Genomic DNA, 72,089 nt, shown 5'->3' with positions numbered 1-72,089 from the left:
TGGTGAGAATGTGCTTCATCGTCTGATTGTCTAGGCCGCAGTCACACGTAGGGTCAGGAGTCATCTTCCATCGGAAAAGATTGCTTTTATTTCTCCCGACTCCGCAGCGGGCTCTATTTAGGCAGCACAACTCTCTTCTCTCAAGGGTGGGAGTTTGTTGAAGACTTGTAGGCTAAGACTGTAGGCTAAATAAAACCATCAAAACGATACCTTATGGTTTACGTTGCAGCAAATCATGGTAAGGAAAAATCATAAGCGACCATCTAAGCCATTTTAATTCGTGGTAGTCTTTATCTGCCCAATTTGCTCATTGGTTAAGAGCCTGCGGAGCTGGTTCCATTCTCGAGGTATGCGCTTGAGCAACGAATTTCAGGACTGCTCTCCATTCAGCGGCACCCAGTGAATGGAATAATTCCTCGGCAACAACATTTCAGCAATCGGAAAACTTCAATTTGTCAATCTCGGTAACCGGCCCTGCGCCAAAAACCTCTGCAAGTATGCGAAACTACCAGGAATAACTTCACAAAGATTTATTCAAAATTAACTAAACCAACCAACCACCTCTTCAATAAATCTGCACTCGAAAGTGATAACATTGTGGTCTTGATTGTTACATTTCTTGGATTGACTTCTATGTCCACTGTTTGGCGCTAGTAAGCAAGCCGTTTCAGGCGATACAGGCTAGCTCTCTTACTGTTGTAGGATTTGTCCCACATTTTTCAGTTGTTGGTTGGTTTTGAATTTTTAGCATTTAACCGAAAAAGTTTCCTAAATGGTATTCCTGGCAGTTTCGCATACTTCTGGAGGTTTTGAACCACTGACGCATCGAGAATCGAAAAATAAAGTTTCCGATTGCCGACTAGTTGTCTGTGAATTATTCCATCTATTAGGTGCCGATGAATGGAGAGCAATTCTTAAAATGGGTTGCTCAAGCGCATATTCCGAAAGCGGAACCAGCGCGGCTGCCTCGCAGTTTCTTCATCTACAAAATCGGGCCCTTGTTATTGTTATCAGTGTGATATTAACATTTGTTTTTTTGCGATTAGAATTTGTCAATGTACATTTAATTGTTGTTGGAACATAACATCGCAAGTCCCTATTCTCTGCTCGTCAACTGTTGACTACACCGTGCTGTGAGAAGTGCTTAGGCTACAATTCTCGAAACTCAAATTGACCAATTTGACGCCATAAATTGCGCTCTCTGGTTCAAGGTCTGGTGCAAAAGGAATGTAGAACTTTTGCATACAAAACTTTGGATGAAGAAAATTGCGACATCATAGATTTCTTCCCCTTGTTCAAGGTTCAACGGTAAAATAAGAACTATTGCATAAAAAATCTGGATGAAAAAAACAACATATAAGGTTAACACAACAAAATGGAAAGTTTTGTAGCCTTGAGAGCTCTTCAACCCTCTTATTAAAGTTCTTTACCAAGTGACCGCGGCTCAAGTGTTTTCTATTTTTTTAATACTGGTGTGACGATCATAAAAGTCATCAAAATATTAGGCCATAAAAAGAGGTTTAGTAAGTGAAGGCTTTTCCAACAAGAGCTTGGTGTTGATACCAGTTCAGAATACTTTACAAATGAATGGTTGAGGTTGTGAAGTTACTCGGGAATAGAAAGTGATTTTTTTTTAAAGTCACATTTGTTGTTGAGATTGCAAAGTAATTTTTCATCATTACCAGCATCATAACTTATAGCAACGTTGAAACAACGTAAAAAGCACAGTTGTGTAGCTTGGTAACCGCAGAAACATTTGAGGTTTAAAACATTAACGATTTTACTGCTAAAAAAGAGGGAATAATGGCAAAAGAACCATGTTGGATTGAAGATAATTATAAGGGTTCTTGAAAGAGCTTTAGCCTACTCATTGCTATATCTAGATCAGTAATTTTCAAATTATTTAAGGTCGTGGGTCAACAGCACTTTCAGCAATCAGCATTTTTTATAGCGCTTAACAGCCCCAACACCAATCGAGCAACTACACATCCAATTGTCTTCATTTTACTCATATAGATTTTGGAAATGATGGTCAAAGATAAAATAAATTGATTTGGTTTGGCTTTGAATCTTTATCCTCGGACTGACAAAGCCTCGATTGGTTATTCCTGGTAGTTTCGCATACTTGTAGAGGCTCTTGATGCAGGGCCGGTCACCGAGATTGGCAGAGTGAAGTTTCCGATTGTTGAAGTCTTGTTGCCGGGGAATTATTCCATCCATTAGGTTCCCCTAAATAGAGAGGAGTTCTTAGAGTGGAACCAGCGCCGCTTGATCTTGAAGCTTCTTCGTTCACGAAGTCACGCGCTAACCAATTGAGCTATCGGGGCAGACATTAAATTGAACTGAATCCTTTTCGAAGAATTGTAGGTATGACTTTGCAATGTATGAAAAAATAAGTAGCCTATTTTAGTGATTGAGTAACTTTGTCGGGAAGTAGCCTGATAACGACCTTTTCATCCAACATACTTTTCACTACCAGAAATTAGACCATAAGATAATTCAATAGAAAGGACATGCCCAGAATGTTGTATGTTTAATCAGAAAAAGGTATAATTTATGCTTTTTTCCAAAGCCAAACAAAATTATTTCTTCTTGACAGTAGGCAAATAAAAAGCTCTTCAGTTGAAAACATTTCCGTGACTGTTAATGGTAAACTTACAAAAATACTAACTGCATGGACTAGCATTAGCGCCTACATATCCTTTTTCGAGGGATCGCTATGGCACTTTTCCACCTCCAACCCTCTCTGTGATAACGCAAGTTCGTCAGTCATATACCAAGAACAGCCATGTCGTTGCAAATACAGTTTTACCACCTTTTTTGGTCGTCACGCCGTCTGCATCCAAAAACTTCCAGATTGTAGATTCATTTTATTGAGAGTGGTCGTCTTTATCTCTCAAACATGTTTAAACCATCGCAACCTGCTCCGAATAATACACTCCTGCTGCTGCAATTAAATCTCAAACGTCTTCAGTTTTGACTTTAAAATTTAAATTTTGTTACTCCAGCCATCAGCTTTTACAACATCATCATCTCGTCAACTTTCAGTAAAGGTGCTGGTTTCATAATCTCATGTTCAGTTCCGAATTAATCGTAATTGTTTATACCTGTTTTCTGATCTTTTACGTAGCCCTTGTTTAAAAGGTATTGCCACTTGTTTGTGCCTCACTTTTCCGCGACGAACAATGAAGGTACGAGGGTCAACCATTGCCTTGTAAACCAGTCCGTTCAGTTTTGGTGGAATACGCATGCCACAAAATAGTTCTATGTGCGTACAACATAATACAGTAAAAAGCATTTGTCCCAAAAACCGCGGACTTCAAAAGCTCTGGGCCCACAGCAATTGTTACGGCTGTTAATCTAGCACCTTGAAATAGCCATTATAGGTAGGCTATAGCCTTTAAGTAAAATGTGAAATTTTAGTCTAAAATCTAAAAGATTTTTTACCTTTTTTTGGCAGCAAGGTCCTTGAAACAGTAAGTTTTCGCTTTTAAATTGCGATAACAACGCCGTTATAAGCAAATAACATGGTTGAAGATAAAGTGGACGAAATGCAAGAAGGTAAACTTTGTGCCCACCTTCAGGCATGCCTTTAAGTTTCTTACCAAACACGCAGCCGATTAAAATTTAAGATTCTAAACTGATATCGAACAGGCGCCCATTCGAGCATCGAACCAGGGCTCCCAACATTTGGCTATGCAACCGATGATCTTGAAATAGTAAAGTGAAAAAAAAGACCCTGGTGCTGGCAGAATAATATGGAAGGTGGCATTTCACATTGGCGACCACACTTCAAGTAAATAAATCCGCAAGAATATGATGAAGAAAACCACAGTTTAAGAAAAGGATTTGTTTTATTGTATTTATTGTTTTTGTGTGCCATCAAGACTGAATAACAATTAAATATTCTTTATTTCAGACCATGCCATCTGTGTGAAAAACTATTTAACAAATCCACTTGCATGCAACACTGCAACATGCACTATAAGACATAATGCGTGTTTTTAAATAGCGCTGTATCCAACCCAAAATGCGTTGCTTCTCAGCACTTTACCAAGCAGGCAGTATCAATGCAATTGTACAGCTAGAGGTACAACTGAGAGCATTCAAAGGGGAAAACTTAGCGATAGTAACTAGAATTCGTAATGATGCAACACTATAGTTTTTTTTCTTCAGAAAATCGATTGAATTAGAACATTGCGTGACAGCAGAAAGTGTTAGCAGGTCAAACGTGGAAGATCACCGTTTGTACGCGAATAAACATTGCAATATTGCAAGCACGGCGAGCTATAATAGAGGGTGCCATGATTGCAAGTTTTAGCTTACAATAAGATATTAGCATACTCAAATTTTATAATTTAGATTTTAGGCCACAACGCTTCACAAGTGGCTATAGCTTAGCCTTCATTAACAGGGAAAGTAACTGTAAAAGCGGTTCCTTTTCAATTACCTTCGTCCGTTTGAAAGGGACCGTTTTGCTACAAACCTAGAAGTATAAACCACACAAATCTGCGATTAGCTTTCAGATAACTACGAAAGTGACGTCGTCTCACTTGCAAATTGGATACCCGACAAATGCTTCAGCTTCACATTTAAGAATAAAATTTGAAAACGGACATAAACAGTTTCTTTCTTTGATGTGGTTTGAGAAACCAATATTGAAATAATGAAAAAACGAAATTTAAGCGTTAAATGAAAGCATTCGCAGGGTATTCCGACTTCATAACTTTGGTTAACACGTAAGACTGTAAGCAAGCAAGGTAAGCATATAGAAAGAGTAAGCCATTACTTGGCTACAACTGTTCTATAAATTACAAGTAGGCTATTGGTGAATCAGCTAGAAAAGTTTAAGTATTTTTGAACAAAATTTGTCTTAAATAATTTTGTTAAATATCATTGAACTACGGTTAATCCGGTAGCAGTTGAAACAGAATAGTAAAATGAACGGGTCACGTAAACACTTTATTGCGTGACTGCTAAGTACAGTAGCCTATAACAAACCGGACTAAAATATATCAAAATTATGAAAAAATAAAAGTTTGCAAACAGGAACTGCTGTCAATCACTATTTGTCGCAACTGCTTCTATAAATAAGTGCAGTAAGACGCAAAATGACAAAGCAGTATTTTTTGGCTTTTGATGCTCGGCTAATGGAGTAAGGTTTATTGCAGTTGTAATCTCTTTAATTCATAACATTCATTTGTTTAACTAACGCAGATAGAGCAATGCATTTTAGTGTAAAGAATCTGCTTAATGTGTCAGTATAGCCTACTTGCATTTCATATAAATCATAGCGTTTATGACAGAGTAACAATGCAATAACAGAAATAAAAACTCCAGGCTAAGCCTATAAAACGTGTTTCATAACCACTGATTATTCCTACATTTATGATAACATCAGGCTATATAGTCTTTTCGATAGTCCAGTTTAGTAGTCAATTGCTCTATTGTTTTGGTTTGATTTTGAAGATTACGACCAACAATGAGTGTAGGAACTGAGAAAAGCCAGGAAAAGCACAAAAGCGACAAAATTTCAAATATATCTATTTTATTTCATACTATCAAAACAAAAAAGAATACTTGCCATAACATAGCAGGAGGCTATACCTACAGTAGAACATGGCAGGAGCAACAAAGCGATAACGTTAAAAATTAAAACGTGTTCTGGACCAAAATGATATACTACAGTGAGTAGCGTACAAAATTATATTCTAAGTTACAGTATGATCTGTGTATGCACTTATATACTATGTAACTGCAGACAGTGCACACCGTTTTGACCTTCCGGTCTCCACAGTGCAGTATGTTTGTTAGATGCTGGTTATGCTTTTTTTGCAACTTGCCAAAAAAAAAAATTACCTGCACCAACAAGAAAAATGTTGAAGGGCATGCTTACTTGCAAAAGATTATAGGTCGGCCTGCTTGGACGACTTAAACTTTTTTTGATGCCTTATTTAAGATGTCTTCTCGGGGATTTGTTTTACCAACGAAAACGTAGCTTTCTCTTGTCTTGGTATTGTCACAAATTTAAAATAAAAAATATTTTTTGAACAAAACACAAATTTAAACCGCACCTTAACGATCATTGATTATATCATCTTTCTGCTACTACAAGGCTCTTACTCTTGCAATCTTTATTAGTTGACTGTTTGACATGCTTTACATGCGTCCAAACAAAGAGTGGACGAATAGGAAGGTCAGAAAAAGTATGAACTCGACAAGGTTTCAAAGTTGTGGCCAATTGGTGGATACCGAACGATGTTTAGCAAACATAGGCTAAGTCAAAAGTTGTTCTTCAACTTGACCATCGACAAAAGTTTTTCAGTTATCATTATGCGTTGAAATTTTTATTAAGTTATTTATTAAAGTGATCACACGTGCAAAAGTAAAACGTGTTATGCGTACTTCTATTCATGGCATCACGCTTAAAATAAAGCATATAGACTTTTGTCAAACTGATGTTCGGTAAGTAGCTATTAGCCTAGTCACTTGGTGACTATAGGCTGGTACGTAATAGACCAAATAAGCAAGAAAGATTCAGGGGCGATTGTGACCACACCTAAAATTATGTAACAAATGACGTTTTAAATTTAGCCAGAGGGAAAAAGAAAGTTATCTTTGAATATGTTACTTATATAATTCAGTTTACATTCATCAAGATCAGTGGGAGTGGGGACCCATGAGGAATGATGATCAAAAAAGCCGAGCATTTTCTTTTTGCCTGTAACCTCATTAGCTGAAAGTCCACCAATGTCTGACGTCATTGCTTATCGGTCCACTTTACGTTGAAGATGAAAATGAGCTAAGAAAACTTTTAAAGGTGAAAAAAGTCCCTTCTAGCACTAAATCTTTTAAACGGTGAACAAACCATAAGTTTAGCTTGATATTTAACTTTCAGTAAGCTTTATGTTAATGCATTTAATACTTTTGTGAGCTTGAGTATGTCCAGAGTTGATTAAGTCTAAAGAAAGGAACTAACCTGTGGCAGTGAAGATCACAAGCATTGTTCAGTGGACCCTCTTAATTTGCATTATTGTATGAAAACGACAAACCCTTGCAAAATGCGTTTAAAAAGTATATAGTTCTAAATAGTTTGCTGACTTTAAACAATCAAATCGGATTAAATTTGTTAATTTTAATTTCCATCATTTTTCAAGGAGTGTTATGTAACTTATTTTACTAGGTGTATTTGTGATTAAAAATGGACGATTATTATATCAAACGACCAACTTTCACTGAGAAAAAGTTTCGGGAAAAATATGACCTTGAGTATGATGAACCGGAGGTCAGCGTTGTTTGCGTGACGAGTAAGGTTAAAGGTTACGTTCGGTCAAAAACCCAAAACCCTGGAAAAACTATTAAAAAGTTTTTTTTCAGTATATTTCCTATTTTAACGTGGCTCCCAAAATACAAGATCAAAGAATGCTTGGTTGCTGATATCATCAGTGGCGTCACAATAGGAGTGATGCAAATTCCACAAGGTAAAGTGTACCTTCGCTCAGATAGATTCTAAACATAATGGTTAAAGAGAAATTTTTGACAATGCTTTGTCGTTGAACTGGAGTGAAATTAAATTAGTACAGATCTGTGTAGTAAATTACATTGAAGTTCAAACTTTTTGTAATTTAAATTTTTTTAAGAAACAAACTATGGACTCATAATGTTTCTCAAATGAGTCAGTGTCTGGAAATGCATATTGCATAAGTTTTAATAAACGGAAAATTTAAAACCATGTTTTGAAATTTGAATCTTATGTGCAAATATTACTTATGTTTTTATATTAGGCTACCATTCATTTAATATTGATATTGAAAATATTTCAATGTTATCACTTACAGGTATGTCCTACTCCCTTTTGGCAGGCCAACATCCCATTCACGGACTTTACAACGCGTTTTTCCCTGTCCTTTTTTATACAGTTCTTGGGACTTCCCGCCACGTCTCAATGGGTTGGTTTTAATCTTCTTTTGTTTATTCCAAAAACAAATGTAGCCTAACCATGGGAATGTTCTTGCGCCCCCAGGTCAGGTGAATGTCTTTCAGTAGAACTACTTCCACTGATTTGGAAGATATTAAAATTTGGAACCCATACCTTTTTGAATGAGACCCTTCAAAGATGACGAATTGGAAAAGATTCTTAAAAGGAAAACAAATAAAAAATTTTGTCAACGCATCAATAAATAAAACAGATACAAATAAATCAAAAGTATATAAACAACATTTATTTACCTACCTAGCGTTGTGTCTTTACCCTTTCAATATTTGCTACCAACTTACTTGGTGCTTGTTGGATCAAAATCGCCGTTGAAGTGCTATGGCAGATGAATAAAAAACTTAATTTTGACTTAGGAGCGGAACGCCCCAATGGTAAAGAGTTGTATACAGATCAGCAACATCAACATCATTGTATGCAGATCAAAAGGAAAAGAAAAAACTAAGCAAAGCAGCAAAGAACTTTTGTTAAGTTCTTCGAAGTGAAACAACTTGATAAAAGAAAAATTTTTCGATGCGTAAACCACACTGCGCAGCATAGAAAAAAACGAAACTGTTTAACTACATGCCGCCAATGCATCTATTTCCAGGCGCGTTCGCTATTACAAGTCTAATGCTCGGAGCAGCGGTCACTCCACTGATCCCTGATCCTACGTTTGCAAATCCCAACATTACCGAACAGGACGCATGGAATGCTGTGTATGAAGAAAGAATTCAATTTTCTGTTGCCACAATATTTCTTGTTGGCGTATTTCTGGTAAAATAAAGTTAGCTGGTAATATTTTTGTTCACAAAATAGTCTTGAATTTAAAATTTCGATATAATTATTGATTGACAGAACAATCGTTTTTCCTTTTGCTTTTCCGTTAATCACACCATCACACCCCTGATTTTAATATCGCACAATGACAAGCAGCATATACAAAAGTTGCAGTAAAAATAACATCTAAACCTGTTATACTTTCAGCTCGGCTTGAGTTTTCTAAATCTCGGCTCCATTGTCATGTACTTGTCTGACCCGATGATCAGCGGTTTCACTTGCGGGGCGGCGTTCCATGTTCTTGTATCTCAGTTCAAAAGTTTGCTTGGTGTCAAAGTCGGGAGCTATTCTGGCCCCTTGAACATTATTTGGGTAAGATGCTCAATATCACCTTTAAACCTGCAATGTTTTTTGGTGTTGAACTAACCGAAAATTGCTAACGTTATCACAATACAACTGGATACAAAAAATATCGAAACTCACCTGAAGTTGCCAAGTAGTTAAAAGTGTAAAAAGTCACACTTGCATGATAACAGCCTTAACAAGAGTATAATTTAATTTGCTTTTTAAATGAGCCAAATCCGGCCACGGTCAAATCCTTAATCTAACCAAAACATAGACTTCGTAAAAGCGTTTTACTATTTGCTCGGATTTGACAGTCTGGGTGGCCATGTTGTGAATCACACCAAGACTAGCGGCTGTGCACAAAATTAGAAATATCTATGTCTAGAAACAGCTCGTATTATTTTTGCCAATGTCCTTTTGCCAAATTTGAAAAAGCTAAAATGAAAAACGCATCCTCCAATGCTGTAATGTATTTTTCATTCTTAAGGAGACGCTACAAAAATATTCAAATTTCTACCCATATTTTTTTTATATTATTTTGGTTTGTTGTTATTGTTGCATCACGAAAGCATTGAAAGTGCATGTTTCATAATGCTATAGGCTACGTCACAGAACAACCGTGCCTTGAAACATGCCACGTCGTGCCTCTTTAGTGCGTCGTATTTGTGTAATTTATTTTCCTGTTTGTTTGCTCAACCATTGCAATAATTAGACCTGGTTTTGCATTCTGCCAACTTTTGTTTATCTACATTGCGTTAAAACAACATCTATACTTTAATTGCCTTTGATATCATTTTTTACCCCCTTTTTATCAACCTCCCTGGCTGTTATTGCTTTTACTTTTTTTTTTTCGTTAGTTTGTTGTTATTGTTTTTTCTTTATTGTTTGTTTTTCTTATTTCTATGAGGGTGGTAGCTGACTTCAGTGACCCTGTGTTCATTCGCTGTCATTCTAGAACCAGCATCACCATCAACGGTTTATTTATCTGGGTGTTACTGTAGTTTAGACTACGTGCTGTCATAATAAAAAAAAATATGACAAAGAATCTGAATTATCAGTAGTTTGCGTGATGGTAGTCCCCAAAGCATTTCTTGTGGCTATTTCTTAAAAAAAAGGGTTGGTGTTGCTCAGCTGTGTCCATTTTTAAGAAAAAAAATTGTAGTTTTGAAATTGCGTTTTTTATCAATCTCAGTACATATTCAACAATATAATTTATAAAACCCATTGGAATGCTTTTCAGGTTCTAAGAGATGTTGTTCAAGCCCTAATATCCTTAGACCAAGAAGGACGAACACGGACAGCAGCCACTTCCGTGGTCTCTGCCATTTGCGTATTATTTTTACTTTCCATAAAAGAAGTGAATGAACGATACAAGAAAAAGCTCCCATTAGGAATCCCAATCCCTGGTGAAATCATCGTGGTACGTCAATAAGTTCGTACTTTGTCTAACATCCACATAATTTAACAGTGACTTACAGAAAGGACTCTGTAGTTAGCTTATTGTGCTTCTAGTGGCATACTAGGGCAGTTGTACGAATAGAGGCCATTGCCATAGAAAAAATGCCTTCATAGAATGATGAAAATGAATCAAATAATGATGAAAGTGAAATAATTAATTAATTCAAATTATATCAGTTTATCATCATCATGTGCAGTCTTCGAGAGGAAGGTTAGGTTGGGCGGTTGGCTGTCAATTGCTTCCACAAGTCACGTTTTTCCGCTACTCTTTCGCTCCTCCGATGATTGACAAGTCAGCCCTCTGTTTTGCATCATCTTCTCAAGCTCGTTTTTTTCTTCCCTGCATCTCTTTCCTTCCATCATATCTTCAACACAATTTAAAAAAGTTAAAAAGCCGTTCCTCTCGTCAAATCGTTATACAACTTTCCAGAAAAGAATATCTTGATCTCTTTTATAATCCATGGTGTCACGGTTCTTTCTATTTCTTACCAGGAAAGAGACTTAGGAAAGATTAATGACGTAGTTTATTGGGATATCAACGTAAGTCTAATAAATGGTCGAATGGTTCTACTTGTGAGATGACAAATGAAAATTCTGGATGGACTTTAATCTATGGCTCAGCACTTCCAACAAATAATCAAAATTACTGTGAATAGCAATAGATTCCAACGCTTGTAACTCTTATAATCGACTTTAACGTACTTCACTCACAACTTCTCATACAACTCTAATCTCGATCACAACTTCTAATAGCACCAACTCTCATCTACTCGTATTCAATAATAGTTTCAACTTCAATTCAATTCTCAATCTCAATAAATCATCTCAATAATCAATTACGCAAATGACGCTACTATTTATAGCTGGTTTGTTTTGACCAGTAACTTGGAGAAGGTGCAATAATGTTACGTCATAAGAACTCATTGTTCTGGTCAAGTTTTGCTATCCGTAAACATCTTTGTGACGTCATAACAACCTACCACCTGACAAATTGCTGAATCTAGTCGGAGAACATTCTAGACTTGCACGTATGCACATTCTTCTAGAATCTAAAAGTATATTACATAACCAGGATTTCGCAATCAAAGGTCACGATAGGACAGTAACCGATAGTAACATTTCGTAAGAATTATACAATTAAAACAGTACGCTTGGTCAAGACACGTAATGTAGCCTGTCGTGTGGGCTATGGTATACCTATTTACTGTGACACATGGTAAGATGCAATGAACACATTATGCAATTTTTATAGATTAAAAAGCGTTTTTGATAGGTGGCATACGACTTTGCATGACTTGGTAACTTATATTTTGCAGCATTCATTTGCATTGCAATGATCAAAACATCACAGACATAGCATCCTTTTTATAGGTTATCGTTGGAACAGGGGTATCTTACGGGGTCGACCTTGCCTCCAGATATGGGGTAATTATTGTCGGGGACATCCCAAGTGGGTTGCCAATTCCGGCTCCCCCACCTGTCAACCTTTTACCTACGGTAGTTGGGACGGCCATTCCAATCGCTATAGTTGGCTATTCTGTCGCCGTATCTATTGCAAAGATATTTGGAAATAATTTTGGTTACTCCATTAGACCAAACCAGGTAAGCAGATTGTAAACCAATTAACCAACTATAAAGATTGATGCAGCTCTTCTAGAAAGAAAGTTATTGAATTTACATGAAACTCGAAACAGAACGAACAGAACTCATTTTAAATCAACTAAAAAAACACTACTCGAATGCATTTTGTGTTGCATAAATAGAAAAAAAAGAACAATTTGATAAGAATTAAGATAAGAATTTAAGAATTAAAATCTAATTGTCCAAAACTAATCGTTGAACCCATGCGATGGCAAACTATAGGCTTGTTACAACTCCCGCGATCCACAGTAAATGGAGGTTGGAATAGTCCGAATTTTATTCCCTTGTCTTCGTGTCTCACATGACCTACAGGTCTTGACGAATTCAATTTTGTAGGAGCTTGTTGCGTATGGGATCAGCAATACAGTGGCGTCTTTCTTCTTTTGCATTCCCGCCTTTCCATCTATGTCTAGAAGTTGTGTACAAGTGGACAGCGGGGGTAAAACTCAGTTAGTTGGAGTCATATCAGCAGCGCTAGTTTTGCTGGTGTTGTTAGTCATTGGACCACTCTTTCAATCAATTCCCAGGGTGAGTAGGATATAGGCTACAGTAGAACAGCGGTTCTTAACCTTTTGCCTTATTGGCACCACCTTGAAATTACCAATCAGTTCTCGCGCCAGCTCCTAGAATTGGCTGAAAAGTAATAGTCGCCTGCTGTTCAAAATTTTTGTAGAAACTTGGAAAAACAACTTTGCTTCTTACATCATATCATAACAACTTTGATAATTCAGCATCCCCGCACCGCCTAGGCACAGGTCTCGCACCCCTTAGTGGTGCGTGCACCCCTGGTTAAGAACCCCTGCAGTAGAATGTTTATTAATAAAGAGTACGTGGGTTTGTAAAAAAGTACAAGAAGGGCCGAAACGCATCTTAGTTTTCAAAGTCAAAGATTTTTATCAAATGCAACTCGTGAGTTGTCGTAATGATTGCGTCATTATTCCTGTTCTGACGTATAGCAAGTAGCTAACTCCTATACGGTACGTGAAGTTCTTCATCGTTTGGTACTGAAGCTATCTCATTGAGCTATCAAGGATTTGTTGACTTAGTTTTACTTACTAGTGAAAGTTTTTAAATTTTTATTCTTTGTAAGATTTGAAAAAAAACGTCTAGTTTTCAATATATTCAATTCATTCCTGATCTTTTTCTTCCCAATATTTTAAAATGATTTTGTTTTCAGTAGCAGCGCTTAATCCCACTTAAGCCTCAATTATTAAGCCACCACATAAAGCTACCTAAATCCCAATTTTAGTGAAATTAGGAAAAATATAACGCAATAGGGAGTTTATGTCGCTTTCTTGGTTCTGGAATTCTTGTGTTTTGTTTCTGATTTGATCGCATCGAAATTGTGTGAATATCAAAACCAAACCAAGGCAATCATTGCATGGAAACAAAATTTTATTTTAAAGAGTAGCGTATTTGTTTTGAGCAGACCTGAAACTGTCTGATCTGCGATTAGAAACAAATTAACGATTTACTACCATTATGACACTTTGTCACGTTTTTATCCGCAGGCATGTCTTGGTGCTATTGTTGCTGTTGCAATTAAAGGAATGTTACGCAAGGCCCGAGATTTCAAACCTTTGTGGAAAGTGAATAGACTTGATGGGGCGGTTTGGCTGGTGTCTTGCCTGTGCACTATCTTTCTTGACGTGGTGAGCGACGTGTTAATTTTAGCTGTCTCTTGAAACTTGAAAGCCTATTTTTTTTTCATTTCTGCTTGTTTTAAACTAGCTATTGATAAGCCAATAGACCTAGTCTGGCCTACTGTAGATTTCAGTAGATTTTGATATTTTTCAATTTATTTGCAAGCACTAATTTAATGTGATACAACTAATCGTTAAAAACAACACAGCTAAAGGTTTTATGAGACCGAGTGAATTAGAATTTCGTCTAAAGTGACGTTATTATAATTATTTACTAGATTCTACATTTGTTATTATTAAAAGTAGGCTAATCATTATTAACAGACTACAAATTGGCAACAAATGAAATTTGTTATGTCCATTGATTGAACAGCAAATAGCCAAATGATATTTATACATAAATTTGACATTTTGTGATTTTGATGGACAAATATTAGATGAAATGTTTCAGGGAATTATGCAGGAAGACTACTGTTTTAGAGTACAGCTGTTTGTACTTTTTCAGGTGTATGGATTAGTAGCTGGAGTGGGATTTTCTCTTCTCTGTGTCGTTTTTCGGACGCAGTTTGTATCCTCTGATAACTTGTCACGAGTTTCAAATACAGAAATTTATAGAAAACAAGAAAAGATAAATACGGTAAGTTATTTTCGTGAAAAGGTGATAATGGGTTTGCTTAACTTTGGTTTGTAGGCTATGTTTCTTCAAAAACTCTTATATGTAAAAACGAAAGCATAAACAGATATCTCTCAGAAATAGGCACTGCAAAAGACTCACCATTTCAAGAGTAGCCTACTTTATAAGTCCTGGCCTAATGTACTTGATTTTAGAATGGAGTGGCCTTGCTTGCATTCAACGGACCTTTGCATTATGTGACGAAAGATAGATTTCGTCATGCGATCGTGAAGGCGACAGGCATGGATCCTTCCCTTGAGTTGGCAAGACGAGAGAAAATGGATAAAATCAAGGTTTGTTGCTGTGTGGGCTTACAGAACAATGGCTGAAACTGGAATGATACAACGACAACACAACTATAGCCTGCTCGAAATCCTGATTGTAAACAAATTCTACAAATAGTCTCAAATTTAAACAAGATGCTATTCCATTTAATTTTGTTGCTGTCTAATTACTTTAGAAAGAAGTGAAAGCATGCTCCCACGATTCAGAGGAACACAGTTGTCAGGTCATAATCAACAGCAACAGCATCATAGAGGCCAACACAGGTCAGTACTGCTCTGCAGCACAACGTTGCAAACGGCCTACTCATTGGTAATAGAGAGAATACTGAAAAGTTTAGGTGTTCATCAGGACAATTATCGTTTCTAGCACTAGTTGCTACGTTCATCTGATGAAATTGAAAGTAAAATTAACAACAAACAAGATGGTTTATTGCTTCACTGACGTTTCGCGCACCATGACAATGCGCATCCTCAGAGCGAATAACATACAAAATAAAATTTCACCAGGTTATATACTGCAGTGCGATTGAAGGCAAGAAAAAATAACACACGCAATATTTTAAAAATTGGCCAATGATGTGTGAGCGGTTACTTTCCACGTTAAATTATGTAAAAACTTCCAACAATAGACATAAAAATTCGAAGCAGTGACGACCAACAATCGCACTTTTTCTGTTGGTCGTCACCGCTTCGAATTTTTATGTCTATTGTTGGAAGTTTTTACGTAATTTAACGTGGAAAGTAACCGCTCACACATCATTGGCCAATTTTTAAAATATTGCGTGTTTTATTTTTTCTCAAGTTGGGGCTCAAGTTGTCAACCTCCTAGTGGTGAGCCCTGGTAATTGATTCTTGCAATCAAGCGAATGACAACAAATCGAGACAGCAATTGTAGCTCACAGAGCTCCATGCAACTCCATCCTGTACACAGTGATGTCGACCCAGAGCATGCGCCCTTCATGTCTAATAGCTGTTCAGGGCGGGCAACTTCGGTTGTCGTATGAGAAGGCATCACCTTGCTGCAGTTGAATGTGGAAAGCCTGACCAAGTCTAAATTCGACATCTTAGAACAAATAGTGAAGGCCAACCAAGTAACGGCCTAAATCACTGTCCAGTGTTTCGACCTGAAGAACATGTGAATCTCATAGACCCTGATATGAAGACACTGCTCTGGTTGCAACAATTGGGAGATGTTACCTGAATTGCTGCCTCATAAGCAAGAAGAAGAAGAAGAACGACACCCAACAGATATGTTTTGCCACAACACTTCACGTGTTTTGAATGGACAGGAATGTTGACTTCTTTTCTCACGTGGGTTCAAGTCGGTTCCACTGATTTAAAAGTCATTATCATGTGCTGTCTTCGAGAGGAAGATTGGCTGTCATTTGCTTTCACATGTCACGTTCTTCCGCCACTCGTTTCGCTTCTCTGATGCTAGACAAGTCAGCCCACTGTTTTACATCATCTTCCCAAGCTCGTCTCCTTCTTCCCCTGCCCCTCTTTCCTTCCGCCATACCTTCAATGCTTCAATCACCAATTGATGTAGCGATTTAGTACTTAAAGTAAAAATGCATTAGGCCTATAATTTATGTCTAGCTTGTTCATAAAACTAATCATGTTAGGCTACTAGTTGGGTCACTTTACTGTTATGGATAATCATGTTCGTCTCATTGAATATTTCTCAATGCTTCAGAATCGCCAATAGAAGGAAGTGAGTTTGAAAGTCAAGATGATGCTCACAACGGCTCATGCAAATGTGTGATAATTGATTGTACCAGGATGGCTTTCATGGATTCTGTAGGAGTGAAAAGTTTAAACAAGGTGAAAAGTCATAAACTGCTGCTATGTTCTAATAAACGCATGTGGAGTGGACCTATATTGTCATTAAACTCACCAGCAGAAGTTGGCATAAAAATTGTTTTTCAATAAATGTTAATTAGATTGTGTGGTAGTCTGATGTGTACGCAAAAGTCTAAGCATATTGTAGATGTGATGTTTACCAAGTTAGCAAGCTTTTATTAGTAGGCCTAATTTAAATTGAACTTCACATACATGAAAATATCATACAGTAACGAAAGTGCAAATTGCATAAAGTGTTTCCATGTTATTTTTTCAGATTACAGAAGAATATAAAAAGATCAAGATCCCTGTTTTTCTAACTCATGTCGGCGGTAAATAGATATTTATTGAATTCGTATTAAATAGGGTATGTGTATCAGTAGTGGATATATTTTTGGATAAACCTGTTGATATTCTAAATCAAGAAATCAAAATAACTTGTTGATACCTCAGTCATTGAATCAATGTGTTCCAACACGCTTGGTTCGCTGTGAATTAATTGGTGAACCGCTTCAAATTCTTGAAAAAAACAGGTTTAGATATGTAATGCCATTCTGTTGCTCTTTTTTTATAATAAGAGATAGGCAACTATTATTTTCTGGATGTGATATCGGCTTACTACGACTTTAAAAACGGTGCGTAAGGGTAAAATATACCCAACCTCTTTTCTACAGTCAGTCAATTATTCTGCAATACGGTCTTGCGTCATCACACCATGTAAGCCTACTTTTTACAGTTTCTGGTTTACAATGTAAGTTTGTTGGTCAGATGACGTCATGCGAGTGCTTCAAAGCGGTGGATACGTAGACAGATTCGGAAACAACGCCATATTTTTAACCAATCACGATGCTGTTTTGGGATGGAATTCGACCACGCCCACAAACGAAGACACTCGGTTGTGACCTGTTAAAGCGTTTAACTTGGAAACGTAAAAACGTAGAAAAGATGCCGAAATGATACGCAATTTGAATCAAAAAAGCAGGGAATGGACGTAAAAATATACAAAATTGCAACGGCCAAAAACAAAGTTTTTATTCAGAAAGTGGCCCCCATTTTGTACGCTACCTTGATCTGACGTTAACTGACGCTGTTGATTTGAAACCTTGCACTTCTGAATAAAATTGGTAAATTTTCATAGAAAGACTCAATCATAAGTCAAGGCCAGTCGCTTCAAATTGTAAAGTGGTTTCTGAGTTCGGAGATTCTTGTGCTATTCTTAGAGTTAGCAGGGGGAGGGGTGCAAAGAGTACTTTTGGATCAGGACTGGATGATGTCAGCACAAAATTTTTCTAGAAAATTAAAAAAAGATGTTGCATTAACTCCTTCCACAGTGCAATGATGGTGTCTTGGTTCTGGGGCCCGGAAGGTCATCGGTACCGTGCCCAAATTAGCCTCTCAGCTGCTCTGATGTCACCATTTCGTGCAATCGTGAAGGGCAAACAACTGCTGTTTGTCAGCTGCTTTTAGTGAATTGGTCAATCATCATGCAATGTCTGAAGAAACCAAGTCTGTGACAAAGTAGCCTACATCTTAACGTAGCCTAAATTGTTGAAAGTGACTAATGGTCACATCACATAATTACACAATCACATTAGTCGGGATCGGTATTCTCTATTGCACTTATAGCCGATTTATAGTAGATCGTATTTCTATATACTGCTGGTCACTAAAGGCTGGAAAAATCATAAACCAAACAACGAAACAACAAAGTTAGTTGCAAATAAATTTAATGCAAATCTGTGTAAAATATTTATATCACGATTTTACTTCTTTTTGTTCTGACCGGCAACAAGTGCTTAGCTTACCGGCGCCGAACAGTGCCCATAGTTGCCGACCCCTAACTTGTTATATGTATCCTTGCGTAATATTTGTGCTATCTGATGTGCAAATAAAGTTTTTTTTCTTTACTTTTCTCATTTAATTCATTATCAATTCATTATCAATTCAGAATCAATTCAGAATCAATTCAGAATCAATTCAGAATATCTTCAGAATTCAAGAATCAGAATCAAATCTGAATCACGTCATTATCAATTCAGAATATCGAGCTGAATTCATCATTCCTTCAATGAGGATGAACTGATGGAATGATGAACTCAGCTCGATACTCTGAATTGATAACACGAACCTTAACTCATGAGATGCAAAGGGCATTTCCTGAATGTGGGGGGAGGGGTATTTCATCAAGATCCTGCTCCATGCCATACATTCAAGCAAATGAAGAGAGTTTTTCATCAACTTAAGATAAACGTTCTAGACTGGCCTAGAAACTCCCCTGACCTCAACCCAATAGAAAACCTTTGGTCAATTTTGAAATCTCGTTTGCAAAAACTCGATTTCACTACAAAAACCAAACTCATAGAGGCCATTATTCAAGTATGGTATAGAGAACCAGAAATGCAAAAAACCTGCAAAAAGCTTGTTGAATCGACGCCAAAGCGTGTGAAAGAGGTGCTGAAGAATCAAGGTGGTCACACAAATTATTAGCACCGGGTTTTGAAATGTATTGTGTAAAATAAATAATAAAAACGCTGAATAACTGAAATTGTATGCTTTTTCCTGCTTGAGTCAATTAATATGAACACGACTGTATTTACGCCATTCCAAGCAATAATTAGGCCTATTTTGAAAAAAAGGGATACAATGTTGACTACAATAAAATCCTCACAATTTCAGTGTCAAAAACAAGTTAAAAAAAGTTTGACCGGCCAAAAAACCAGCACAAAAACAAGCAACCCGCAAACTAAAAAAAAATACGCAAACTCGAAAAAAAAACAAGCCCAAACTTGGGGGAAAACCGCAAGGTTGGCAACACTGTTAACGACTCTCACTGGCATGGTTTTTCTGAACTGTGTGGCCGCAAAATTTTCCTTAACCCTTTAAAGTTCGAAATCCGGAAGGGGACTAGGTCGGATAGTAATCCGAAAACTAAATCTCGTAAATTCGTTTTGACCACGAAGTAAGCTAAGTGAACAACAAAAAATGATCCAGCAGTTCTCCTAAATATCGATTAGTGAAAATCGAATAGTGATTTCGTTGCTTGCATAAAAAAGCAGTGAATAACGCGCATTCGATATTTATTTTTAAAAGGAATGAGTATAAGCATTCGATATTCAGAAAGCAACAAATAACGCTATCGAATAGTGACAACCAGGGGCGGATCTACCGGGTGGGCCTGATTGGTACAGGCCCACCCAGATTGACAGTGGGCCCACCCAAAATCAGATTCATGAAAAAAAGAACAACTTATTTGAGTATAAAGACTTAGCTAAACGTGAGCTGGTTGCCGTGTGTGCGCGATTGATTCACGGAGGTGCCATCAAAGATCGGGCAGTGGGCTTTGTTGCGACCGCAGATTTGTCCGCAAAAGGAATATCAGAAAAAATTCTGGAGGTGCTTCAACCACTAAAATTGGATCCTGCTTTCTGTGTTGGGTTCTGTTTCGATCGAGCATCGGTCATGTCGGGGCACACGGGAGGATTCAGGTATTTTGAAAGAAACACTTCCAAAAGCCATCTAGCCTGTGTACTTTGTGTAGTGTGTAGCCTATCCACTGCAACTCATACGTAGGCTTATATCGGCTTAACTTAGTGCTTTGCACCGCTGCTATAACGTCTGAACATGCGAGCTGATTATTTGACATTGTTAATCAAATACACAGCCTTTTTACCGAGGCCCACCGGCACTCTCGCTTGATGGAGATACAGAAGGAAATGCATCCCAGCCGGCAGACCATGGAGATATAACGCTGATGTGACACCAGGGTGTTCAAAATCAGGGTCAGTGCGTAAGATGTTGCAGTTGCTTGATGTATTACTGGAGGCTCTGGCTGGCTTTTCCGAAACCAATAGACAAACGAAAATACAAACAGAGCAGCTCCTGCAGCAGATGTAAACGAATTTCATGCTTGTGAATTTGTGCAAACTGTTTGAAAACAGCGATTTTGCCACCAAAGGCCTGCAGAGCTCAACATTTGTGTGACAGACTGTATATCAGTATCACTGATTGAAACACTGAAAGCTACATGTGCATTGTGCAACTTTCCGCGAGGGTTCGTAGGGTGACTTTGGTGACGTGTTCAAACTGACAGAAAAACTGATGGTAAAACATAAGATAACTAACTGGGGCGTGGTTGCTTCTCGTGAACGCAAGCTGCGTTCGAAGTTTCACAAGTCTGTTGTCACCACAACGCCGGGGAAAACGTCGGCTGTCAAGAGCAATAATAATAATAATGTTAGTTTTTATATAGCGCTGTATCCATCGCAGAATGCGTTGCTCCACAGCGCTTTACAAAGCAGACAGTGTCAATGCAGCCGGAAGAGACGCAACTGAGTACAGAGGATTTAAGAGCGCTGTGAAACTGTAGGCTATTCTTGACAGTCAGATAACGGAGTTAAACTGTCGCTTTATGGACGACACGTAGGCCTATGGATTAATGAGAGCAGCGCGGCATCTTTAGTACCTGGATCTGCCACTTTTGGCGAAAAAAAACAAAACATTCTAAATGGTCCGTGTGCACTGTATAGCATTGAGATCGCAGTTCCTGAACATGCTGCATTCATTCAACACATCAAACGGAAAATGGATCAGGAAAAATGTTCTACATTAATGGAAGTAGGCCTACTGGACAGCTGCCCTGCGGACATTTTTCCGAACATGAACAGTGTTTTAAGGACCCTGACTGGACGCCTTAACAACTTGACACTTTTTTCTTTTGAAAGACAGCTCATTGACAGTTCGGATTATGATGACATAATCAACTTTTTTAACTCAAAACCTAGGAGACTCCGCTTTGTGTAGAAGCTCCGGTAACACTGTTTTTGTATGCATTATTGGTGAAGGCCCACCAAGATATTTCCTAGGCCCACCCATAAATTACGTTCTGAATCCGCCACTGGTGACAACTAGTCGTTATTTCTAACCCTGACTATACCTTAGGCTACCTTTAGGCATAGGTGGGCAAAGTTACTTTCAAAAGTAACTGAGTTACAGTTACTTGGCCAAAATAGTAACTGAGTTACCGTTACAGTTACCGATTTTAAAAAGTAACTAGTTACCGTTACTAGTTACTTTCAGTTACTCACAAATCTGAACATAAAATTCTGCACCTGGCCAGCTCTGCGTGCAAGTCCAGTTTAACCGCAATGTTTGATATATAGTGTTAGAGCCATCCATGCTAACATAATAGCACAAGTAGGCCTACAAAACCAACAACGTTTTATTTAAAAAAAAATAATCACTGGCTTATATGTTTATTTCCTTTAAGAAATACGAGCATTTCAAAGTGCTGGTCACTCAGGCCTGCCCTTTTGGGCTTTAAAATGTCCTTGCCCAATCGTCGTCGTCGTGTGAGCCTCTGGGGCCGAGAGTCTATCCTTTTACCGCCCCAGATTCACGATGTTTTCGGACTACACTGGAAGGCTACTAGAGAGCAGCCAGTCTGGTTTCATCATTCATGACACGCAGACCTTCCACTCCGTTAGGTGGCTTGAAGATGTTACAGTCATTGATGATGCACGCCCCGATAGTTCAATTGGTTAGCGCGTCACTTTTGGAACGAAGAAGCTTCAAGATCAAGCGGCACTAGTTCGACTCTCAGGTCATGCGCTTGAGCAACGTACGTTAAGGACTGCTCTTCATCTAGCGGCATCTAATAGATGGAATAATTTCCCGGCAACAAGACTTCAACAATCGGAAACTTCACTCTGTCAATCTCGGTGACCGGGCCTGCGTCAGTGATTTAAAGCCTTTAGTCTACAAGTATGCAAAACTGCCAGGATTAAGTTCTGCAAGAAGCTTTCCCAGTCCGAGGATAAAGATTTAATCAATCAATCAATGATGTGGTCTGCGGTCTGTTCCTCGGCACCACATTCACAGGAGGAGGAAGAGGCCATTTCCCATTGGTGCATGGTTGAGCGGAAAAGCCCGACGCCCATACGGAGACGATTGAGGCGCACCCATGCCTGTCTTAATTGGTAGTGTCAGGTCGATGGAGTGTGTGTCGGCGTCGGGGATGAACGAATAAAGTCTGGTGATGAACAAGTGCTGCAATGAAAACAGTATTTCTACTGCATCACTTGACGGAATGGGAGTGTTATGTTTTTAAAACAGTTTTTTTATCGGTCCAATTGTGAATCTGGATCCGCTTAACTTGTCCTCAGGGTCCGCTTCCAAATACTCCTGTAACAGATTCAACGCGCATTGCTTTCTTTTCTTGGTTTTTGCGTAAAGTGGTGCAAAAAGTCTTCCGTGGCTTTACCTAGGCTACCACCATCCACTTCAGTGTCGCTGCTACTCCCCTCTTCAGCAGAGCAGTTTGCTTCTTCAATTGCTTGAAGCATGTTCTGTTTTATTTTGGTCTTCAATTCAGCAGTGTCGCTTTATGATCAGGCATTAAACACAGATAAGTCTAAATTGTGGGTGGAATGCACTCGCAAGCTGAAAGTCGCTGTCCTCGAACCAATGACCAAATCTGGTTTGTATAGCTTCCACAAGAACGTCTACCAACGGCAAGCAAACAGCAATGCTGTTGCTGTGCAGGGGTTCTCGGTTTTTATTGTTGATGCAGGGGTTTGAGGTTTTATTGTTGATTTAAATGTTTATTCCCCTGATGACAGCAGAACCGCTGCTGGCGTAACAAAGCTTCGATGGCGTAGAGATAACACAATGAGTCTCAAGTTCTTTTATTCGTGAGTTCGAGTTGAATTTAGATTTTGAATTTGAAAAGTTATCTTCTGAGTCTGGGTTAATTTTCAGTAATATTATGAGTCTCTCTCTGAGTCTGAGTTAAAATTGTTTTGTGCAGAGGTATATAAACCACTTTCAGAAAAAGGGAAAAGCAAACAGTTACGTAATTTAAAAATTGGCAAATTTCAACAATGCTTAAGAACTGGAGTGAACTCCTGGTGAGATTCCGTCGCAGAGGTGAACTGCGGATACAACGTTTTGTTAAAGCAGAGAAGATTGAAAGCGATGACTTGCCATTAAACAGAATCACTTGAGGAAAGCTGCCGGTGAAAGGTTATTTGAGTAAAAAATGATCCATCAATATTATCTCGGTGCACAACAAGTGAGTTTTCTTAAGAAACGCAACTAGCCTAGATTTATTCTCACTTTTGGGTTCAGTGAGTTTTTAAGAAACGTAAATGTTATGTGAGAATTACATTTTGTAGAGAGCTAAAAACCATGGAAATTCATTCGGGTTCCTACAATCACTCCCTGCAAATTTTAAGACCGTGGGATCGAAGATCACACGTTTTAAAATTAACAAAAGGTGAAAGTAAAACTAAAAAATAAACACGATAATTGATGCAATAATGTGGTTATGCAGGTCATAAAAATCGGATTGAAAAGTCCTTTTAAAAAGCATGAAGAAATGGCGTTAAATGATGAGCAAACAAAGGCACAAAAATATAGAAGCATGTTAAAAATAATCGCAAGTTTCATCGGATGAAAGTCTGGCGCAAGCAAGCCTTGACTTGCCATGTTTTATTTTTATTTTTTATGTATATATATATATATTTTTTTTAAAGAGAAATCATGCGAGCATGGCGTGTGTTCGTCTTTAAGTCTCTGGCTTGATTCGGATAATGTTTTTATACTTCAGAGTTCATTGTGAAGCATCCATATGATTAGGCTTCTCGTTTCTCACTTCATCAGAGTGTTCTGTTGCGTTTCGAGCTTTCCGAATCGAACCAGGCTTTGTGCGTCACTGCCAGTAAATCTGCTCTGGTGATTTCTCCTGAAAGTAATAAGAATACAAGGTGCAGAAATAATGTGTTGTAGCTAAAACAGTATATAAAAACGACATCAAAACAATGCAAAGCGAATTAATTCACGCAAGAGCAATTAACATTAAAAGCAGCACTCACTACAGGACTTCTTATTCCGAAAAAAGCAAACAGTCTAATTATTGGTAGCGAATTAGAGATAATTTAGAAATGCCGTCTGGGATGTAGAAAAAGGTGAAGAAACATAGAAAAGGTCGCAAGATAACGTTGAAAGAATGTAGAGGTAGAGTATTGAAACAAAGAGAGAAAAAAACACACACGCATTTGGCTAACGCGATCGATTGACCAGAACCAAAATATCTGACCACAACTGAAGGATGGCACTGTGCTGAAGTTGAACTTCGTTTATCAAGTTGCAAAAAGCTTCGGCAAAAAATACAGCCAGCGATTTAGCTGAAGCTGTAAAAATCTGCTATTTGCAGTGTATCGCGATGCGATTGTAAAATGCATTTGAGGACCTAAACAATGTTGTTTTACAAATGAGAATAGACTGTGCTATTTCTCAGGCAATGTCAAAACATGCCCTACAACATGCCAGGTTGACCTCGATAAAAAGTAAAAAATAATGCAATGTGGGGACTATTTGGTACCATTAGCCACATGCTTTGAAAGGGTACGTGGGGGCCAAGTTTGGGCTCCATTAGCCACGTTGCTCAGACAAGATTGCGTGGGGGCTTGATTGCTCCATTAGCCACGCTGCTCAGACAATAAACAAAAATGTTCAAGCATGGTAGCTTGTAAAAATCAGTGCTATCAAAAAAAAGCGTTATTACGTCAGAAACTTTGTCTCTCATCAACAAAATGCGCCAGCGCAAATTTGTATATATTTAGAAAAAATAGAGATTTATTTATAGTAAGAACTATGCCGAAATTTTGTAGAACAGAGAGTAAAGATAAATGAGAGAAAATACGAGAGAGTTTAACCAACGCGTATCAATTTGCAATTAATAATGCTTTCGAAAAGACTGTTAACAAAAATACTACGCGTTCATTCATTCCAACAAGCCATTTTGCTAGTGCATTGTGATTCGAAAGCTAAAGTCGTCAACAAAAATTATGCGTTCCTTTTGAATTACAGGCATTTGTCTCTATCGACGATCGACGCGGAATGATGTTGTTTTAGTGTAAGAGGCAAATGTGCTTTTTGCTCTACGGTTAAAATACAATATGAAGGAAAGTATGAAAGACATGCGTAAAAGTTAATTATTATCAATATTATAGTCTCTACGATGGCCAAAGGCATTGTAAATGCGAAATTATTTTGCAACAACAGATAAAACATTAACGCTTCCATTTGAAAAGTGGGCGGTTGATAAAAGGCAATAGATAAATTAAAAAACAAAATGAAAACAAGCACTCGCCGTTAGTTGATTTCTTCAGTTCGGTAGCAGAAAGTCTTTGATTTTCGATCTTTTTCGGCTTGAAGTTGACTATAAACTAATACTCCTTTGTGGTTGAATTTTCTTGTTCTCTTCTTACTTCTTTCTTGCCAAGGCAAAACTCGGAAGGCACCAATGCAGGGGTTCTCTGTTTTTATTGTTGATGCAGGGGTTTGAGGTTTTATTGTTGATTTAAATGTTTATTCCCCTGATGACAGCAGAACCGCTGCTGGCGTAACAAAGCTTCGATGGCGTAGAGATAACACAATGAGTCTCAAGTTCTTTTATTCGTGAGTTCGAGTTGAATTTAGATTTTGAATTTGAAAAGTTATCTTCTGAGTCTGGGTTAATTTTCAGTAATATTATGAGTCTCTCTCTGAGTCTGAGTTAAAATTGTTTTGTGCAGAGGTATATAAACCACTTTCAGAAAAAGGGAAAAGCAAACAGTTACGTAATTTAAAAATTGGCAAATTTCAACAATGCTTAAGAACTGGAGTGAACTCCTGGTGAGATTCCGTCGCAGAGGTGAACTGCGGATACAACGTTTTGTTAAAGCAGAGAAGATTGAAAGCGATGACTTGCCATTAAACAGAATCACTTGAGGAAAGCTGCCGGTGAAAGGTTATTTGAGTAAAAAATGATCCATCAATATTATCTCGGTGCACAACAAGTGAGTTTTCTTAAGAAACGCAACTAGCCTAGATTTATTCTCACTTTTGGGTTCAGTGAGTTTTTAAGAAACGTAAATGTTATGTGAGAATTACATTTTGTAGAGAGCTAAAAACCATGGAAATTCATTCGGGTTCCTACAGCTGGTTTAAATCTCAGACAATCTTTTTAGAGGCATTGCAAGCGTTACACTAAATGCAATAAATTTCAACTTCTTGAAGGTAACTAACAAACTGACTATAAGCATCAACAAATTGCTTTTAATCGCTGCGTGTTTCTTGATGCTAATAGTCAGTTAGTTATACAGTAGAATTCGCCTATAGTGACACCTGAAATGGAATTTTGCTTCATGAAATTTTGTGTTTTGGCCTACGTTATCATCAATATGTTTTTTTTTTTGTGCGTATGCTGTTGTTGAAGCGCGGGAACGTTTCAATTATTGTTTTTCTCTTGTAAGCTTATTTTAAATGGCAAAATCGTAATTTCCGTAGGGTGGCAATTGACTAGTAGAACGTATGGTCGTCTCGTTGTCTCCCTGTCGGTATGGGAACTTGTGTAACTTTTGTACTGTGTATATTGCATATTTCAAACATGTACCTATGTTCCTGTTACTGACAAATAAAACATTGATTGATTGATTGAAGGGACCGCGGAAAAAGTGTCACTATAAACGAAGTGTCACTATAGACGAATGATGACGTCGTTGATAACGTCACTTGTGCAGTATCTGCGCATGCGCATCCCATGTTGGTTTAATTCAAACCCAGTCAGCAAATCAATCCTTTATGGTTCAACCTCTGCATACGTTAAATCAATGTAAAAAGATGGATTTGCTGGCTGGGAACTGGCGAATGCCGATAAGGACAAAATATGATTCCAACTTAAACTGGAAATACACCGTAAAGTGTCCTTATACGAAAATTTTTGAGCCCAAGGGACAGAAATGTGGTGTCACTGTAAGCAAAGTGTTCTTATACACGAAGTCACTATAGGCGAAGTCATTTCTATGCAAAACATATGGTTTGCAAACGGGACTTTGCAACAGGTGCTGGCACCATAGGCGAAGTGTCACTATAGCCAAAGTCACTATAGGCGAATTCTACTGTAGTTACTATTATTATAATGCTCAAACCTGTTGTATTGTTGTGTCTTGCCTGTCTTTGGTACATATTGAATAATCGCCAAAAACAATTAGCCTAATTTAGCCAAAGCAGTTATCAAAAATCGCCAAAAAAAAGCCAAATCATAAATATGAAGCTAAACGTCTTAAAAAATTGCCAGATTTCTGGACTTTGGCGATAAATTCGCCAATATGGCAACCCTTCTCCAACAGACAACAAAACAAAAGTAGAACCGCGCATGCGCAGTGCAGCGCCGATATATCTGCGAGAAAAGTGCATTATTGCGCAAAACTCAGCAAACACGCACTAAGCAAGACACAACCACGTGCAGAGAAATCAACGGCATACAAAAGTAACTTGTAACTGTAACTGTTGAAAAAGTGCTAAAATAGGAACTAGTTACCGCGTTTCGTTACTTTTGGAAAATAGTAACGAAGTTACCGTTACAGTTACTCAAAAAGTAACTAGTTACAGTAACTAGTTACTTTTGTAACTAGTTACTGCCCACCTCTGTATATAGCCTAGCGTTAGAGCTATCCATTCTTACATAACAGCACAAATACAAAGCCAACAATGTTTCATTCAAAAAAACTTAGCCTACTCAGTAGCCTAGGCTATGTTTATTTCCTTTGAGAAATACGAGTATTTCAAAGACCACCGTCATTCTGGCAGAATAGTTTTCCCCTTTCCGCCTAAAAAAGTCATCCGTGAATAAGTGTGAAGCATATAATGCGACCTGATATACCTTCGAAAAACCTTGAATAAACCAATAACCCGCAACACGTGCCACTTAAATTTTACATGCATGTATATAATGCCCACCTATTGGTGCACATCTCTGGAAAGGTAATTTAATACTGAATCCGATGCATGCAAAATTTAAGTGGCACGTGTTGCGGATTAAAGTTTTATTTTAAGATGTTTGAAGAGGTGTCAATTATGCAAAAATCATATTATTTTAATGTTTATCGTAAATATATCCTCCATCTTTGAAGCGTTCTGCTGGGAGTTCCTTTTAAATGCCCACCTATTGGTGCACATCCCTTGAAAGGTAATTTAATACTGAATCCGATGCATGTAAAATTTACGTGGCACGTGTTGCGGATTATAGTTCTATTCGAAGATGTTTGAAGTGGTGTCTATTACGCAAAAATCGTATTACTTTAATGTTTATCGTAAATATATCCTCCTTCTTTGGAGCGTTCTGCTGGGAGTTCCTTCCAAATGCCCACCTATTGGTGCACATCCCTGGAAAGGTAATTTAATACTGAATCCGATGCATGTAAAATTTAAGTGGCACGTGTTGCGGATTAAAGTTTTATTTCAAGATGTTTGAAGAGGTGTCAATTATGCAAAAATCATATTATTTTAATGTTTATCGTAAATATATCCTCCATCTTTGAAGCATTCTGCTGGGAGTTCCTTCCAAATGCCCACCTATTGGTGCACATCCCTGGAAAGGTAATTTAATACTAAATCCGATGCATGTAAAACTTAAGTGGCACGTGTTGCGGATTAAAGTTTTATTTTAAGATGTTTGAAAAGGTGTCAATTATGCAAAATCACATTATTTTAATGTTTATCGTAAATATATCCTCCATCTTTGAAGCGTTCTGCTGGGAGTTCCTTCCAAATGCCCACCTATTGGTGCACATCCCTGGAAAGGTAATTTAATACTGAATCCGATGCATGTAAAGTCTAAGTGGCACGTGTTGCGGATTATAGTTTTATTTCAAGATGTTTGAAGAAGTGTCAATTATGCAAAATCATATTATTTTAATGTTTATCGTAAATATATCCTCCATCTTTGAAGCGTTTTGCTGGGAGTTCCTTCCAAATGCCCACCTATTGGTGGACATCCCTGGAAAGGTAATTTAATACTGAATCCGATACATGTAAAATTTAAGTGGCACGTGTTGCGGGTTATTGTTTTATTCAAGGTTTTTCGAAGGTGTGTCAGGTCGCATTTTATGCCTCGCACTTATTCACGGATGACTTTTTGGCGGAAAGCGGAAAAACTATTCTGCCAGAATGACGGTGGTTTTCAAAGTGCTTGTCACTTAGGCCATAGATATCTTGCTTAGGCCCAGTGCTTCCACTTTGAAGGATTTTATCCCGAAAAAGGGATTTTTCAACGCTTCGAAGGATAAAAAAGGGAAATGAAGATAAGAAGGATTTTTTAGGGATTTTTAACAATTTTACAAGGAAATTTTGTCTTAAAAAGGGAATTGTTGTTTTTAGCAATATTAAAGAAAATTTTATTAATAATTCCATTCAAAAGTTCTAAAAACGACTGGAATAACGATGATCCGCTGGTTTCCGTCGCCACTCGCCATCCGGAACCCCCTCTCACTCTCTTTCCCATTCTTGCATTTCCGTCACTTGATTTCTGTTATAGCCATTTTGGGAATTTGACGTGAGTGCCGTGAGTGAGTTAGTTTTCAGGGTACGAAATGAGGGTACCGTACCAAGTGTTCAGAGTACGAATTAGGTTGCACCCATAATAGAGCTAGCTAGGCTGTGTATACGACATGTATAATAGTACCGTAAGGTGTACACTGTACACAGTCAGACTGAGTCAGTATCATGAATAGGCCTAGTATCCTAAAGCTTTTCATCAGTCTCAGATTATTGTGAATGTGAAGACGTTACTGACAAGGAGAAAAAAGAGATAGCCTTGCCTTATAGAGTTGAACATTAATGAACAAGTTAGCGCATCAACGAAAACCGAACTAAACACAAAAATAAATTGGTTAATCGATGGTTAATTAGTTACGGTACTGCACATTTACCACCTGTAGGCTATATTTTCGGTGTTAGGGATAGGTTAAAGAGTCCGTGTGGGAAAGATGAGAGTGGTAATTGCTGGTAAATGATGTCCAGGACCAGTTGGTAAATATCCCAAAACCGACTAACTGAAAAGCGGTTTTTTGGCTGGACAGTGAACAAAGGAAGTAAACCATGTTATTGTAAAATATGTGCTGCTTTTGTGTAGCCTACGGTAGTAAGTAGTAAAGGTCCCATACTCAGATACTGAGCTTTGGGGAACGAGAAGATAAGGTTCTCATTATACTAAGCCTTCGGCACTAAGGAGAGTAGGGCGGCCAATTCCTTTCTCTCGGCCGCCTTTACTTCAGCAACTACGCCCACCCAATTTATTACACCCTGGGTAGAGGTGAGCAGTGTTTTCAACAACCAGCTTAGCAGGGAGTCGAACCAGGTTTGCATAATTGGAAAGCCAACGCCTTATCCGTTGCGCCATCCCACCGCGCCATCCCAGCCTACGGTACTGTTCTAATAAAACAGCATTGCTTCGACATACCGTTACTACCGAAAAAAATCAAGCTAACCTTTGTAATTTATTCAGCAACTTTATGGTATCAGATTGGGTTTGTCAACTAAATCAGCCATGCTACTGCCTGCAAGGTTTTGTTTTTTGTAGCGATTTGAATACTATACCACTTCTTCAATTCACTGACTTTCTGTTCTTTCAGGTTAAAACGTACGTAACTTAGGTGAGATTAAAATAACTTTAAAGTTGTATTGGCACTTTTTTTAACTTAAATAACGTCAAAAATAACCTCGCCTATGAAGGAAATTTTGAAGGATTTCCGACTGAGAAAAAAGGGATTTTTCAGGATAAAAAAGGAAACTGAAGAAGATTTATCAATTGCCAAAGTGGAAGCACTGCTTAGGCCTGGCCTTTTGGGCTTTGAATTGTCCTTGCCCAATCGTCGTCGTCGTGTGAGCATCTAGGGCCAAGGGTGTATCCTTTTACCACCCCATATTCACGATGTTCCGAGACTACACTGGAAGGCTACTAAAGAGCAGCCAGTCTTTGGTTTCTTCACCCATGACACGCAGACCTTCCACTCGGTTATGTGGCTTGAAAATATTACAGTCATTAATGGTGTGGTCTGCGGTCTGTTCCTTGGCACAACATTCACAGGAGAAGGAAGAGGCCATTGATGCATGGTTGAGCAGAAAAGTCCGACGCCCGTACGGAGACATAGGGTCAGGGTCTGCTTCCAAATACTCCTGTAACAGATTCAACGCGCATTGCTTTCTTTTCTTGGTTTTTGCATAAAGTGGTGCAAAAAAGTTCACTGTGGCTCTACCACCATCCATTTCAGTATCGCTGCTACTTCTCTCTTCAGCAGAGCATTTTGCTTCTTCAATTGCTCGAAGCATGTTACGGTATGTTTTATTTTGGTCTTCAATTCAGCAGTGTCGCTTAATTGTCAGCCATTAAACACAGGTAAGTCTAAATTGTGGGTGGAATGCAGTCGCAAGCTGAAAGTCGCTGTCTTCGAACCAATGACCAAATCTAGTTTGTATTGCTTCCACAAGAACGTTCACCAACGGCAAGCAAACAGCAATGCTGTTACTAGTTTTGATGTCAGACAATCTTTATAGAGGCATTGCAAGCGTTACACTAAATGCAATAAATTTCAACTTCTTGAAGGTAACTAACTAACTGACTATAAGAGTCAATAAATTGCTTTTAATCGTTGCGTGTTTCTTGATGCTTATAGTCAGTTAGTTAGTTACCTTTAAGAAGTTGAAGTTTATTGCATTTTTATAAATATTTTCACATTCCTGATGAGGGCTTAAGTTGAACCGAAAACGTTTGACTGTTAAACTACGGTATTTGTAAATATGTAGGCCTAAAATAGCCTATATTGTTATGATGCTCATTGTTATAATGCTCAACCCTGTCGTACTGTTGTGTCTTGCCTGTCTTTGGTACATATTGATTAATCGCCCAAAACAATTAATTTAGCCAAATCAGTTATCAAAAATCGCCAAAAAAGAGCCAAACCATAAATTTGAAGCCAAACGTCGTAAAAAATTGCCAGATTCTGGATTTTGGCGATAAATTGGCCAATATGGCAACCCTGCTCCACAAAAACAAAAGTAGCACTGCGCATGCGCATTGCTGCGTCGATACAGCTGCGAGAAAAATGCATTATTGCGCAAAGCGCAGCAAACACGCACAAAGCAAGACACAAACACGTGCAGAGAAATGGACGGCAATTAGAAACTGAAATTTCAATGCAAAAGTAACTTGTAACTGTTGAAAAAGTGCTAAAATAGAAACTAGTTACCGCGTTTCGTTACTTTTGGAAAATAGTAACAAAGTTACCGTTACTGTAACTAGTTACTTTTTGAGTAACTGTAACTAGTTACTTTTGTAACTAGTTACTGCCCACCTTTGCACATAGATCTATTTGGAACAGCTTTAATTACTCTGATAAATCCGGTGACAAAGCAGCATTATTGAAACATTATGCAAAACTCCACAACACTGAACTGAAAAATAAACCAGTCCTGGCAGTCTGCTTTGTCGTTACTTTTGTCGAACTACCCAACAAACAATATTTTGACATCGCTGAAGATAAATGGCTACATAAAATCAAAGCCACCATAACATACAGAAATTGATTCGACCAACCACTTAGTCTGTTTTCATCAAAGCAAGGCCACTAAATCAGTGTTTGTTTTCGTCTTTGTGCACTGACATGGATTCTGATTCAAGCATTGCTGCTGCACACAGAACTGCGATGGTTGTCACGAGGTCGTGTCCTGAAGCTGAGGTTTTTTTTCGCTGAGACTTTTCGGTCATTTGTCCGAAATGACTAGAAAAAATTCAGTCATTTTTTATTTTTTCGGTCATTTTTTCTGATGAAAATATTTCTTCTCAAGTAGTCGATACAAACCAAAATTTGCACTTCCTGACTAGCTACAACATTAAGTTTTGCTGAAAAACGTTGTTTTTTCGGACTTTTTGACCAAATTGACTATATTTTTTTTTGGACATTTTGACCGAATTGACTATATTTTTTTTGGACATTTTGCTAAAAAATCGGTCAATAACCAATAAATGACCGAAAAAAAAACCCAGTCCTGAAGCGAGTTTGTGATTTACGGAAGGAGATTCCTATTTTCTTGAGGCAACAGAACTGTGTGGGATTAGCCGAGAAATTTTTGCAAGGAGATTTCAACGCAAAAGTTGCTTACCTTGCTGATATATTTCATTCTCTGAATTCTCTAAATTTATCTATGCAAGGCAATGAATTTACGGTGATCGATCACGCCGCAAAAGTTTCTGCTAACCACAAAAAACTGATAGCCTACTCTGGAAAAGTTATGTCACCAGAAATGAGTACGATATGTTGCCTCAGCTAATGCAATATATATATATTTGTGGCAAGGAAGTTGATATTAAGCAAACCATAATTGGACACCTGAAACAGCTTGCCAAAAAGTTTTTGCACTACTATGGAGAATCTCTAACACCTAATAACCAAAATGATTGGATAATTGATCCATTTACTGGAAAAGATCTGCCTCAACATTCCATCTATGTTGTAGAACAGTTTATGGACATAACGACAGAAGCAGAAAATTGTTTTTTTTGCGTCCTTCAAAGACAAATACCCCAAAGATTCTGAAAACATCCACTTTTGGGCTTCCATGTACAAAGGGTATCCCACAGTTTCAAAATTAGTGATTCAAAAAACTGATTCCATTTGCAACAACTTGGCTTTGTGAGACTAGATTTAGCGCCATGTGTGCATTGAAAACTAAACAGCGAAACCTGCTGGAAGTTGAAGCCGACATGCGGCTATGCCTAAGCAAAATAACGCCTCGATTTCAAAAGCTCAGTGACAGCAAGCGAGCACAGCTAACAATTCGCTTGGGTTGCAAGATTTTACCGAACTGATTTTTTTTGAAAATGGGTTGCCTTAAAAACGTGTTGGAACCACTAGGCTACACAATAACAACAATAAATAGTACACTGTTAAGTATTGGCAACAAAAAACAGTACGGTATACAAACTATACATAGAAAATAACTAAAAATATTGGAAACAGAACTTGTTGTGGTAAGCTTAAACAAAACAATACATGAAAATTAGAAACTTTGTAGGGTGTAACAGTTTTGGAAAAATGTATCTAATGAAGCAGTTCCATTCATTAACTACACGGCAAGTAAACAAGTTACCAAACTTTCTGGACTTGGGCCTTAGCTTTTCCAACTTAAGGCTGTGTCCTGTTTTAACAATATTTTTGAGGTCCAGTTACATCGACGTCATACAAGCCATGCATATATTTGCATGTTTCAATGAGGACATCTCGGAGTTTTCTGTATTCAGTGGTGGACAGACCAATTTTTTGCAACTTTTCTAGATAGGTTAACTCTCGAAATCCTTGTTAAGTTTTGTGGTTCTTCGTTGAACTGCTTCTATTTGGTTGTCATCAAATATTAGCCTACACCAAGATCCTTTTCCTCACACTTTTTAAAACAACTTTTTTTGCACTTTCTGCAACCATAGTGTACTGTAATTGCATGTGTTCATGCCATTTTCCTACTCTGAGGAAGCAGCACTTGTCGGGATGAAACTTTAATAGTATTAGCTATTGAATTTGATAAATCCATTTTGCAAACTACAGTAGCCTACTGTAAGAAAAAAGTATGAATCTGTTGTGTGGTGAAATACGTTTATAACAAAATTTCAGACATACGATTAGTTCGGATCTGGATCTGAGATATCTAGAAATAGCCAGATTCGGATTGGATCCGGATCAAAAAAACCTAAAACAGGATCCTAAAAATTTTGGATTCGTACACCTCTGCTGCTCAGTGCTCAAATGAACAGACTGCTCAAAACTCAATCTGCAGGAAGTTTTTATTATCATACAGTATTTTCTTAAATTTCAACTAGAAATGAAAAATCAATTGAGTTGCTTGGCTGGGGTTTCAATTTGATGATTTCATGTTTTCATCATCATCATCATAATCTTTGATGATTTCATGTTTTCATTGTTCAATGGATGTTGAAGTTTTTTCTTTGACTTTTTAACAAGGCAAACGGATAACTGTAATCAAGAATTTGCATTTTGTTGACGTTTTTGGCTATTTTTATTTTGCTCAGAGCAGCTTGTATGCTTCTTCAAACATGCAAGCCAGCTGAGTGCATTTTCCACCGTATTATAATATATAATAACTACGATACTAACTTTATTTGCCATAAATATACTAAGCCTATCCTATTTATAGAAAACAACGGATTAAATTTATTTAGGTATCATTTTGTGATAGAGTAGATTATTTGTTCTTATATGATCCATATTTTAATGGGCTAGTGCTTATTTTGGTACATGCAGGTGTTTATATGTTTGTATTCATTGTGAAACTATTTCTGGTGTTTGAATTTGAACTGAAAAATGGCAGATGCTTTTGATGTTTTAAAGCAAGAACATGAGAAATATTTAAAAGTGGATGAAGATGAAATTCTTCAAGGTCTCACTGAAGATGAACTGCAACAATTAACGTTGGACTTGGAAGAACTAGATCCTGATGTAAGTGTCAATATTCTTTTTTTTACTAATTGTTGTTGTTTACTGTCAGAATATTTACAAATAAAAGAAAGGCGATACTACATCTACCAATTTAACAAACCAGTGTTGCCAAATTCTCCAATAGGTTTGTCATCAGAAACCTCATTAAATTTCATCAAATGCCACAATATCATACTAGATTTTCAAACCTTATAAATTGTAGCAATAAACCTGAACTCATCCATTATTGTGTCATTTACGATAATTCATTCAAAAAGGTCCCAGACACATATTTTATTACATTAGAATTCATTGTTTTTTACTTTTAATTGTCCATAGTTCAATTTGGTTTCATTAGGCATTACAACGATCAGTAAAAGATATACCGTATATATATACTATTTTCAATAAGACAAAAATCTTCTATTGCTAACATAGAAGACGTGGTTGAATTTACCCTTTGTTTTTGTTTTATTTTAAAACTTTTTGTATCAAATTTTGAGACTTTTTGTCTCAAATTGTGTAATTTTATCCAAATCACACTGGGTTTCAATGGATTTTTGTCTGGTTCCATGTTTGTTTTTGTCGGCACTGAATTGCAAATTTCAAATTAGACCACATTTCAATTATTTTTGGTTCCAAGCTTATTTGTGTGGGCACCAAATCGTTTCAAATCTCACCACATTTTTATATTATGTTGTCCCATTACACCATCCGGCAACTCTACAACAAATTACAGTTGCATTGGTGCCATGACAATGACTGTTTTTCACACTGGATTGATCACAGAGTTTCCAGACAGTTTTCTCTTTTTTTCACAACATCTTTTTCTATGCGAGCAATGGACTATGTCGTGACTGACAGTTCAATGTAATTGTAAGCAACTCAAGACTGAAAATGGCATATGCCGTTGGTGTCAGTTCCATGTAAACAACTGTAAATGGTATTTGTAAAGTTTTATTCAAAGATTTTTATTTTGCAGTTAATGCTTATGATATACTTTAATTAGAGCATATTTGTGTGATTTTGGCATATTTAGGCTTGTGTTTGATGATTACCATTGTGTGGACTTAAAGACAAGTAGCCTAAGCCAATCTTCATGTTCATCTTTAAATTAGATGTTTTGCCAAGGCACAATCGCAACATGTTTTCAGTAGGTATCAATCCGATCTCCTGTCAAACATCACACAGTTGCTCTCACTGTTCGGTCACACAGCCGATTTATGATGATAATACAGATACCTCTGTGCTTCAAAAAGTACATGTAAAATTTATATTAAGATGAGTAAAATGAGATGAATAAGAATACAAATATGATGCAGATAAAAATTTTAAACACGCTGTTGCACTCAGTAGTCGAGAAACATTTTCTTGACTGATTAATCCGATTTGCTAGCATGAAGGCTACATCATTATGATTTGCAAAATACAATGTTCATTGTGCCATTGAGCACTCGGCTTTGTGCTGAGGAAGCCAGGAAGAACTGTCTTTCTACTGTCCAAGGATTATAAACAAATTTTTCTGCATCTCCACACTTTTGTGGCAAGTAATTTATATGAAAGAGTCTTTATTTCATGCTTTCTTGATCCAGTAACAAGCACTTGCACTAGCAGCCCTCGAAATTAGCTTCCATTTACGACGGCAAAAACATTGCCGTCGCCAAATCAACAAACCTTGGATTACGGCGGCAATTGCTGTATGCTATCAAACAAAATTTTATGCGCTTCTTCTTCATCGTCTGTCACACGGCGGTAGCCAAGAGCATCACGCAAGCTATTTTAAGCGCTGGCAATGCTCTTGTGAACTGTAAAAAGTTTCCAACCTTATAAATGCTTGCTTAATTGTTACGCAAAAGTTATTCTTTCATCGAATGCTTATTTTTGACTGGTATCGTTGCAAATATTAAAAGTGGTACAAAATTGGATAAATGGTTCTTTGGCAGTAAAGAAAAGTAATGCTTCCGATCATATGGCATCGCGCGTTCATGAACGGGCAATTTTACGTCTTCAAGTATTCCAGTGACGACGCGACAACCTCATCCTCCGATGATTCCAATTCTGACTAGTTCTTTATCCAACAGACTTTGTGTTGCTCGCAGTATCCTAATTGTGCCGAAATTATTTTAGTGTACTGTATACGTAAATCGAGGCAATCTTCTCGCATAGAGCTATTGATTTGTTATCGGTACCTGATTGAGCACTTAACGTTATTTCATGATAATTTAACATCGCTAGATGTCGAATTAATGTAAACAAACAACATAGTAAATTTCTTATTGGGCATTGTTGTTGCGGTGCTGACTCGAACGTTGAATCAACCCAAAATTAACTTACTTTTCCCCCCCAATGAGTTATAACGTGAATCACCGTAACAGCGTGCGTATCGTGTTGCTCGCTTTATCGTTACTTTTGGTATTATTACATCACAACACAACAAATCAAACAGTGCGGTCCTGATAGGCTATTCGATTATTTTTTTCTCTTCTCGTTTTACATGTTTTGATACAATTTTTTCGTAATAAACGTTCACAGCAATTGCCGAGGCAATTTCAACTTTTGCCATTTGGCCTCGTCAACATTTTTGCGAAGTAAAAATATGCTAATTTTGAAGACTGTGTGAGTGTTCACAGCAAGTAAAATAGTCCGAGATGAGGTCTTGGTGCGATGTTTCTGCTGATTAAACTCCCGCTGCGAGTAAATCAAACAGGAAGAAATTTTGAACAATTTTTGTCGGAATTAAATGCTCATTTTGCGACGGCATTATGACGTTTGCGGCGGCATTTACCAGGGCAATTGCCTTGTGCGCCGCTAATTTCGAGGACTGACTAGGCTAGTAGATATCTAGATATTGAGCATTTGAGCAGATCATCCACTGTCCTTGAAACACAATAAAATGTAAAGTTACTCATGTAAATGCTGTGATTGCTGTGTGCTTAAGCTGATGTCTCCATTGTGCCGCAATGTACAGAAATACGTGGTTTCATTTCAATTTTATTTACATCATTCAGAACCAGCTGCTTCCCGCTGGTTACAGACAGAAAGATCAAACAACGAAAGTACCGACCGGACCTCTCGACCGAGAAAAATTATTGGATTACATTGAGGAAGAGGCAAGTGCAGATATATTATTATAAACTTCAAGAATAATACAATTATAATTAAATTGCAATATCCCAATGAACACAGCTTGTTACGTTTCAATTCCTTCACGTTTGTGGATTTCTATAGCTATTCTGCAATACCTACAAGCGTAACAATTTATATAAATGGGTCATTTTAGTGTTTTTTATTTTTTTTATTTGCTTGAGTCTGATCATTGAACTGTATCTTCCAGTTTACAACAAATTTAAAATCTCATACAAAGTCTGGCTCATTCTCAGCGAGAAGAATTATTTACTTTAAATTTATCTATAAAAAGCGTTAGACAGATGTTACGGTAACTTAATTGCATTCGCTTGACTGCTTTGTGTGGCGTCCATAAAGCATCTTCTTGAAAACGTTGTTTAACCACCATATCTTGCTTTCTGGGGAGATTAGGTATAAAGATATTTTATTATCGTCATTTATTGCTCAACTCTGGCCTGAGTCTATAATAATTGATCCATCATAATAGACTTCTTGTTTGATGAACAAAACTAACAGTGTTTAACTGTTTATCTTTCTAAAACTACGTTTATGATTTAGTTTGAGGAAAATTCAGTGATGGTCGTTTATAAACTTTTGCAAAGTGAAAAAGACTTGATTCACTTTAGTCGTAAAAGTCTTTGTTTGGCACAAACAGAAAGTGAATGATGCACGAGAAATCAATGGCCCGTTTGTCATTTTGGGTGCATGTTTTGAAGCATGGGAACTTGAGTTCCTACTAAACTTTGTTCATTAGGCACATGAGTTGAACATGGGTCTAATCTAGTTTTTGTCAGTTCATTGCCTATTTGAAATTATCTGTTTGTGTGTTTACTATAGTAGCCGTGTTAGAACGAAATTTAAAGCAAACTTTAACGATGGCCTTACATTCATCATCATCATCATAATCCATCGTCGGTTTGTTCCCCACTAGTGGGGGTGGCCGATTGTTTCCGCGCAGCAATTGTTTTAATCCCTTTTCTCCATTTCACCCTGTCCCTTGCATCTTCCTCCTTCAGTCCGACTTTTTTAAATTCATCCTTCACTTGTTGTTTTCACGTTCTTCTTGGACGACCGCGTTTCCTCTTCCCATCCACCTTTAGATCTAGTGCCTTTCTAAGAAAACTTCCTTCCTCCCTCCTTATCACATGTCCATACCATCTTACTCCATTTGCTCTTGCCAGTTGGTCTATGGTCTCTCTCATCTCTAGCATATCCTTACATTGAAACTTTTTAATCTGATATCATCTTTGCATTTGATATATTTGCTTTATGTGAACAAGGAAAATTAATGGCTTGAATTGTGTTGTAACAGGCCAAACTGATTGAGGACAGAGAAGAATTTGTGCCCTACCAACCAGGCACCAAGCGTGGGAAAGTATTTAAGAAACAGGAAGTCGATGAATCTGCGCTTCCTCCCGCTCAACTTGATGCTGAACTAGAGGAATGTCTCAATACCGCCTCTGAAGCTGAACTGACTGACATCGCTGGTTAGTTATTCCTTTTCCAGCCAGTAAATAAGTTTATTTTTACAATCATTTAACGTCTGAATGACAGTAATGGATCTAGAAAAAAAAAACAGGGGGCACCAGAGTTTCAAAAAAGCCAACTATTACGATAACACGGGCAGTGGAAAAGTTGAAGTCCACAAAAGCAAAATAGTTTGCTTAGCGACCTGGTGGACTTGCCCCCAGAAATTTTTAACATATTTATCTTGTTTGGGTTGTTACTTTGGTGTATTATGTGGCTCGATAATTATTTAAAACGCACGCTTTGTATTGAGCTAAATATATCAAATTAAAACTGTGTTCATGTAAAAATTTGAGTTGGCTCAAAAGGTTAACTTTAAATTTGAAGATAACATTCAAATTTTTTTTTGACCACAGAAAGATTTCAATAGTCGAGTTATTGGCAAACTATGGCAAAGTCTTTAACAGTCTTGTATTGTATACGGTAGTGTAAAATAAGCCATGATTATTCAGTAAAAATGCAAAGTTCTTTTCGAAGTGTCCCCAGTCCCCACCTCCTCCTTCCATACACGGTACAATGTTTTCATATGTTTATGAGCAATGATTATTGCTTACTAGAGAGTTAGCAATATGTATTTTTCTTAATTTGTGAAAGGCACATGGCATTTCTACTGCTGAGAACATCCGTGGCCCAATACCGCGGTTAGATAAAGGACATGCGATTTAGCGAGAGAAGCACAGGAGAAAATTTGCAAAAATGGCATGTTGTTTCTCGATTTCGCGAGGTACATGACCATTGACCAAGTGCCCTCTGGATCCGTTACTGGATGTGCGTTCTGGGTTTCTGAAACATGTTCATTGGCCACTGATTGCACTGTTTACACTCCTAATTGGCAATCAGACTCGATGATTTAAAACTTGTGTTTTTGTTATGAATGCACTAAACATAACTGAGCTTGATGTGACAGATCTTTTTTAACCCAACTTATCCATGATATAAACCAATCACGTTTTTTCGATTTGCTTTTGCAATTTTCCAAGTGCCAAGACACGTGCAATAATGTGCTGTAAACGAGCAAGCAGCATGCATGCAGAAACACAAGTTTGCCGCTATTTGAACAGCTACCAGCCATGTCCTAATATGGGTTGTGGTATTTGATTTTGGTTGAAGTTTGACCTTAATGTTTGTGAGAGTTTCGTTTGTTGATTTAGTGTGATGATTATATTCAAATATTTAAATTATTTTTATTTAGCTTCTATTTGCTTTTCTCTTTAAACAGTCGATTTTCCAAAAATCACTGTTTATGCCAACATGCCATGATAAAAAAGGCTTGACTCCCCAATCATTTCATTTTGTTTTAACTCCACACAACCTTAGATTTTGGAGGCTTCACGTCTTTTAAGTGCAGACAGTTAGGTGCCTGTCAAATAGATGCGCACAATGTGACGTCAGGATATTTATTATTTAGGTGCGGCACAACGTGGGGCCTGGTCAGTGGTCATTCAGGTGCTTAAAATTTCACACATAGCCTAGGCTACCTTAAACATTGGTGAGACTAGTATAAAGTAACATTAGGCTACGGTACTTTTGATCAAAAATGTCAAATTATAACGAATACCCCTTCCCCCAGTAACAAAATCCACTGAACGTGCCTTCAATACGCGTGGTTCACTGGTTTGAGTAAACCAATTACGTCGTCTGCATAAAACATTATATGCGACGTCAAGTGTGTTATATCATATTGTTTGTTTTAAATACAAAATTTATCCATATACATATTCATAATCATATGGATCGTGAGTAACCTAGCTGTTACAAACTAACAAAATATTGTCAATGCAAGCTGAGTATGGTAGGCTAATCTTATACAATATAACTTGCTGGTTATAATTAGCAAATGAGCGCTTTTTTAATTCGTTTTCGTTTCAATTCGAAAAGCATTGCCCCCCTTGAGAAAATCCTGCGTACACCACTGTCTGCAGTATTACCATCAAGCACATGAAATAGACTTTAACGGGAATAGCACCTAAATGACCGGCGCCGCACCTAAAGATCCTGACGCCACAGTGTGCGCTCCTATTTGACAGGCACCTAACTGTCTGCACCTAAAAGACGTGCTCTGAAATTGGAAAATCTCCCCTTTTACCCGGGGTGCGTTCTATAATGGAGTGGCCGACAGAAATAACCGACAACACTTTTGCTACCAACATTGTTGCAACTTTACTAAATGTTGCAGAAGCAAGAGCTTTTAGTCCCCGACAGTCAGGTCTGGCCGTGGTCGTCGCTGTAATAGCGTCATAGCAACGTCCACGGTCTGACTGGATGGACCATGAATTTTACTACTCCAGTAGGTTGCTTGTCTCTTTATACACGTTCAGTGATCGAACTTGGAGTCACCGAAGAGTTTGCTTCTTGAGCAAAAATTAGAGAGCCCAAAATGTAGATATTCAACTCTTTGGGTTCTTTATTTTTTGATTAGATTAACCAGGCGTTCCAACCATTTTGCTCCTAAATTTGATTCCTTTTTTTTAAAGATTAGGTTTGTCGTAACCGGAATGGCCCGTTTCGGTGAGTCCGATTTGGTGAGTTCCCTATTCGGTGAGAGCCTTTTTCGGAGAGTTCCCTATTCGGTGATTTTTTTTAAAATTATAGAGTACCGTAGCCTAATTATAGTTGCCGTTTCAGGGTTGGGGGTTAGGGTCTTATTTCAACATTTAGCGACGTTAAAACGATGTAAAAGCGGCAATGATAATTAGGCTACGGTACCCAATAGTTTTCAAAAAAAAAATCAACGAATAGGGAACTCTTCGAAAAAGGCTCTCACCGAAAAGGTTCTCACCGAATCGAACTCACTGAATAGTAGCAGACCCGTCTTAACAAAGGTCAGTGTTTTTTTAAGTGTGGATTGTCTGGGTGTGCTTTTTTCTTAAAAGCCAGATTATTTGGTTTTATGCTTTCACGTTTCATATTGAAAATAGACACTGCAACACACTGTGTCACGTTTGTGAAATATATGGTTATTGTACTTCCACAGCTATCTTAGGCATGCATACCTTGATGAACACTGATCAATTCTACAGCTCCCTGAAAGAAACGAAAATAGCCAACAAAACGGGCTTTACCAGTTTAACGAAATGTGAACTGCAGGTAAAATACTCAAGCAATGACAGAAAGAAATTATGTGTAATGTAACATCAACATTGGCTAATATCCATTTCTGTAAACATAAGCGTTCGAATTGAGCCAAATATAGCATCACGATAATGGCAAATTCTGTATTGCAGATTATTTTAAATTGGATACAGTCAGTTTTGTTGTTTTGCTTCTAATGTCACCAGTAGTCATTTACGGCTCCACATTATGACCTGTTACAGCCGAAAATTCAGTCATTTTTACAGTGATTCAACGTCTGCAGAGGTAAAATTGACGGATTTTGCTGTCTGGGCTGTTACAGCGGCATGAAGGCCGTTTGCTCAGCCGACTTTAAGCCATGTTTTACAATCAACGATTGAAGAATGGTTTCGTGTTCTTACCATGTAGACTGTAGAGTCAAAATGGTCGTCATAACATGTTTACTGTGGTTTGCGTAACGATGGCTTCTTTCATAGCCTACTTGTGCTTTTACTGTTATATTACGTCAATTTGATGGACGATTGAATCATTTCAACGTAACAGGATGGTTGTTGATAGTTGTGATGCTTTCAGGCTAGCACTGTTATGGAGCCACCGAACCCCACCGATGTGGAGGGAACACTGCGGCTTGTCAAGGACAATGATGAGAGTTTGAAAGAAATTAATTTGAACAATATAAAGGTGATTTTTATAGATAGAGTTGGGTTTTTGATTTTGAACACTTTTCCAAAGGTTTGTGCTAAAATAGAAAAGAAATCTCGGAGATCTTAGGTTTTTGGGTGTTTTTACTTGTTTTATGTCTAATGGCAATCTCAGTGGCAACAAATTTATAAATTAATACAACAAATATGGCCGGATTTGTATGGCTCACTACAGACCGATTGCTATATCTTTCTACAACTCACAAGCAGGGTGACAATGCTTAGCGGAACGTTGGACTGGTCAGGAAACAAGCATCTGTCTGTGCTTGTGGCTAGGTTTTACAGCTAGCCGAATATCTATAGCCTACTTTTAATCTTTACCGGCTTCCTAGATTTGGTTATTTTTCTTGTGTCGAAAATGTCGGAGACACAGGACTCCATACATCGTCAAATTTTAACTCATTTTCACAAGGGGATCGTAAATTCCATAACATCTTGTCTCAAAATGCCATGGACACAACTGATAGGTTGCTTAAAATCGGTTTTATTTACATTGAACAAACACTTCAAGTTGCAAATTCAATGTACATCAAGCTAACCTTCCTTGTTGTTGCTTGCCTTTGCGTATTGACGTTTGCTTGCATTAAATTAACGTGTTAGATCCACATTTTATGCTTCACAACAACCGGTTGCTATCTATGCCACTTGGCGTACTACATACTCATGATTGGCTATCTATGGAGATGCCCTGGCTTCTCGAGCATACTTTAGTAATCTTGTGTTTTATCTCCGGTGCCCTTGGAAGACATGAAACCGAACTTTGAATTCTCTTCTACGGTTATCAAAACGGTTAAGACCCCGGCAACAGCACGGTCAAGAAAGATTGCGGTTATTTCCGATTACTTGTTTAGCCACCGATTTTCGTAACTACCCAAACAAAAAATCAGACCTTTTGACATTGATCTGCAAACATTGAATTAATGTAAATAAGAACTGATTTGCTGGCTGGGTAAAATGCAAGAGATTTGTGTCAGTGTGTGATTGTTCAAAGAGGATTGTGTGAGTTTGCACCTCAAAGGTTCAACCTTGACGTTCTTGCAACTGTTTCGCTCGTCAAGCCTCGCTGAATGGATAACTGGTCTGGACGCTTCCAAGGATACTGCTGCATCGGACGACGACGACATTGTACGCATAGTACAGTGTAGTTTCATGGCTGTCTTTCCGAATGTGTTTGCAGAGGTACAGACCAGGCGCAACTACAGTACAAGTGCTATATTTTCATCTTTAACTTTCAATTAATCGTTGTTTCCCCGGCAGAACATCCCCATACACACGTTGAAAGACTATTGCGAGTCCATGAAAGTGAATGACCAGGTCACATCATGGACCCTTGCTGGTACCAGAAGCAACGACACCGTGGCCTTTGCCATTGCCGACATGTTGAAGGTAACGTTATCTTTATTTGTAACGTGCGTATTAGAGATTGATGAAAATATGAGCCATCACTTGATCGTAGCACAATGAAACTTGAAAAAATGTTTTCTTGGTCCTTTGTGTACAATTATTTAATCAAACTTTTAATGTTATCTATAGTCGGGGATCTAATTGAAATGTAACGTATAGGTACGCAATACGTAAAGTACCGTAGCATTGTTTGATATAATTTGTTTCAATTCTAGAGTTTTTGCAGTGAAACTCTGCTTTAAAAAGCGTAAACAGATTATTGAGCGAAAAACAGTGAAATCGAACACTTATCTCTCAAGCTCGAATTTTCATCATAGATATTGAAACATACATTTATGTAACCCCGGGGGCTACATAAGTAAATTTTAAGTACAAAGTTATACTTACCGGTAATTTGTGGTACTGTATTTGCTTTTGTATCTATTTATTGCGCATATATAATATTGATCCAATATTTACACATTGCATCATGCGAGAAAATGTGCTTTCAACCCACTGTAAACGTAGCAGACCTCACCTGCTAACGCAAACTTAGTAATGATTGCTAGCCGAGGTAAAATCGAATGCATTCACTTGTTACAAGCAGATTAAGCACCAGTTTCTGTTCTCGCTGCTTTAGGGTTTGAGAGTCTTTGTGTATGACGGAGACTGAGTGGTTTTATGTTGGACGAAGGAATGTCATGTGTTTTCTTTATAAAAAGTACTACACTTTCATAGAAAAAAAAAAATCTGCTTTGGTTCACGTTTGTCGTGTTTTACCTACTTTTTGCAATTGACAGATCAACAGAACTCTGAAAGTGTTGAACATCGAGAGCAACTTCATCACCGGTGAGGGCATTATCGCTATATTGGAGACACTTGATGAGAACGACTGCTTGCAAGAGCTCAGAATCGACAATCAACGTGGCCAGTTCGGAAACAAGGTATGGCTCTATTAATTACTGCTTCTTCTTATGAGGATTGACTTCCTCTATTTTACTAAATACTCAACAAACAAAAGCAGTGTATTTTTTATTGCTTCAACCATGCTTCAACGTATGAGTAGTCGTAACAACTAAAAATACTGAAGCAATGTAAATAACACAGGATTATTTTTATTTGTTGGTCGCGTTGACCACTTGCAGCAATCTTTTCGCGTGTAGTAGACATGCACTTTTCAGAAAGAAGAAACGTTAGCGGATGCATTTTGACATAAATTATTTTCTCATTGAGAGCTAGTGGGGGTTACCCACTCGGTAGCCCGCCAAAATAGAAGAATAAAGGTGAATATAGTTTAACGAACAATCAAAAATTACACGTGATGTACACGAGGAAATGTTGATGGTATTTTCGTTTCTTAAGGCGTCCTACTCGTAGGTCGGAATGACCCGATTCGGTGAGTCCGATTCGGTGAGTCCGATTTGGTGAGTCCGATCCCTATTCAGTGATTTTTTTAATTTTTTTTTTTAATTATCGGGTACCGTAGCCTAATTATCATTGCCGTTTTAGGGTTAAGGGTTAGGGGATAGGGGTTAGAGGTTAGAAACTCACCGAATCGGACTCACCGAATAGTAGCAGACCCCTCCTAGGTAACTCATCGGTGTTTGCGACGCCACTCGGCTCAAGTGTCTATAACAGCATGAGGTTCTGTTCCAAGCATTATGTGGTATTGCCGACGGTTTCCATTTAAATACATATGCTTCACTTTTGTCTTCGAATGGCCTCGTTTCAAAACAAACTTTACATGATTTGAACTTGCATTACTGTTTTCAATAATATGTTGTTACAACTTAAAAGGCTACCTACTGTTTGCATGATTAGGATAATCATTGAGCTGCTATTTTAACCATCGCCTATACTTCGATTCCCATGTGACATGACTGCGCTGCGGGCGGGCTCTGGTGTAAAGTGATTAATTTGCTGCATTAAAAAAATAAAAATACAAGAACATTAGTCTTCTGTTGTTATGAGGCCGGCGATTGTCTTGAGGTCTTGAATTTTTCGCCAGAATGACCATGACCCAACCCAGCCAACAAAAACAGACGTTCATAGCGATTTATTGTATATTCACAGGCCTTGCCAACATGCGAACTGGAGACCGATGTAATCTCAATTTTAAACCGACGTTAAATTTAATTTATATCCCTTTGAAACGATAGTTTTGAGAATCCAAAGCGGCCAAAGTGTGATCACTGAATCTCAAATCACTGCGAAACTTTTAATTTTACTTTAAAAAATATAAACGTTTCCCTGTTGCCAGAAGTATCAAAATCTAGTGCATTATTTGTATGGCAAAAATAGCCCAACACAAAAGTGGTTCAAAATCAACACAAAGTCTATATTTATTAACTACAGTGCTACTCAAACTAACAAGTTTACTAGCGATTTTGGCTACCAGTAGATCGGCCTCCAGTTAAATTTGGAGCTTGCACGTTGATATGACCTTTGTGTATAGGTCGCTATGCAGACATAGAATAAACGTAAAAAATACTGATTTGCTGGCTTGGGTTGGAAGGGTACTGGCTCTGCCGCTTGTTTTGTTGCTTCCCCAGCCATCAAAAATTGCCTTCATTTCAACGTTTCTTCTATGCAAATATAACAATTTTAGCTGGCGCGATTTCAGACATCACAGTGTGTTGTAAACAAAATGAACTTGTAGTGAGGCAGAATGGATGGTTGATGAAATATAGAGGGTTACCATGCTTGGTTTTGTAACCGAGTAAGCGCGTTGATAACAGAGAATTTCGTAACACAGATGGATTTGGGTGCGTGTATAAATGAAGGGCTGTTAGCACTGGCGCCGACTTACGGGGTTACGGGGTGGCCACGCCACCCCATAACCGCTGTGGCGGGGTGGCAGCCACCCCGCTTAGGTTACATTACTTACTGCAAATAAATGTAATTTGAACGAACGTTTAAATCTTTTTTTGATCATTTGTTTTCGCTTCAAGTCAATGTAAAGCAAGAGGTGAACTAATACAGTATTGCGAAGAAAATGATTGTTTTTGTCACAAGCATGATACTCGCGTAACATCAAGCAAGCTACGTGAAGATTACGCAACACGTGGCTACGAGTTTTTTCCTTGTTGTTGCGATCGTTTTATTTGTTACTTGTCATAAGTCATTGTTACATTTGTTAGGTTTACAATGGGATTTATTAATCAATAAAATACGATCTTTCCATTGCCTCCCTCAAAAATCTTTTTTGAAATTTTTTAAACTGCTCAATATCGCTATAAATTATGCCAGCTATAAAATACTTGGAAATAAAATTATCTCGATGATTTATAGCTCCATCCTCCACCCCCTAAATGAATATTTATTTTCAAATTTTATTAAAAAAATGCAATTTTTGAAACTTTTTGAGTTTTATTTAAAAAGTGCACTTAGTAAAGTAGCAGTTTTAACGTTCTGCAAATTTACACGTTTACATGATTCTATTCGAGGAAAGCTACACCCTCTGCCAATTCCCAATAATGAAAGCAACCTTTTTCAATTCGTCAAGATTTTGCATTTTGAATTATTTTCCGATTTCAATTGGAGTGTACTGTCATCTACTTCTTGCTTTAATTTCTGCTTTGTTATCTACTTTATGCAGTAATAATGTAATATTGCGTGTCAATGCGTGACAAATTGTGAGGCGGGAATTTATTGGTCTTACATAGGAGTTGCTTGTTACATCATAGAAAAAATTACGAAAAGATGTCCTGTAAAAGTTTGAGGAGGGAATTTATTGGTCTGACATAAGTTAGGAGTTGCTTGTTACATCATAGAAAAAATTACAAAAAGTCGTCCAGTAAAAGTTTTCCCCGACATTCCAGTTTTATTCAGCTTAAAGATGCCACCGAAAAAGCGTTCAACTGTCGCAACTGTTTGATCTATTTGCAAGCAATGAAACAAGATCATTAATGCTTCCAAACGTAGTCTGCATTGTGAAAATATACTTATCGTTGCCTTCCACCACCTGCGAGGCGGAGCGATCGTTTAGAAGTGCACTCAGGCGCATAAAAACCTACTTGTGATCTACCATGACGCAACAGCGATAGAACCACATCCTAATTTTAAATGTTTATCAAGCTGAAGCTTAACGGTTACAACTTGACCAGTTGATTAACAGTTGGATTGACAGAGCTGCCGTTCGCAAAAATACTTTTGCCAAATGTTAAGTGTCAGAGCGACAACGTAGCAATAAAATTCACGACATACTTCCTGTGCTTTGTTGTAAAGTGGCTTTGTAAATAATCGAGCTACAAATCAGGTGTGAAAAGACAATTGCATCTACGAAACACGCTTAGTAAAAAACAAAAACATGCAGTTTGAAAGTTTTTAGGTTGCCATATTGTGCTATCCGCCACCCCGTGCAAAAATAAAAGTCGGCGCCTATGGCTGTTAGCATATGGTGTATGATGTTTCGCTTTGTGTATCAAGAACAATTTGGTAATTGTGAGGGATTATTACTTTGCGGTAACGATTCTTGCATCTGTCAGAGCAAAACATCTCAAGCAAGTCATCAAGAATTAATGTTGTGATGGCTTGCAACTCTGCTCCTAATTATATTAACAAAACCTGCAAAAAGCAATCTGCTTGCATTGAGCACAAAGTCGAAAGTGCACTTGCTCTCTTTGATAGCTTCTCCGGCTCATGTTCGGAAGAAATGGAAAAACCAAGCACCAATGGCCAGGCCCGGATTTAGGGGGGGGGAAGAGAGTGCAGGTGCCCCGGGCCCCCCGAATTTTGAAGCCCCCCCCTGGAAAAATGTTATTTTGTGTTATTATTATTTTTTCTTTCCGCCTTTGAAGTTTCTGCAAAATGCTGTGCAGTGCTTTATTTATTTTCTAAACTAATAACTTGTAATAAGCATAGGCGCCGACTTTTCAAAAAACCTTGGGGGGCGAGAAATGTGATGACGTCATAACCGTAACGCTATTTTACTCAATTAAAATAGTCTTTGATTAAGCTTAGTGTCTTGTTTATATTGACACCTAGGTCGCAAACCGAATTTATTAGAACCGCTGCTTGAAACGATTAGTTTTACGCATACAGTCCGCCTAGTCGTAATAATTTTGATATTATCAGCTCATAATTGGAACAGTTGGAAAACTAGCCGATTCATTTCCTTTTCGTGCGAGTGAATAACAACGAGTCAACGACCAAGACAGTAAAGTTATCGAAATAAAACGCAAAAAATCATGATCTCAAGCAGAGTGGAAACCCACTATCAGTTTTATTAACCTCGTTTCGCACGTTTTGCTAATTACTTTCCTTCAAAGCGTTAACAACGGCGAAGTGTTTTCTTTTATGTTTTTTATCGAAAGTCTTTATAGTCTTTTATCGAATACCGTATATACTCGAAGAGTCGAGTATGGATCGAGATTTTCGCAAGTGATTTTCACCTCAAAAAGACAGGTTCAACTTATACACGGGACAAGCTGTTGTCCCCAGCTCGGCAGTTTTCAAAATTAACGCATTTTTGCTGCGGCAAAATCATTGCCGACGTAGATTACGGAAGGTGAAATGGCGTCGGCCGAAGTAAAAGTTTTGAATACGTTTATTTGCAAAGATTCAAACTTAACTTTCAAATTTAATGATTTCTTGTCAATTCTAAACTTTATGCACTTGTTGAGCAATATGCAAAGCTCACTAGACAAAACAGCAAAATAAGCTGTTTTAAGAGATAAATTTTTTTATTTTTGCGTGTACGATATAAATGTTCTTATTACGTAACATTCTATGATCACTGAAGTCGATGTCGAAGTCGATGTTTTTTGTTTGTAAACAAACAAAAAACAAACAGGTCGATGTCAAACCTTAGCGGCCGCATAAAACAATGATGTCAGGTTGGCTAGGTGATTACAGCGGTAAGAGACGTCGTTAATGCAGGCAATATCTGCGACCAAGACCATTAAACACCTTTTCTTTTATCGGTTTTCGATTTAATTCTCACACATTGCGAATAAAACAATGCGTTCTGTTGAATCATAATTGATCTCACAGCGGGAAGACCTCGTTGAAAATAGCTCTTCTAATTTAGCTGGTTTACATGGCAGTGAATAGTTACGTGACTATTCCTGCAGCGTAAGTTACTCTACACTCTACTTTGAAATTTCCATATGGTATGATTTCCAAGCTGTATTCACGTGATTGTTCGGTGTGTCGTAGTTTCAACTCGATAAAGTTTGCTGAAATCGATTTCATGTTTAAAGTCACAAAAAATCTAACGGACGTTTGGATAACTCGTGAAATGAGAATAAATTATTCAACCTCGCATTCGCTTTTTCGCTACCAGGCGTTTTGACTTTGAAGTTGCTCCTCACGCGCGGGAAGATAAGCAGTGCGTGACTGTAAGCGTGCGCATCTCAGTAGTAATTCACGTTCCAGAGAAAGCCCTGTGATCACCTTCTGTTTTGCGGGCAAGAGCAACGCAGGCTGATTTTCGCTTTCGGCATTCTCTAAGTCCGTTTAAATGATGTAAATCTCTCGCGAAGTATTTTATCTTTGAAACACCACTTGTAATAGCCATTTTTGTTGCCCCTCAATCATAAATTTACGGGGGGCGCCGCCCCCCGGCCCCCCCGGGAGTCGGTGCGTATGCTAATAAGTATTTATCTTTTTTAAATAATATCTTAATTATAATTATCTTAATAGTATTTATCTGTTTCTTCAGATGAATTAAAGGTTGCAAAAATCGTTAAAAAAAGACGAATTGAAACATGTTGCCACTTCCTTTTTGATGTTTTTAAAAATTTGCATGTCCGTTGGGTGACCCAACGAAACAAACGTGGCATTGTGTTAAGAAATTAGAAATAACTTGCAATAACGATCTTTGTGACAATAATTTGGCAACACTAATAATGTTAATTTTTAAGTTGGCAACCCTGATTTTCGGGCCACTTATAAAATGTCCCTACAGGCCAGCCGACCCTTAATCCGGCACTGCATGCATGTTTAATTGTTTATGTAGTTTCTGTACTTACTTTTCCATGTTTGAACTGAAAAATGACATTTCTTTTACGGTTGTTTTGCACAGGTTGAGTCCGAGATGGCTGAAATTCTCTTGAAAAATAAAACACTGATGAAGTTAGGCTACCACTTCAATCTGCAGGGACCACGCCACTTAGTGGCCGAGCGCCTGACTAGAAACAACGATTTGAAACGCCGCACGAGGGTGGACTACAACCCATCCAGCGTGGTGTCAAAGACCTACAAGCAAAACAAATAAACTATAACTTTGAAAGACACGCTCAGCGTCCACTGGGCAGGCTGCATTTGAGCGATTGTAAATTATTAGGATATTTTCTTTTAATCCAAATACAGTTTTGCCGCCATGCTTTGTGTTGACGTCATGAGACACGGGCGTTGATTGGCTTGACAAATTATTTTGGTACTTGACGTGGAACTGACTTTTTAGACGCTCGGTCTTCGGACACGGTTGAAGCTTTGATTTTATCATTCATCTAATGCAGGGGTCACCAAACTTTTTTTCTGAGGGCCGGATTGCTGCGAGATTAACAGCTGCGGGCCGGATACAAATTGCGAAAAGATATAGACTACAACTATTTAGAATCTCCATTGACTTGAATTACGCACAATAAATAACAAAGTCAGCGGTGGAATAGCAAAGTTGTGATGAAAATCGAAAGGTTGCTGGAAAATTTATCCCCTGCTGTGATACACTACAGGGCATCGTGCTCTTGAAACAATATGGAAAAATCATTAGCAGGTTGCGTGTAGCTCAACACCAACGTCAGTCCTTTACAAAAAGTTTGGTAATTTTTTTCCTTAACAGTTGTAGGCTAATGCAGCTGTTATTTCCGCAGCACGTGGCGAGCCGGATGAAATCAGTTCGCGGGCCGGTTCCGGCCCGCGGGCCGTAGTTTGGTGACCCCTGATCTAATGTCCTGTAACATTACAATTTCTTGCAAAGTTGGAAATGTAGAATTTCACGGCGCTACATTTCTTACTTTTTGGACAGAATCTCCCATAAAGTCACTTTTAGGTTTGCCTTGATACAGCATTATTTTGTGATCCCCCCAAAAATATTTGTAGACTTGATGAATCTTTAATTCGAGTCGACATGGAATTATAACTTTGCAGAACAGTTTGTGCTTAATTTGTATCAAGTTGGTTCAATAATTAAGTTTGTTTATTAGCAGTTACAAAGCAGTTGCTGTTGTAATTTACGCCTCGCCGCTATCACAAAGGGAATGCCCGACAATCCTGAAAAAACAAAAATAGTAGAAAAAATCTCAAACTTGCACTTTTTAAAAATTCCGCTGCCTCAACACACTAATATTTGTATATGATTTGCCACACATTCAAACAACCAGATATACAATTTCGAATGAGCCAGCATAATATCGCACCAAATATGTTCCGCCTACAAGCCACGATGAGCTAGAAATATGAATCAAAACTTTACCAAAGAGATTGTAGGGCCAGCAGCGTGGATGGTATTTTTAGACTTCTTGTCACAGAAAAATAAACGCATGTCCCGTAATTGAAATCATCACCACATGGATATCTGTAAATCTATCGCCATCAGTCGTTTCTGCTGGCTAGCACTAATTGAAAAACTCAAGGAATAGTTTAGCATTGTACATAATATGTTTAGCTTGCAACTTTTATAACAAATTCTATTGTTACAATGTAGCCTTGTGTGTCCAGAGTGATTTTTTTGAAATGTCATTGATGAACTTGATCTAGCGACGCCTGAAGTTCGCCCATTCAAATCAACATTGAGACTTGAGTTTGAAATTTTATCTCGATATTTTGGAGAAGAATACAGCGAGAAAAACGATTAATAACTTTCAACTACATTGTATTTTCACGATTTTCGATTCAATGAGAAATTTCTCGTTTATCAAACCTCGCATCGATACGAGAAGCTTTCTCTGATGCGGGTTTCATTCTTTTCAGTATTTACCGCGTATTTCTGTTTTTAACTATTGTGCTTATTTGTCGTGATGTTCAAGCCCATCCAGCAGATGGCGTGCGTGTTTGTGTTGCTCATATAAATTTTTAAATTTTGTTAGCTCTTCGCGGCATTTGAAAGCACTGCAATTTGTAAAAGAACGAAATGTTTTGGATTTAGTGTAACAACAAAACGAAAATTAAAATCGCAAACAATGTTTCAATTAATTTTCTGTGTTTATCATCATCTGTCTTCGTATGGTGATGAGAAAGATTATTATTTGATGACGTTTTAGCTCATTGTTAGAACAAGCCAGAGTTGCCAGATTCAAACTTCTTTATGAACTTGAAGTTTCAAAGCACATTATTTTCTCAACAATTTGTATTTTATTGATTTAATTATTTTCTTTTTGCCATTTGCTTGGTGGCTTCTTGTTTTATCATGTGTTGCACTACGCTACCTGTATATTATTCTCAGACAGCAAAATTCGTACTTTTTACATTGATGCGACATCTGTGAACGTTGAATCAATGTAAAAAGAACTGGTTTGATTTGCTGGGTTATTGTTGCGTTTATTCAGTCTCTCTGATGTGGTTTAAACGTCGAAACATTGAAATTTGAACGGCCGCTTTCACAATGCTTTCATTATTTGCATGTTGCCGATTGGACTGTTAATAAAATATATTTAGTGAAATTAGGTTGTTTGAATTCCATGGAAACGTGAGTTAGTTTGAAAAACCATCAACACAGTTGGTTTAATAAGGATCTTAGTTTAGTTATATCGTGTCGTACAGTAGAAAGCCGATGCTTTTGCACGACCTCACGACATTCAAGGTAATCTCTTGGTTTGAGAAAGATGGAAAAACATTCAAAGATTAGTCTAACTAGGCCTACCCAATTTAATTGCCGGCTAGAATAAAATACCTTTGTACTGTAGGTTAAGGATCTTCGTATGACTCTGCGCTTTTCAGAGCCACCGTGTTGCGTTGTATAGTAAAGAAAAGTAATAAAATTGGATCATATGCGGTTTTTGTGAAAGGGATAATACCGCTACTTTTCAATTACATGTCACTGCTGCGAAATTATGAAGGTTGTCTGATTTGTTATTGGAATATTAGCGTCACTTCAGATTAGCTCCTGAGTCCTGATGCTTTCATCTGCCACAATTGGAACATTAAGCATTTGTTTTAAGGAAAAATATTTTGCACCTTATCTTCTCCCCGAGCATGAGGGGGCGATACATCCCCACCGCTGACGAGTTCAGGGTTGCCATCTATCAGCATCGTAACGATTGAAAAGTTCCGATTGTCAGTTTTTACGTGTATTGAGCAAGGGGACCTTCACGTGTAAAATATTTTCGATGTCTTATTTACAATCGTTCAAATTGGTCTGCGTTTCATCGAACGATCCGACCGAAGGGACCGGTGTTCTTCTGTGCCAAGTCTATTGTTCAGCTGTTTGCATTCGAACTAGGTTAGCGTTAGCCTACTCGCTTTTCAGCCGCTCCCCTGTTGTCAGAAAAAGCCGCATATTCGGGGGAAAAATGTACAAATATTTAGGAAAACTATGTTACATAAAAAGCTATAAACTGCCTCCTTGATCCTTTTATGAAACTGTTTAAATCAACATGTTAATTTGGGTCTCCCTGATTTGGGCACCAACAAAATATGAAATTACCTGATCAGTCTTTCTATGAAACTGTGCAAATCATTATTTCAATTTAGGCAGCAAGAAAATATGAAATTAATTACCTGAATCTGATTAATCTTTTTGTAAAACTGTCCCAATCAACATGTTGATTTAGCATTTTTACACACTCATTTTCTCAAGCTCAATAACTGTTGGCGAATTTACTTCGCATCCAGGGTAACAAGTAACGAAGACAATCGAAGCACTACAGATTGTTCTGTGGTGAAATTTTATTTTCGTTTGTAAGATCAGTAAATTTTGAAAATGAATGCAATAAGACACGCAATAAACAAACAAGTTAGTATGTGTTTGATTTAATGTTAAAATGTCAAGTACGTGCTACAAACTTGTGCTTTGAGTACGTGCTATAATACTTGTCATTTTACATTGTATTGACATCAATTATAGTAGAAATGAAACTTTTGTGAAACCACAATGTCCCACAAACGAAGTCTTCACAATAGTAGTCAATACGTCTTCCGAGGTAAAACATTCAATAAAGTATATGCCAAATATACATAAAAATCACTACCTACTCCACAGTATACAGTTGATTTCTGCGGGTAGGTGTTTTGAGGACGTATAGTTACTTAGTTATTATCCATGTTGAACAGCATAAGGTTATCGTAACAACGTAGAAACATCGTGGTTTTATTAACAAATATTTTTTATTGATCTGATCAAAAAATGAAGAGCCTAAAATGTATAGACTCATGTTCAGCAAACGTTTCGAAAACTAAACCTCCTTCATCTTCAGTGCTTTTAAGACTGATTTTTACAAGAAATACTAGCGTACAGTATATATTTAAATACAGTAACTTAATTCTGTCTAATTTCTTGTGCACTCTAAGACCGTGGAACTCAGGTCGAAAACCACACTGGTCTAAGGCATACAAGTAATTATATAAATACATATTCATATAATAAACAACTAAAAACGTAATAAAAATAATGACAATAAAATTTTGCTAGTCTGAATTACTGCCATGGACAAGTACCAACTGCAAACTACACAAACCTATTGGAATGCAATAGGAAAAGATACAGTCATATTTTCTTATAAGTAGCAGCAATAGAAATAAGCAAATATGTTGCTTCATGGCGCCTATGAGGATGGCTATTCAACTAGAGTCACGCAACACAACTTATATATTTACAATAAAGGCACCGGTACTATAACAATGTAACAAGGAATGCCCAACACCAAGCGCAATGCCAGTCAAAAAAATAATATTACAATATTATCAAGAAAGTGTTAACCCTATTTAAAATGATGGGGAATCAGAAGGTTCTTGTTGAAACAGTAACTTGCTTGCCTATTCCCTTATTGGAAATCTTATTACTTCTCCCATCAAAAGTAGGGTGGCGTTTAAATAAAAGGTACAGTGTTTGTGTAAAAGATATAACTGTCGCAAAACACAGCAAGTCAGCTATAAGAGAATGTTTAAAAAACGTTTTCTAATTTCCGATTTGCCGTATTTCACAAGGACAAACCGTGGTAAACATCAAGTGTTTTAGAACCACGATATGCTGGTAGACTTGCAAAGCATATGGAAATAGATAGAACGATAATAATAACTTTATTAGTTCACACTGATTAAGTGGTTAGTCTTGATAAAGTAGAGTTGGACGTTTGGAGGAAAAGAATGCTCCATTCAGCAGTGGATGATATCGGTTGATCGGGAGATTATTTCAGAGCGACGCTCATATCATGAAAAAGCAATCCAAGCTATCAAAAACTGGACTTTTGTACATTGATTCAACGTCTTCAACGTAACGTCTACAATGCAAATTTGTTAGCTGGAACAGACATTTACATAAACGTTCAGTCTAACTTCTAACATAATTTCTATGCGGATTGAAATATGTGTACTAGACAAACGAAAAACAGTACGCACAATCTTAGAGGCCTTTCCTCTCCAAAAATATGTAACATTTCGGTACAATTGGCCAACAGCTCAACACACTCTGGGAGCGTATTGGAGTTACGAAGATTTTAAAACATCAACTAAACATTTTAAAATCTCGATCTTGTTCCTGCAGGCATCCACAAAGTGGGACCATCACATTATAATCTGGGGCTCGGGAACAGAAGCGCTGATGCTCTTGTGAGGCAATATACGGGCGCCGTTCAGGTAGATCTCGTCTTTCACGTTCACATCTTGTCCCAGGACAGTTACGTTTTCCAATCGGGCCTGGAATAAAAACACAAACTATTAATTTTGTTGGTCAGAACCAGGATTGTTCACGGTGGCATTCTCTCCCTCTCTATTTTGCTTCAAAGAAGTCTGATCTTCATCCCGAAACATCAGGGTCGACCAGTTTGTGCCTTTAAGGTTTGAATTAAGAGTTCTGGAAAGTACGAACAGCGATCTTAGTCTCAACCTGCAAGGATTTTAAGTGTCTTGTCGACAAGCAAACGCGTGCTCACTACAGGAATCGAACTGACGTCCTTTCAAGCGTCATCCTTTAATCAAGAAACGTTACATGGTGAAAGAATCCGTTGTATAAAGACAAACACGTGAGGAGCAAAATAGTTGGAACGCCTGATTAATCTGATCAAAAAATATAGCACCCGAAATGTAGAAACTAAACTCATTTTCAGCAAACGTTTGAAAGACTATACTGTATAGTAGGGTGTTTCATTTTTTCACCATTTTTGAAATTCAAAATGCCTGGGGTCCCATCTGGTGGTATTTGGGGTAAAAAGTTTACACCCCAATTTTTTTTCAATTATGACGTCATATTGAGGTGGTCCACGCGGTTTGAAATTTTTGGGCCTCAAAATCTCAAAATTTGGCCGTATCTCCGGAGCCGCTCATCATAGATCAACAAAATTAGTATCAAAATGCGCAGAAGGGTCGGTTTCCCATACCTGATGTAGAGAATATTAAGGTCTATTTGCTTCAGAAAAAAAGTTACTTCAAAAAATCTGATTTTTGGTCTATTTTCTCCTGAAGAACAGAAATCAGGTGATTAAGATAATAAGTTTTTCTGTATTTTTCCACTCTTGGAAGCTGTTATTGCATAATAATAGTTGGTGTTAAGGTTTCAGTACTGGGCTTGTCTAGTCTTGCTATCTGATTAAGCAAAGCCCCATCTTGTATTGCTCCGGGACCCTTTTTGGCGCCGTCCACAAAAGAAATGACATGGAAAAGATATATTTCGTTTATGTGGAACATACATTTGAGGGTATGAATATCATGACCAACTTCATCATTAAAATAATTGACCAGTCGAGTATTGACTCCGGACTTTTTTCCTGTGTTGAGAGCAGTCGTATCAGCCATGACTGAATATACTTGGGAAAAGTGAACTCTGCAAGCCTCCTGGATGATGGTGCCAAAAATCAGTTCTGCAGTGACCAACACACTTTTGGGAAAAGATTTAACAGCAAGCACACTTTCGTGCTTTATGCCATTATCATCAACAAGTTGACCCAAGAAAACGTATCGATCTATTTAATCGACAATGCGCCCATCATAACATAACTGCATGGCAGAAGCTGAGTTGAGAGGGTTCTCACTTTCCATCAGAGATTTTTTGTCGTTTGCGGTATACTGTCGAAGGTGATGCAGCATTGCAGCTACTTGATCTTTTCCAAAAACCGACCTCATAAGATCTGACTGCTGGCGTACCGAAGTCATCCTACGATCAGCAAGTACACAACTTCTATCATTTATGGAAAAAGAATGTACTTTCTTGTACACTTTTCCCCAAACAGCTGGTTTCAGAGGCTCGTATTCCTTATCATCTTCCCAATTCATATCACCATCAGAGTCTTTTTCGCTACTGTGTAGACATCTAACTACTTCATTTCTTTTTCTCTGTTTCAAACATAGTAGTGCCGATGCTTTGGCAGATTGTATGCCAGAAGTGCTAGGTTTCTCTGTTTGCTAAGCACTGGAAGACCAGCTTTGTTCCATATGCCAATAACATCCTTCAGAAGATCATCTTTGAAATGGGGTATATTCTTCAAAAACTTAGGATTAGTTTCGGCTACTTTCTTCCTCAAGTAAAAATAGTGACTGACTATATCTGAATTAAGGGGAAATACATTTCTCTCCAATCCTTAAAGTTTTGCATCGACTTACTAATACCTGACCTTAATGCCGTAATGACACTTAATCTCAAGCAGGTGAGCAGCATACCTCTTCCTCAACGGTTACATTAACTTATAATAGTAATACCTTCAAATTACCATTTCATCTCTTGCAAAACGAACAAGGACTATTACTACGCAATAGCAGCTTCCAAGATGGAAAAATACAGAAAAACTTATTATCTTGATCACCTGATCTTTGTTCATCATGAGAAAATAGACCAAAAATCAGATTTTTTAAAGTAACTTTTTTTTTGAAGCAGATAGACCTTAATATTCTTTACATCAGATATAGGAAACCGACCCTTCTGCGCATTTTGATACTAATTTTGTCGATCTATGATGAGTGGTTCCGGAGATACGGCCAAATTTCGAGATTTTGAGGCCCAAAAATTTCAAACCGCGTGGACCACCTCAATATGACGTCATAATTGAAAAAAAATTGGGGTGTTAACTTTTTACCCCAAATACCACCAGATGGGACCCCAGGCATTTTGAATTTCAAAAATGGTGAAAAAATGAAACACCCTACTGTATAGTGTATAGTATAACGTCTTCATCTTCAGTAAGACGTTTAGTAGATCTACATTTTCGGCTCTTTAATTTTTTGATTAAAACACATTACTTACCCACTTTCCAACCTTGGATTGCCAACCTACAATGCATGATTCAAGCCAGGAATGTGACTTGATAACCGACTCCTTCATTATCGTACACCGTTTGATGCGGACGCCGTCCTCGATTACTACGCCAGGACCGATCACCACGTTCGGGCCGATCTTGCAATTTTCACCGATCTCAACTGACGAGTCCTGTCAGATGTCATTGTGGTAGGAAAACATGTTGTAGGACGTCATGAAGTTTGCGCCACAGTTGATCGCAAGGTAATGTGCTTACTTCAAAATACTTACTCTTAAATTATACAAAATTTTGTACTTACTGGAGAGACTACAAACTTTAAGAAAACATTTGAAGTCCAATACCAATGAATTGCTTCACAATATAGCAAACGAAGATGGATAAACCGATTGGAACAGCGTGCCATAAGGCTCGCTGCCACCATATGTGCAGCAATGTTCAGAACACTAAATAGCCTTCTGCTGCGTCCACAAAGCAGCACACTCAGCCAAGCAGAGACAAATATTCTCCGAGACAAAACCTCGCATAAGTTGGCAAAGTGAATTTTAACGTGGAAATGTAACTTTTGTTACAAATCTATGTTCCCACTCAACGAAAAGGCAGCCAAGTTGATATAATTCAATTTATAGCAACGCCATCTTAATAGAAATGTGTTAACGCGGAGGAAGTCGAGATAAAGCAGTTATTGTGAGCCTCGTCACATCCAATATGTCTGCTTTGGAAGACAAAGGTCATGCAGTCGTTGATGGTGTGGTGGCTCTCTGTTTCTCAGCGTTATGCTTTAAAAAGGAAAATTGCCAAAGTTCGTTTGTTTTGTGGTGACCAAGTAAGCATCTCACCCGCAAGTGTATCGCTTATTTGATTGGTTGTGAGAAAATTACGTCACAAAGCATCACAAAACTTACAATGAGCACAGGTCCGATGATCCCCTTTCCTTTGTGAAGTTTATCGGGGGTTTTCTTATTGAGGAATCCTAGGTACATACACATGCCTGTCAAAAAATCCTTGGGTTGGCCGATGTCCATCCAGAAGTCATCAAGCTCCATACAGTAGAGCTGCTGTTGCTTTGCCATAATGGGAAACACCTCTCGCTCAATGGACATGGGCCTTTCCTGTAAAAATTATCACTAAAAATTGACATTTTGTGAATCAAAACTAGGCAAAAAGTTACTGTTAAAAGTAAATTCATCTGAATCATACATTTCATTAGTTTGAAGATTTGTCTTGGTATTGGGAAAAAGCAGCAAATTATTGGTCATTGCCGATGCATACAATTAGACTTTTGGTACAACTGGACAAGATAACTGATTTCTACAAGGCAAATCCTTCCCATCTAACCGAATACAACTTCATTTAATCACACACATCGTAAAGATATTTACTGGAGGCAATGTGAGATCAAAGATAGACAAGTAAATAAACAAACATCTCGCAAGAAACAATTTAAAAGTCTACTAAATAACAAAGCTCAAATATTTTTGCGCTAAAATGACGTATGGAAACGTTATTTTAAATCAAATGTGGCAGAATTTTGCTATAAAATTCAAACACACAATTGTGCCTTTATCATCATCATCATCATAATCCATCGTCGGTTTGTTCCAACCAATTACATTCTATTGCTCACACTCACCTCAATTCTGTTGAGAACCGAAGGGTTAAATATATACATTCCTGCGTTGATTTTGTTGGAGACAAACTCTTGTGGCTTTTCTACAAACCTAATCAATTGTTCAAAAGTTAATACCTTAACAAATGTGGCAGTGGCACCCAAAATCTTACAGTTAGACCTCAGCACGCTTCTCCTGCGGTTTAAGCAGTGTATGTGTTTTAAACTTTGATAATTTATATAACAATAAACAAACAGAACTAAAATACGAAGCTGATTCAGATGCATCTTTCGTGGCCTCAGCCAATCAAGGTGACATTCAATGAACCACCTACGCCAAACAAACACAGTTTACATTGCATTTTTATTATTTCGCACCACTTTAAAATCTTATTCAATTATTTGTTTTGGTAAAACAAAAACTCTCAATCGGGGGGAGGGTAAATTTACCTTTATTTCATCTTTCAAGGGATTAAATTCAGTGAAGAAAATACAAACTAAAAATACATAGTAGGCCTACATACTCACATTCTGAGCTGAAAAAGCTCATGTGGGTATTTTATCAAACAATTGACAAGGGGATAAACTAGGAGAACCGATGGGCAGAATATATGTTATCTAACTTTTTTGCATGTTAGTCAACTTTGCTTCATTGATTAAAATTTTCATTGATGCGACAGTTGTATATAAAAAGTAGGATGTCACCATAAAAATGTTTTCAAAAAACTCGAACACGTTGATACAAAACTCCAACATTCTGCAACATCATCAGACAATCAGTAAAACGTTGGTATGAAATGTGAAGTTTTCTATACATGTATAATACAAAGGGGAGAACATTGGATACACTCTAGCTAATTTTTAGGTCTTAGGATAAAAATGCAATGCTGAAGTTAAAGACCATTGCTCACATTTAGAATTTCCTTGATGTGATGGAATGAAGCCTTTTTGTCATATATTTCCACACTAGCGTATAAAACAATTTGCAACAGCGAAAGCGGTCAGCTTAAAGTTCAGGATTGAAAGAAGCATACGAGACCCCCAGTTTGGAATTGAAGATTTTGAGTATGGAAAGCAAAAGTTAAATATCAAAAGTTACCGTTCCATAAGGTGGTCAACATTTTGCGGTATTTGCCGCATAATTTCTACTCATGTTTTATCGCCGACGTACCTTTGTATCTTCCCGGTCTGCTTGTCGCTCACGACAACGCCGTACTTGGATGGCTCTTCTACTTTGGCAACCTAAAGCAGATTGCTTTACTTCTGGTGAGTGCCATTGTATGAAAAGATTTATAACAAAACATCATACAGCTTTACATAACGCACAGTCTCATATTTTAAAGGCTTTACTTAATAAAGGCATAAACATTTGGTGCGCATAAAAGGGAGCCATCAGCAGATCTTGTTTGTTGCAATCTAGACTTTGTTTGTTCACGTTTACATAGCAGTTGCAAACCTCGTCAGAGAAAAAAACAGCTTTGACCATTACAAAGGACACATTTGCAATTTCAGTATCAACGATTTGAAACTATGATTGAGCGGTCGTCAAAAACTATTTATGAGCTTAAAAGAAAATAGTTACAAAGACTTTAAGGATGAAAAAAGCAATATTTTCTTTCCTGTTTTGCAAATGTTAAACTTAATGACAAATAAAACATTAGAAATCATTCCAAACTTTAAAAATTTCTTGCTGACAAGAGTAGGCAGATTGGTTGTTGGTTGCAATCTAGGAAGTGAAAGTACTGTTTGTTTTGTTTGTCGTATCCAGGCTTACACCCGGTGGTTGAAGATTTAGATTAAGTGGACGGGAAGGCAAGGAAGCCAATCTTCATGTCCACCTTCAGACATGACTTTAAGTGTCCTGCCAAAGACACAGCCGCATGCTCTTGAGCGGTGTCAAACCGGCGCCCTTTCGATTGCCGTTCCAGGGCTCTCACCACTCGGCTATGCAGCCGACTCTCACCACTCGGCTATGCAGCCGCGTGAAAGTACTAATGTACCGGTACATAATTGTAACTTGAACAAACTATGAACTGAGAACAAACCCAATGAAAACGGAAACTTACGCATATGGTTCCTTCCTTTTCGTGTGCTTTGTGGAATTGAAGCAGTTTAACAAACGGGTAGTCACTGATCACGTCGCTGTTCAGCACAAAGAACGGCTCGTTACATCCCTCATTGGAAGAAAGGTGTTTTCGGGCGAGGGCAATCGGACCAGCTGCAAGAACAAAGCACCATTGTGGTGATGAAACATCCAACGCATTGTAGAAATGTGCGGCAGAATCCCAAGCAGCAAATCAGCTGTTTTATAAACTGATTCAACGTCTACAGACGTTGAATCAATGCAAAAACGACTGACTAGCTGCCTGGGAATCGTACTTGTGATGACATGATTTGTGTCAGCAGGGTGAGATAAGACAAAGGTGATAAAATAGGAACATTGCTGGAAGACGAAAGCAACCGATTTTGAAGGCCGATTTCGGAAAAAAACAGCATGCTCGATTCGGCAAACTCTAATCGAACGTTATTCTTCAAATTCGACAACGATTCAAGTTTCTTGGCTGTCGAATTACTGAAGACTTGAACCATTTTTGCTTCCTTAATTAAAAGCTTAGTATTGTTATTAACAGAGCATGACGAAACACGTGACATTTGTTTGGCAATGCATTGCTTCTGGTTTCGGCCGAAAGTCGAAAAGAATGAATTAATTCGGTAGTTTGCCAGAAAAAAAATTTAGTTTATGTTTCAAACATGCTTTTAATTTTAAAAGCTTTATTTATTATCATCGGCTTAAACTATCCCTCTCGACACTATAAACAAAATCTCTAATCTATTGAGAAATAATATCTATGACAGCCTTTATGTACCTGTTCCCAGTGGCTCCGTTTCTTGGGAAAAGATTATTTCAATTCCAAGCTGAAAAGAGTCATCATTATCATCACTCAACGTGACATTAAGTAGAACTTTTCGGCGGACTATATTTAGAGAATGAATCAAACAAAGCAATTTACAGAAAAAAACTTTGAAGCAGTCGACTCGATTTGATTTAAAATCGTTAGTTTTGGTGAATGCAGCTTTAATCGCTGTGGAACTGTAGATCATTGAACCCCTTGTTTCGTTTGCAAGCCGCAGCGCAACTGTATAATTGTTCTCACAATAAGCATTACTCACCCATGACTTGAAAAATTGAACACAAATGAAAAAAACCGAGTACGGTATAGAAGTTTAATTTTGAATGTTAGATGACATTGCATAAATGTACCAACCCCAAAAGAAAAAAAAATCTATCAAAAGATTTGCGTGGCCATACAAGTGGAAATGATGGCCTTACCCTTTTCGCATGCTTGTTCATTTCTTTTTCGAGAAGATCGGACATGTAACTTACAGCCAGAATGACAGTCCTGACACCAGCCTGGAACGAAAAGGTACAGCTGAAGAAGACGGAATGAGATAGAAACACTGACATCTTTATATACTACTCCTACTGTCACAACTGGGATTTTGCACCACAATCCGATGTCTTAACAACATTGATTGCACGTCCATGTGCTGGTTGGCAACGGTGCATACAAATTACTTTGTTCGTGTTCAAAAAATAAAATTGAAAAAATTCTAACAAAAATTATTTATAAAAGTTTTGTCAATAGCCAGTGGTATTTTACCAACCATGCTCTTTTAGCTCTGTTGAAGATGCAAACATAGTTTGCAGCAAACAAAAATTAAAAATTCCATTTATCAAATTAGTTGCAATGTTTTTTTAGGTTTTTTTTTAATTTTTTTACGTAAAATTTTTTCATCTTTGGCGTAGTTAAAATCACTGTCACAGTTTAACTGGATAATTTTTTAATCTAAATAAAATGAAAAAACATACCTTAGCAAACGTTGAAACATAGGCAGTGAAACACAGTATGTACTTACCTCCACTAAAGCTTCAACTTGGTGAAGCATTATGGGCTTGTTGCCGAATTCCACAAGCGGTTTCGGTACATTCAACGTCAACGGACGCAATCTAGTCCCATATCCTCCCACAAGAATCAAAGCTTTCATTGTGTGCAAGCTGGAAAGCTTCTTGGTGGCTGCTTCGTTGGGCGGCATGTTAAAAAAATAATGTGCTAATTATTATATCAAATCAATGGGCTTCAAAATAAAGTACTGAATAGAGAAAATACAGCTGGCCTTGAGTCTTCAAACGCAGTTCTTACAAAAAGGAATAACTATTTAAACTTCAATTGAAGATAATTGCCTTTAAAGTGAATATAGTCAGTCATTGCTTAAAAGAAAAAAATGCTTGTATACCCTGAGGGGGTATAGAGAGAAGAGATCTTTAGAAACAGTGACCAGACTAGTTCCGCAACAATCTAAAGTTGGAATAAAGTGGTGAAGTAAACAAATACCCGTTTGGTGAGTATAAACACTATAATCGAAGGATGTTACAGACAAGAACACTTAATTGCATCTGTATGACTTATAATATTTCATTACTTGTAAGACGGCCATTGCCATTACAACATACACCTGTTTGTAACAAATACGAGTTAAAAAAACATTTGTTCATAATGTTTAGCATATGCATATACGTCATATTTCTAATCAAAAATTTCTGAATTTGTGTTGTTGAAGATGTGGACAAAAAAATCCCAAAAAAAACTTATTAATTTCACAGAGAATTATCAGGATAAATAAATTTCGATAAAAAAGTACAAACAAGTACATCATTTCATTCAAAACTTTTCTCAATTCAAATGCTCTCCAATTTATAACATCAAAAGTTTACATGTGGCTTGCACTCTATGCCACTTTAATCCTTCAAAACAACATAACCGCTAATGCTGAATGTGTTGCAATGCCAGATTGCCAGTGTCTCCGACCACTTGATTGCCTTCTTCGAGGTTTATTTCATGATAACCTTGTTGACTGTTGTTAGTGGTTTTAGCTGTAGTTTTAAATGCAAATCAGCTTGAGTTTGTATCAGCTTTACTAACACAAACTCATATCGCGCCTAAATTTAAAGCCCAATAGCCCTGCTTCGATAGCTCAGTGGGTTAGCGCGTGACTTCCTGAATGAAGAGAAGAGGCTTTAAGATCAAACGACGCTGGTTCAACTCTCGGGGTTTACGCTTGAGAAATGCACGTTAAGGACTGCTTTCCATTCAGCGGCATCTAAAGAATGGAATAACTCCTTGACAACAGCACTTCAATAAACGGAAACTTCACTAAAGCTGTCAATCTCGGTGACCGCCGACCAGGCCTGCGTCAGTGATTCAAAGCCTCTACAGTCTACAAGTATGCGAAACTGCCAAGATTAAGCTCTCAAAGATACTTTTCCAGTCCGAGGATAAACATTCAATCAATCAACTAAACAGAAGTATGTTGCAATACAGTATATTATTTGTTTGACTCAGAATTAGGCTGCTGCATGACCATGCTGCAATTAAAAAAAAACTCACCCAAACAAAATTCAGTATGTGGCTTCTAGCGATAAATTGCTGGAAAAAGTGCAACAACAGAATTCAATTACAACATAATATATGGACAGATAAAGTACTTAGTATGTCTGTGACTGTAAATATGAATATTTGAAACATTGCAACAAATGACATTGCAAAGTCAAATTAAATGTTAAAGAGAGCAAAAAAGTTATTAACCACTTGCGGACGGTAGCTGTTTTTTTTTTGCTTAGCCTACAGGATGGGATTAATTTCTAAGAAAATTAAAATTTTTACTGTAACTTTGGTTCTGAAATGGTGTTCTGTTTGGTGGTTCCCCCAATGCACAACATGATAATGTTGCCAATATTAAAATAAAGAATTGCTAACAGTTTTGCATGTATAAACATCAACGGTCGTTTTGTCAAATACATATATATATGACATACATCATCCGTCTCATTGCAAAAGTTTTCTCGCATATAAATAAATGTCATCCATCCACAATTGGTTAATACAAACACCTGACCAGTTAACAATGTTAACCTATGGAAGGTACATGGTCACAAGGCATTCCAAAACCATGAAAAAACATACAATTTTTGTAAAAAATTCTCTTGCTCAATTAGATCACATTAACCTAGCCAGTGACATATAGAGCACACTTGTTTTACATCAATAGTACAAATCACAAGTTCTGGTCTTTCACGAGATGTGCTTTACTATGCCCCAAGATATCTTTCCAACCCAAGTCTGCACCACTCAAAGTTGTGAGAGATACATCGTTTATTAGCAATCAGAATACATTCCGTCCTCAATATGCTACACATTCTGCCTGGAATTGTTCCTCCCAGCATCAGAAGAAGCATGACCAGCAGAAAGGAAAGATTCTGTCAGGACATGCATTTAAGACACCTACTACATGACAAAACTCCAGCATGCAGGTGATTGAAGTCAAAAAAGAATTTCTGTGAGCCTAAGCTTTCCCACAAGATAAAGACAAGGTTGCCGCCAATATGCAGGTCCAAATGTGGAAGGAGGGGTTGGTGGCTCGGTCATCATCCAATATGGAACTCTCTCCTATAAAAGACCTTTCTCCGGAAAGTGTGAAACCATGGAAGTATTGGCGATGTTTTAACCCCTAAGAAGTGGCATTGGCAGATGTAAGATGTTAATGCGAAACTGGGGGTATTTCTTGGGAAGCACATGTTGCAAATGCGGTCCAGACAAACGATGCAACATCTACTCAAATGCCCTGTACTAAAAGCAAGGCGCTCTGCACAGGATTTGGTCGAGTTCAACGATAGAGCAAGAGCATGTGTGATGCCCTGGACTAATGCTGTGTGACACAGATGAAAGATCAGATAAAAAGTTTTGCATCTTACCCTTGATCTCTAGAGTCTCCTCATCCTAGTAAACAACAGCAAGTGGAATCCAGGCGATTCTGTGCCTGGTTTGTCCAAAAACGATCCGTTGTATTAACTTTATCCCAACCAAATGAGTCAATTTCACAATAGTTGTCGTGGCTTGACCTGATTTAAGAAGATTTATCTAAAAAGCTTTGTCAGCTGCCATCAGAGGGACAAAGTCTTGCCAATTGGAACAACGTATACAGATCATGTAGCTGAAGTTCAAGAGTTACCTGAAAGTTTTGATACCATTTCCAACCAAAACTCACCACATCACGGGTCCCAGACAACTACATGGAAACAAACTATAAGAAAAATAACCCAAGCTGGAGTCTTTCTGTTCAAAACCAAACGCAAGTGCTAATCTGTAGTGAGTGCAGGCCTGTGCCCTCCTTTACCCATAAAAGAACAAGATTTAATGCTTTGGTAACAACCGTCACTAAAGAACATCATTTATATATACTGGAATTAAATCCAACTTTTACGCTACATTTCTTTCAGTTGCACACCCGCTACTTTCCAATTTAATGTATAAAAAATGATTTGTGTTTGAACATTTTTTATAAAAAGAATGCATGAAAAAATCAAAGCACAAGTCATTCGACTCATACGACGAAGAAGATTCGACTATTGCAGGAAACATTAAGCCAACAAGAGTGACACCAACACCAGTCACAACTCTGAGGATGAATCTTATGATGTGTTGGTGCTATTGCATCAAACGTCGGTACAGAAAGAAAAGTTAATTGTGTAGGCCTTTTTTCAAACAGAAGAGAGTCCTGGAGTTTTTGTAATGTCGATTTAAAACATCTTTTTATTAAATACAACATGTCTATTACTTCCAGTGCTGTGGTGGAGAGATTTTTCTCCGTTGGAAAAGACGTGCTGAAGCCAAAGCAGGCAGGACTCAGCAACTCGCATCTTCAAATGCTTGTGTTTTTGAAAGATGAGAAACAAAAAGTTTCACCTAGAACCATCAACCGAGGTGACTTTGTTTAAAATCGACACTTTTTGTTTTATAAATTAAAAATTGCAATTGATTGAAATTTGAAATCTTCCTCACTATAACACTTGTGGTCTCACCTATCACATAATGCTTATTTCCATAGCTACTGACCGAAACGTGCTATTCTTTGTTCACACTGCAAAACTGAATCTCTGAACAAATTTGCACGCAAATGAGATGACTTTGTTCAGTTTTTAAATTTTTTAAAAATTTGTAATGGACATAACAATATATTGATTAAATATGGAAATCTTTTCTGGACTGTTTCGCTCCAATATGCACAAATGGAGAATGGTATCTTCTTTGAGTGTGGCATGCAGGAACAAAGAGCAGACCACAATCATGATCAACTGCGCAGTCTACCTTGCCCCAAATGTGGTCTGCTGTCTGCGCAATTTGGATGACGAGACATTGCAATCACTGCCACTGTCCCCAGGGTGGTAAAAGGTGGATGCAACCTAGTTCGTACCCTGAACAGTTCGGACCCTCAGTTCGTACCCTAAAAAGATCGAAAGAAAAAATTAAAAAAAGCGGAAGTCGCTGATCGCAGTTTCCGCAAACATTTTAAAATTTTCCCCCTGAAAAGATCGAGAGAAAGATAGCACAAAGCCGAAGTCGCTGGTCGCAGTTTCCGCTAACCTTAACCAGCATAGGCTAATCTATGCTCTAACCCTAACCCTCGCTGATCGCAGTTTTCGCAAACATTTTCCGTAGATTCCGCTAACCGCAGTTTCCGCTAACCTTTACCCTAACTCTAACCATAGATTAATCTATGCTCTAACCCTAACCCTCGCTGATCGCAGTTTCCGAAAACATTTTTCCGCAGTTTCCGCTAACTTTTACCCTAACCCTAACTATAGAGCAATCTATGCTCTAACCCTAACCCTCGCTGATCGCAGTTTCAGCAAACATTTTTCCGCAGTTTCCGCTAACCTTTACCCGAACTATAGAGCAATCTATGCTCTAACCCTAACCCTCGCTGATCGCAGTTTCCGCAAACATTTTTCAACAGTTTTGCTAATTGCAGTTTCGGCTAACCCTAACTCTAATCATCGAGTAATCTATGCTCTGCTCTAACCCTCGCTGATCGCAGTTTCCGCAAATATTTTTCCGCAGTTCCGCGGTTTCCGCTAACCCTAACCCTCGAGTTTGTTTGCGGAAACTCCGATCAGCGACTTCGGCTTTGTGCTATTAAACTGCAATCAGCGACTTCGGCTTTTTTTAATTTTTTCTCTCGATTTTTTCAGGGTACAAACTGAGGGTCCGAACTGTTCAGGGTACGAACTAGGTTGCACCCGTAAAAGGTAGAGCCCCTCAACTGGCGAAAAGAAGGTCATGTGAAAAAGATGGAAATCTTTGTCTTGGCCTGAGAAAGTCTCTTCTGCCGCATGGACAAAAAGCAAATAGAAAGCATTCAGTTTCGAATGTTGAATAGTTGTGTAATAACAGCACTGAATATAACATCAAAACCTTCACAAATAATACTATCATTTTGAATGAGACAGTAAAAACATAAAAACAAAGCTATTAACGAACATCCAACACGTTTA

The 72,089-nt window shown here is 37.8% G+C and overlaps 3 protein-coding genes across 4 annotated transcripts; 2 read left to right on the top strand and 1 right to left on the bottom strand.

Annotated features, from left to right (window-relative positions):
* The first annotated feature begins 7,201 nt into the window (after positions 1-7,201).
* Positions 7,202-17,772, top strand: LOC145779078 (prestin-like). Its single transcript, XM_082590648.1, has 14 exons — positions 7,202-7,481; positions 7,839-7,949; positions 8,583-8,749; positions 8,960-9,124; positions 10,338-10,517; positions 11,927-12,157; positions 12,533-12,724; positions 13,708-13,848; positions 14,345-14,476; positions 14,668-14,805; positions 14,973-15,060; positions 16,490-16,617; positions 16,913-16,967; positions 17,404-17,772. The coding sequence occupies exons 1-14, from the start codon at positions 7,202-7,204 to the stop codon at positions 17,535-17,537; spliced, it is 2,142 nt and encodes a 713-aa protein (XP_082446774.1). The 3' UTR covers positions 17,538-17,772.
* Positions 17,773-35,769: 17,997 nt separating this feature from the next.
* On the top strand, positions 35,770-55,347 carry LOC145778602 (tropomodulin-1-like). Its single transcript, XM_082590126.1, has 8 exons — positions 35,770-35,960; positions 38,948-39,049; positions 40,378-40,552; positions 43,567-43,679; positions 44,238-44,345; positions 45,623-45,751; positions 46,549-46,692; positions 52,776-55,347. The coding sequence occupies exons 1-8, from the start codon at positions 35,826-35,828 to the stop codon at positions 52,965-52,967; spliced, it is 1,098 nt and encodes a 365-aa protein (XP_082446252.1). The 5' UTR covers positions 35,770-35,825; the 3' UTR covers positions 52,968-55,347.
* Positions 55,348-56,566: 1,219 nt separating this feature from the next.
* Positions 56,567-68,257, bottom strand: LOC145778144 (mannose-1-phosphate guanyltransferase beta-A-like). 2 transcript variants are annotated; one of them, XM_082589569.1, is made up of 10 exons: positions 68,146-68,257; positions 66,617-66,774; positions 66,030-66,110; positions 65,566-65,614; positions 64,765-64,916; positions 63,870-63,940; positions 62,723-62,810; positions 61,995-62,201; positions 61,080-61,262; positions 56,567-58,543 (listed from the first exon to the last, which is right to left on the bottom strand). In XM_082589569.1, the coding sequence occupies exons 2-10, from the start codon at positions 66,743-66,745 to the stop codon at positions 58,412-58,414; spliced, it is 1,092 nt and encodes a 363-aa protein (XP_082445695.1). In that variant the 5' UTR covers positions 66,746-66,774; positions 68,146-68,257; the 3' UTR covers positions 56,567-58,411. The 2 variants fall into 2 exon arrangements, with proteins under 2 accessions (XP_082445695.1, XP_082445694.1); XM_082589568.1 differs by lacking the exon at positions 68,146-68,257 and having other exon boundaries at positions 66,617-66,793.
* Between the last annotated feature and the right edge of the window lie 3,832 nt (positions 68,258-72,089).

This window comes from Aplidium turbinatum, chromosome 10 (assembly GCF_918807975.1).
Source record: "Aplidium turbinatum chromosome 10, kaAplTurb1.1, whole genome shotgun sequence".
Lineage (NCBI taxonomy): Eukaryota > Metazoa > Chordata > Ascidiacea > Aplousobranchia > Polyclinidae > Aplidium > Aplidium turbinatum.
This window is presented reverse-complemented; position numbering and strand designations above follow the sequence as displayed.

Bases quoted from the DNA above. Each gene is read 5' to 3' on its own strand.
- LOC145778602 (XM_082590126.1), top strand. From the start codon at position 35,826: ATGGCAGATGCTTTTGATGTTTTAAAGCAAGAACATGAGAAATATTTA. The intron at 45,752-46,548 runs GTAACGTTATCT...TGCAATTGACAG, and splicing joins CCATTGCCGACATGTTGAAG to ATCAACAGAACTCTGAAAGT. The intron at 46,693-52,775 runs GTATGGCTCTAT...TGTTTTGCACAG, and splicing joins GTGGCCAGTTCGGAAACAAG to GTTGAGTCCGAGATGGCTGA.
- LOC145778144 (XM_082589568.1), bottom strand. From the start codon at position 66,793: ATGCCGCCCAACGAAGCAGCCACCAAGAAGCTTTCCAGCTTGCACACA. The intron at 64,917-65,565 runs GTACATAAAGGC...TTGTTCTTGCAG, and splicing joins AACGGAGCCACTGGGAACAG to CTGGTCCGATTGCCCTCGCC. The intron at 62,811-63,869 runs GTACGTCGGCGA...ACAATTGATTAG, and splicing joins CAGACCGGGAAGATACAAAG to GTTTGTAGAAAAGCCACAAG.
- LOC145779078 (XM_082590648.1), top strand. From the start codon at position 7,202: ATGGACGATTATTATATCAAACGACCAACTTTCACTGAGAAAAAGTTT. The intron at 12,725-13,707 runs GTGAGTAGGATA...TTTTATCCGCAG, and splicing joins TCTTTCAATCAATTCCCAGG to GCATGTCTTGGTGCTATTGT. The intron at 16,968-17,403 runs GTAAATAGATAT...TTTGTTGGTCAG, and splicing joins TTTTCTAACTCATGTCGGCG to ATGACGTCATGCGAGTGCTT.